This window comes from Epargyreus clarus, unplaced genomic scaffold (genome assembly GCF_041222505.1).
Source record: "Epargyreus clarus isolate Ecla_fem2 unplaced genomic scaffold, WU_Ecla_fem_2.2 ptg000018l, whole genome shotgun sequence".
NCBI classification, from domain to species: Eukaryota; Metazoa; Arthropoda; class Insecta; order Lepidoptera; family Hesperiidae; genus Epargyreus; species Epargyreus clarus.
The window spans coordinates 6327320-6385531 of record NW_027332226.1 but is presented as its reverse complement, the minus strand read 5'-3'; the positions used below and the strand labels follow the sequence as shown (position 1 = coordinate 6385531).

Sequence of the window (58212 nt, the reverse complement as noted above, 5' to 3'; positions counted from 1 at the left end):
AGGCCATAGTCCACCGCGCTGGCCAAGTGCGTATTGGCAGACATCACATACCTTTGAGATTTTTTTTTATAAATCTCTCAGGTATCAGGTTTCTTCACGAAGTTTTCCTTCACCCTTTAGTAAGTGGTAATTAATTTCTAATACGCACATAACTTTGAAAAATCAGAGGTTGAGCCTGGGATTTGAACCTCTGGGATTTGAACCTTGAAATTGAAACACTCTGTAATAATTGAACACAAATTTAATTGACTAAATAAACAAAAAAATATTTACAACAATGTTTGATAAAAAAGAGGCGTGGTAAACATGTAATACAAATTACTTAAACGCCAAAGGACGTAATTCTTACGATGATTGAATAATGTTTAATTAATTAATGTCATCTATTATTTGAACACCAATTTAAAATTAAAAACGATAACAACACCTATAAAATATTCCAATCATTTATTCAGGTAAGCATGCTAATGTATTTTTTAATGTTCAAATCGAAGGTAATCATAAAGATTCCTTCAGTGGCAATAATTAGCCAAGTACCAGTCGAACTCGCACATGGAGGCTTCCGTACCACTAAATTTTCATTTTTATTCATTTCATTATTTTCAATAATACTTAGTTATATGAAACAACAATAGATGGCGTTGGGGTGATGATGAATGATACGTAAACACCGTATAATAAAATAATTCTAATAAAACATGTTTTATGGTTCTTATTGGTTAACTTCTTATTTATGATAATAATAGGAGTAAACGGATTGTAAAAATTTCAACCGTATTCTTAGTACGGTTCAACACTTAGATCGAAAAATGCCGAAAAATACCCGTTTATTGTATGGAGACCCCCTTTAATATTCAACTTTATTTTATTTTGAGTATTTGTTGCTATAGCGGCCACCGTTATCCATCCCCTGTAAAAAATCATGTGTCTATCTATTACGGTTCCGGAGATATAGCCCTGTGACAGACGGACAGACGGACATACAGCGAAGTCTTAGTAATAGGGTTCCGTTTTTACCCTTTTGGGTACGGAACCCTAAAGAGATAAATTGAAGGCGTCTTGTTGTCGTCGTCATGTTGTACTCGATTATTCGAATCGAGAGCTCGACAACTTGTTCTTCATACATACAAAATAAATATATTTAACACCTAAATGACCACATAAGACGCTGCATGACATTTGAAAGGGCGATCGAGCTCTCGTTTCTATGGGTTGAGTTCAAGAACTCAATCAAGATTTAAAATTTTTACTAAGGGTACTCATAGTTCAACTGCAACCATCAAAAATACCTTCTTTCTTCAAAAAATCTTTAGAATGAAAAAATGTAATCCTCAAAATAAGCATTTAGGTAAATAGGTAAGACTTTTCTATTTGAAGTTGGTTTTAGATGTCCACGGGTGGCAGTACCAACTTAATACAATTGAATGAATGGTCTGTCTGTTTGTCCGTGCGAGTACACTCCTGCGAATGTTTTTGGCATATATCCTACGATAGGTGGCGCGCGTGTGTAACTTACAAATATTAAACAAATTTACGTAATTAAATAAATAAATTTATAAATATTTTGTGAGTGTGCATGACTTGTTCCAGCTTAAAAGATAGGATATAACATTTCTATTTCTCCTTACAGAAATAGGTATCGTTTACTCACATTAGCATGCTAGACACTGAACAGCAAAATATTACAGCCTTAGAGAATATTGTTATCACGCAAGTTAGCTCTACATCACAGTCATTGCTTTAATATATGGTAGATATTCTGTATTAACTTAATCTGGGTATAATATTTACTATGCACCTTCTACGCTATACAAACTTATTATACTTAATACATAATTTGCTTAAAGAACATGACACATTTCTATCTCGTAAAAATAACTGGCTAAGATGTAGAATTTGGTAAAAATTGTAATGATAGTAACCCTGCACCACAATAATTTTAAATATCTCTTTTATGTGTTACTTAAAGCGATTCTGAACATTTTTCGCGCGGAATTCTTGCGTTGTGTAACGCTTTTTGCATTGCATCAATGTTGTACCATCATGGTATTGGTATTAACTACATAAATGTATACAGTGAGCCAATATGACATACAACAATAAATGTTTCCAGAAAAAAACATAGTGAGTAGGTATACATTTTTAAAACATTACTCCTCCCGAGTGAAAAAACAAAAACATAAATTAATCCATTAAATAATAAAACATGACATTTATTTTATTTAGTAATATTTTATTTTGGTATTCTTTAATAAAAATTATTAAAATTAATAAAAATTAAAGAATACCAAATAAATAAATGGAAATAAAATTTTGTACCTTTATAAATTTTTAGGCAGTGTGTTAAATTGATTAAATTCTCATCATACTTTCTTGTATCGTGTTCCACATATTGTCTTTTAAATTATTATCATTTATTTATTTATTTAAAAATTTTATTTTAATAACTTTAATAGAAATTGGTACAAAAGGTGGACTTAATGCTAGAAGCATTCTTTATCAGTCGACCTTCAGGTTAAGCAGAAAAATATGATTATACTCGTATTAATTATTGATGCAACAATGAAGTTATCTATAAATATTTTAAAATAAAGTTATAGCACATATCTAATCGATCTTAAGCTTGGATACAAGATTCGTATAATGGCATAGTTTGATTGCGTTATCCAATAATTAACAGATTAATTTACAACACATTGGCAATAATATTAAGTATGTTCAGAATCATTTATTTACATAATAAAAGTAATCCTTACTTCCCATAGGTTTTCAAATTGTTCCCAAAATTACATAGTTACCAAGGCCGATAAGAATTAAAGCTAAATTGTAAAATCTTAAAAATACCGCCTTACCTTCTTACACCTATCTACACAAAACTTAATTTGTCTTGTTTTCACTATTGATGGTTTATTTGGTTAAATGTATTTAAAATTAATTATTTTTCTGTCTACATAATAAAACAGCTAGGGCATCTATACGTGAGATTCTATTGAACTTGATATAAACTTCCGTAAAGAAATTGAATGGGTGAATGGTTAAAAGAAGAATTTGCTGCTGGTTTTATTTAAAATATGGTTTAAACAATATTAGCTCATGCGCTTCTGACGCCATATTACATTAGCTGTACTCAAATTTCTCTGAAATTTATAAACACTGCAACTGGTGTATTATTTAAACTTTGAGGTACAGACTCAATTAAGAAAATGTTTATGTTCTCTAAAAACAAAATTTAAAACATATTTGTTTAACCATTTGAGAATTAGTCTATCTACAAGGTAAGAACCACTCTACGTTCAACCGTTCAAATACTGTATATACTCTTTATAATACTGCAACCATTCACTGAAATCTATTAAAACCTGTAACTATCATGCTGGTTCAGAAAATCAAATGTACACTAAGACAGTAAAATGATTTTAGTTTGTAGTAATACCGTTCTTAAAAAGTACTATCAATGATTATTAAAACAATACGCAACGTTCATACTCGATTTTACAATATGTATTTCACAGTAAAAATTGGTCATATTTGAGCTCTGTAACATATAAATAATGTACACTACCATTTACTCTTTATCCTAATTTTTAATATAATATATGAGCACGTTATAACTACAAAAGCGATTGCGAATAACGCTAACACCACAACAACGTAACTCTGATCCCACATGCCTTTGTCCATGAGAAAATGTTTGGGACGAGTGTAGTAACAGAACAATTGACCTACGCAAGGTAGCTTTTCTCTTCCCATGCCGAATATAGCTTCGTTTAGGCCGACGAAGCCGTGCTTAAGGAAGGATAAGTGGAACAACCATTTGAAGAAAATCGGGGCGTCTTTATACATGAGGAAGAAGCCCGAAAACACGGTGAATGGCATTATGAAGAAAGACCCGAAGACCACTCCGTTCTGAAAGAGGAAAATGATGAAAAATAACTAGCTGGCTTGTTTAAAGGTAGTTTTAATAATATTTCGTCAGTCCACGTAGACCACTGATTCCTTATAATATAAGTCGTTATGGGCTTGTCTGTGGTCGACCACAGGCAGGTCTTCAGTTCTATCTAGGATTCATTATAGATTTCTATGGGCGGCACCAGCCATTTATCATCAAGCAGACTACATGCACTTTGTTTGCTACTTCTATTTCGTAAAAAAAAACCAAAAAAATATACCCAGTACAAATAAAAAAACCATTTCACATACCTTAACATTAAATATGGATCCGTTGAGGTACCCTATGCACAGCGCGACGTACGTCACCAGCAACAGCGTGCCGGAGTAGACGAGCAGCCTCTTACTCTCGAGCGGCTGGCTCGTCATCCAGTACGTGATGGAGCCGTAGCTCAGCGTGCAGAAGGTCTGCATGGGCACCGCGGAGACCAGCGTTGCGGAGTAGTATGCACCCGTTGAGTACCAGCGGTTGAAATGCTCCCGACGGACCGTTGGGATTTCATTTGGAACTGGAATATGGTGTAATATCCGCTTTTTAGGATTCACTTAAGATCAAGCTGATACCGTAGCAGACTGTCGTCGGCAACAATGCAAAAATCGCGAATGGACAGTCTCCGTATGTTTGGGCCCTTATAGATTTTTTAAATTATAATTAAAATGACGAATGTTTACTATACATTAAAATATTACTTTCACTTTCGCATGTGTTATTATATGTCAAAACATTATACAATAGATCGAAAAGAAAGTATTTTTTTTTATATTATTCCTTTGATTTTTAGTTTATTTGTAACATATTTATAATACAATACCTAGGTAGATCTTAAAACAGTGAAGTAACTAAGATTAAGAAAAAACGGTGTACTAAAAATCTTATTACAAAATTCGGCATTAAGTGCAGATAATGCGTTCGTCACGGACGGTTACGGTCTACACCCGGAAACGTCAGCTGTTTCAACTCCGTATAATTCGGGAGTTTAAATAAATTAAGAAGTTAACTTAGGTTCTTTTGATTATGTGATTTATTTAGGCTAAGAACTCACGAAGTGTTTTTCTTCAGCCTTCCGCATGCGGATGCGAATAGCTATTTTTAGAAACTTATTTTTTTAGAAACATACGGAGAATTATTATATTAAGGTAAAAGATAGTTGTCAAGATCATAAACGGAGAGACGCTATTCCGCGTCCACCGGGCGAAAGACAAACCATCCCGTGAGATCTCAATCTGAGAACTATGGTAGTCGAAGATACAAACATTTTACTACTACTAAGCTGCCACCCATAACAATCTTTTAGATGATGAAGGTGGTGTATATCTATATTTGTTGCTCGTAGTGTAATCTATGAACTATCTGGTATATGTCTATATTTATAGTCGGAGACAGTAAAATAAGTTTAGAATACAAAGAATTTGTAATTAAATTTAAAATTTTAAAGAAGGTTGTACCAATTATACTATTTATATTAAATATATAACATGTTAGAAGTAACAAGTTTAACCAAATGTTAAGTGATGCTCATGAAAATTTGTAATCGATTCCAAAATTTTAATGTTAAATAATATGTTGTTAGATTTGTTTTAATACTTGACGTTGACCGCACTATATTTCATAAGTAAGTGAACTATGTTTTCTATTTTCTATATGTCTTGTTTTGAGACAGTGATACTTACATCTTATTGTAACTGAGCTGAATGCAGTGAACATGAGAAACATTTGGTTGAAGAAAAGGAAGTGGTAGATATCTTTGAAGTATCTGGCGTTTTGTCCGATATCGTAGAACAGCGTCCCGACGAATAGCGCCATGACGAAATGGATCCCCGTTATCATCAGCGTGAAGTATGGATCCCGAAAGTTTGTCTGGAAAAGGGAAAAATAAACGTATATGTAAAATAAGATGACTCCCGCACCAACTGACTTATCAATACCTAGATTAAACCCTTGGATCAAGAAAGCTAGACCTATTTCTGCCAAATAACAGCTGTGTAAAGCTCTGTTGTTTTGGATTGAAGGGTGTGGTATGTAAGATAATTTTCGGAGGCGTTCGAGCTTAGTTCTCAGGGGTATCTGTGGGCGACCTCAGGCAGGAATATCTCATCCTATCTGGGGTTGATATTATCCATGGGCGGCAGCAGTCACTTAGTATCAGGTGGACCGCATGCTTGCCAGCTACTCTCGTATTATAAAAAAACTGTTAAATAAACTTATTAATACAATTTTTGTGAGAACGAGTACTTGCATATCGGATGAAATTCGTTTCGAAATAAATTTTATGATACCTCAGCAAAAACACGGTTCAGCAAAAAAATGTTTTATAAAAACCTAATAAACAAAAACGTATTGTTTTACATTAAATCTCGTATATGGTTTTATGACGCAAACATTAAATCAAACTATTAAATAAAAAAAAAAATGAGCTCAAAAACGTGTGTATGTGAAAAAGTGTAGATAAAGCTAACATTGTCACTAAATAACCGAAATTGAGTTCAATAAATGAGTCACATCCCTTATCAGACAATAGCCAACACCTATCTTCACTGATTCATCCGCATCGCGACTGTAAGTGCCTAATATTATGTCCATCGAAATAGTAACCTAGATTTCAACAACCAGAGTAATTAATTTACTTTCTTTGAGAAGATTGTAGCAAGTTGCATTTGTATGTTTGGAGCAGCAAACAAGCTAGCAGTACATCTGATGGTAAGTGATCCCTGCTACCTTTTGTTTACCAGAGGAAAACCTTCAAAAGGTACGCGACGACGTGGGAGCGACGCCGGGTTATGAGGGATTTTACCGCACTAAAACCCCCCCCGGTGGCCGTCCTAAGCGCTTGTTGGAGAACTCCGGGATCTCCGAGGGAACACAACCGGAGTCCTCCAAGCGCGATGCCCCGATCGGGCTCTGCCCTGGGGGGAGCACTTGTGGCTCCTCCCACACCATCTAGTGTTTACGACGGTATGCGACCACACATACCGTCGTCCTTCCCGGGGTTGATTGCTGGACGGTTCGAGCTCCCACTCTTGCCGTCCACAACTCCGGAAGCCCCCTTTTAGTCGCCTCTTAGATACCGTAGCCCTGTGATCTCTGCTACCTATAGACACCTATGCCACCCCTGGTTCTTAATGATATTACAGTTACGTTGCTACTTCTGAGGGCTAAGGAAGCCGCTTCATATACATCAGCCGGAATTCTTCACTCATCCACACAAACACAAGAACTGTCTCAATTCTTTAGAGGCACTTCAGTCACACCTATTTCTGCCTAATAACAACGCTGCTGATTCGTTTTGAAGGGTGTAAGGGATACGTAGTTGTCCATAGCGATCCGACTTAGTCTTCAGGGGTAGAATTACTTCTGTGGCCAACATCTTATCTGATGCTGCAGATATCCTATGGCTATATTATACTTCTTCAATATTGTAAAAAAACATTTAAGGCTTGTATAATGTATATTCTTTAACTATTTTTCCCATACAAAAACTTACCAATAGTGCTCTTCTTGTCAAAATAGTAAACTGTTTCCACGTAGATGTGGAGTATGTGCTCTTGAGGGCAAGTAGAATTTTTTTGGTTGGATCTTCTTTGGGCGGTGGCAATAATGTTAGGTGTACTTCTTCACATTTACTTAATTTAAATTTTTCTGAAACATATACAATAAAATAACTTAATACGTTAAGTAGTAACATTTTGAATTTTTTTTCTGAGTAAAAATAGATACTGTAGGACGTAGGTCAAGTGGACATATCTTTAATAGGCCGAATTTCTACCTGATATCCATCACTGTTATTCTGTAGGATCGAATTGTAGTCTTCTTACCTAAGTCGCGGCTAAATCTCAAATTTGTGTTTTGAAAAAGTGAAAGGGGCGTCACCGTCATTCGATTTTAAAGAACTTTGATAATTAGGTACATATATGAACCTACTGCGCCCCAAAGGATGAGTTTCATTGTTTTCGAAACGCCAATTTGTCATAATTTTACTTACCTTTAAGCAATAGAGATTTTAATATTGGCGGTGATTTGGTCTTATACTGGTATTTTTAAGATTAACACTACAGCAGCATTGCTAATACGAATACCAAATTCTTACGCCTTATGTCAACTAACTTAATACTATTGATAATATTGATATCAAAATATTATTGTTAATATTGTTATGGTATGCTTTCGTTGATTCTATTTGGATAGTTTATCTATGGTTATTTACTTGTAAACAATACAAACCTAATAAATCACTATCAGTCTCGTTACAAATGTTGTTTATCCAAAGGTGATTGTGTCCGTTTTCTGAGTATTGTACTAGTTGATCTTCGTATTCTGCGCATTTTTCCATAACTGAAATAAAAATAAATTAAAATTAAATCAAATATTATAAGGTATTGATTCTATACAAATACATACATAAATATAAAATTCTCATGTCGCATTAGTTACCGTACTCCTCCGAAACGGCTTTACCGATTTTCATCAAATTTTATATATTCAGTAGGTCTGAGCTACTATCGGCTGCTATCTTTTTTCTAGTACATACATATTATGTACGTTGTAATATCAAACGGCCGATTTTGTTCGATACACAACTTGTGAAATAGATAAAAATATACAATACAGTACATATAAATGTATTGTAGTATTGTGAAGAAATACACATTTTAGAAAAAAACTAATTCAAATGAAATTAAGACTTGTCTTTAACATCAATGTAAATATATTAGTTAAATTTTATTAGACGATTTGACCAAAACATCCGAATCCTATTACTTTATTCTAGGGACCTATTCCTGTCACGCAGGTCTACGCTAGAACGCATACCCCACTTGCACGTGTGAATTTACTCAATATACATAGTATGTTCGCGTTCCAAGTTCGTGTAATACGCTTGACAAGAAAATGATGAATGAATCACTAGGAAACTCTACGCATGCGAACAATCCGCACGCAGATATACCCACGTGTCAGGAAAAACAACTGCAGAAACACTTACAAAAATCAACCGGGTTGTGATAAGGCGGGCATATCAAGTTCATTTGCTCCAGGTACGGCAGCAGTAGCGGCACGGAGCCCATGTAGGCGCACTTCCCTCCTATGACAGCGTAGAGCCTGTCCACCATCGTGAGGAGTGTGGCCGAGGGCTGGTGCATCGTGATCACAACAGTTCTCCCTTGACGAGCTAACAGGTGCAAGAGGTACACCAACTGCTTCGCTATTGAAATGTCGAGACCACTGGAAAAGGAAAACGTACTTTTAATTTTTATAATTCACCTGCCTATTTTAATACGCTTTTATTAGCTTGGATTGTATCTATGTATGTAACGGAATATTTGAGCTCAATTTTCACTAACTTCCACCATTCTGATTAATTTGAAACTTTGCACACGTATCAAGGACCAATGACAATGCAATAATATGATAACAGTTTCCCATTATCCATATTAGATTAATGAATACCCAATTTATGAGTTTGTCACAGACTAAAACATGAAAAAAAAATAATTTAAAAAATTAAAGAAACACGATACTATTGCTTATCAAACTAAAAACTAGAAAATATGTTTTAATGACAAAGAGTTCAAGAGTAAAGAGTTTCAATTCAGAGTAAAAAGCGTGAGGTGCATTTTACTGCGGTTCATAACTATTCTCTCATAGATAATTGCCAATAGAATGATTGTAACATTTATAATATCAAGCACCCCACGCTTTTTACTCTGAATTCTGTCTTTACTCTTAAACTCTTTGTCATTAAAATTTATTTTTAAAATATAACATACGATTACGCAGTAAAGCTGATGGTAAGAACCACTGTCCATAGACATCTATAATCAATTACAGAGAAGTCTGTGTTCCTATCGGGGGTCGTCCACAGATGCGTGCTACCTCTAAGTTACCCCTAAGTCTGAAGGTGGTAGAAGCCTTTGTGGTTCGACTCCGGCGGCACCACCGCCAAACATATTTCTACCTAATAACAACAGTGTTAGGCGCTGCTGTGTTCCGTTTTGAAGGGTGTGGTAAGGGAGACAGACTTTTCCGGCGTTCCAGCTTAGTCCTCAGGGGTAGCGGCGCATCTGTGGCCGACCTCAGGTAGGAATATCGAAACTTATCTGGGGTTGATTACAGATGTCCATGGGAGGCAGTAGCAACTTACCATCAGGTGGACTGCACGCTCGTCTACTCCTATATTATAAAAAAAAAATTAAATGTCTCTTATAAGAGTGTAGAGGTATTCTTCTGTTTGGCCATTAGCGCGTCCATTAAATCAGAACACAGCAGCACTTAGTCCTGTTCTTAAAGTTTATATATATTTAAGCTTTGTTTTGTTACATTTAAATTATTATAATACGTAATTATTCTAACTTCAGAAACTATTTATGCTGTCATCAATAACTAAATGGTATCGCATTCGCATTCTTTATGACTAATTATAGACAGATAAGTGGCAGACCACATCATGTGGTAACTATGATGAGATAAAAGTATAGAATAAGAAATGTATCTATAGGTAAGCAAGATGAATAGTATAGGTAAGTTTTCAACAACACATTACTGCCCCATTTCGGGACGCTTTGTAACTAATTACAAAATTATTAACATTAACATGAACGCTTTAACGCTTTCTACACTCACAGCCCCACACTAGGATTCCCTGTGTCGTGGGTGCCATGGACACACACATAGACAAATACACAAACACCCAGACGCGGAAACAGAAATCAAAATTCATCATTTAGATATCTGTCTGGCCGGGGATAGAATCCGGGACACTTTGCGCGTCAAACCGGTATGGTGACCGCTCCGCCACACGGGTCGTCTTAATTTGTTACTGTAATATCTGTAACTTCGCGTTGTTTTTTATCACCGTTAAAGCAGCTTATAAGGATTCTAATACGCTCACAACTTCGAAAAGTCCAAAGAAAAATCTGGGATTCGAACCTCGGACACCCAGTGTTGGAGGCCACAAATGCCACTAGATTCAATAGTCATATGCTACGCCTGTTTCAATAAAGATATCTTATTTTTATGTAATTTTATAAAGGTATAAACTACCTAAATATAATATTGCTAATCTACTGATATCGTGGAATCTTACGTGATAACTGTTATTTCATTAGCAAATCTGAGAGTCAATGCCTGATAAGAGATCTAGGAGCGTTTCTTTAAGTATTTTAAATGTATAATTTCCGGCTTTCACTGAGAGTTGGAAGTTCGCGACATTTTTATTCTATTTGGATAAATAACACGATTTGTATAATAAAATTACTATACGATCGTAATATAGATTCGTGATCTAATAAATACTAGTTTGTGCAAAAGATACATTCGTGACACACACTTTCTTCTTCTATTTAGGTATTTTATCACATCAAATTAAAGAAGATTTGTGTACAATAGGTTACAATAGTCCTAATTCAAATCCTTTTTTTTTCTATTTTCTCACCACAAATGGGCACCCGCTAAAAGGAAACATAATAAAATAAATTTAAATTAAGTAAAAAAAACCATTAAAATATATATCTATCTTTTATAATTCAATAACTACTACATGCTCCTCATCCTGGAATAATTTCTAAAATGAACTCCTATGTGATGTTTCTAACATTTAGATTTTAGAGTCATCGAGAGACTCGTGTCCAGCCTTCGATCAAGAATACTAAGTTGGCATTGTTGATCGATGTGACCAGTAGCCTTACCATGAGTTTTTACGTTTTGACAAATATAACTGTTTTGGTATTTGTTTACATAGAATTTCCAATCAGCGCCCCTAGCGGATTGTATCAGAACTTTAGTGTCAGTAACGTAACATTAAATGTCTAAATTGACAAAATGGCGCTTTAAGGTTTGTCTCTCTTTTTTGCAAACATGTGTGGCAGACAAAAAGGCTTGAGCACTTACTTATTGTTACGTTTACTCAGTCTACTAAGCAAACGGAACAGTACCCTTACCATGAGTTTTTACGTTTTGACAAATATGAATGTTTTGGTATTTGTTTACGTATTGCCCATACAATTTTCAATCAGCGCCCCTAGCGGATTGTATCAGAACTATAGTGTCAGTAACGTAAAATTAAATGTCTAAATTGACAAAATGGCGCTTTATGTTGTCTCTCTTTTTTGCGAACATGTGAGGCAGACAAAAAGACTTGAGCACTTACTTATTGTTACGTTTACTCAGTCTACTAAGCAAACGGAACAGAATAATGGATTGAGTAAACGTAACGTAAAATTGTGGGATGTTTTGAAAACTCATGGTAAGGGTACAGCAGTACCCTTAGTATGACTTTTACGTTTGCTCGAAAACGTTCACCGTTCACACAGCGCCCCTGTGGGCCGTATCGGAACTAAAATTCCACAGTATAAGTTTCAAAAACGGAACAATAACGCTATTAAAATCAATTAAAAATGAAAAAATAATTCATTGATTTTATATTTCTAAAATTAAACGTTACAATTGACTATTCAGTTTTTTAAAACTCATAATGCGAAATTTTAGTACGTATATTTAAGGGCGCTGTATGTCCAAAAACGGTGAACGTTTTCGAGAAAACATAAAAACTCATACTAAGGGTACGGTACAGTTGGACAATAATGAGTTAACGTTGTTAATTATGCGTGCACCGAAACATAAACTATGACTGTATATTTATAAACATATAATGTAGGTAAAACAATGAGTGCTTTGAGAGCGTTATGAGTAAGAGTCCAAGAGTCACGTAATGTGGACAATTGTTTATTATTCTTGATTATTTGCTTTTAGGCATGGTAACAGCTTTTCACAACTTTATTATGTGGTATTACTTCTTTAAAACTTTGATTTCATCTATCAGATAAAATAATATTAGAAATATTTCACATCGACAGGTCCTAGCCACATCGGTCCTACAGGTCCTTAATTATATTATTAACTAGCTGACCCGCCAAACATTGTACCGCCTCAAAATCTATTTATCAAATATATTTCAAATAAAATATAGCCTATGTTACTCGTGGATAATGTTGCTTTCGAATGGTGAAAGAGTTTTCAAAATCGGTCCAGTAGTTTTTGAGCCTATTCATTACAACCAACCAAACAAACAAAGTTTTCTTCTTTATAATATTAGTGTAGATTAAGTACAAATATAACTAAACGTTTCTGGTCGTAATCCGGTTCGAAGGACCATAATATCAGGAGCCATGCTCCGGTTTGTTACTGGCCATTATTTGGTTTCACTAGGTGGCAGTTCTAATTTTTTCGAAGTTGTGTGCATATTACAAGTTAATGATTACTTGCTTAAACGACGAAGGGGAAGTTAAGAAAGCTATTATAAAATTACAAAGATGTGTGATGGCTACCAATTGTTACTTAGCGGTGGTGGTGACTTAACAGTCTTAACACTTTACACGCTGCCAAGAAGACAACGGTGCCCAGCGGCGGATAACAATAACAAATAACAGTGGCGCGTTGATGATGATGAGGCAATTATTCTTCGCGTCGGTATACTAAATAGATTTTTTGTATATTATACTTAATATTAATTAACTACATACTATGACTAACTACCTTAGTGTAGTAGTTGTGAACAAATATATACCTGGTATTTACCTAGTAGGTTCGTCCAGGAACATGACTGGCGGGTCGCTGACCAGCTCCAGGCCTATCGCCAGCCTCTTCCTCTGACCTCCTGATAGTTTCCCCACCCTGGTGCTCCGAACTCGGCTTAGTCCTAGAGATGCCACGATTTCGTCTACCTGAGGAAAATATGGTGTTAAATAAATATTGAAGTAAGACAAGCGAGGCGGAAGATCCGATGTTTGAATCCCAGACATTCACCTTAGTTTTTTGAAAATATTTTTTATGCGTCTTACGGATTAAAATAACTATGAAAGAAGATATCGTGAGGAATCCTACCACGTCTTAGAGTTTAAAAAAAGAGTACTCAGTATGTCAAATCAACCAAGCGATAGATTGATTAAAAAATACGCGCATGAGCTTTAGATCAAAAATGTTATCAAAGGCATTAGCCTCTTCTTAATTTAAAGTGACCGTGATGATAACTAGAAGCTACAAAAATAAAACCTGCTTTGTAGAATACTGTGTAACTTTGAAACATAAATTCGCGAATTAGTAACAAAATAGACGTCAAAATCTGAAATTATTATAGTAGACGTGCGTAGTCTTTTATTGTTAAAGTACAATTTGGTTTATTAGTCATAGGCGTATTTAGCGTAGTTCTTGTTCCACATTCAGACAGGATACATGTTGTATCCAATGAATGTAGGCGCAAATCGTATCCGGGTAACGACGACTATCTTCAATTTAAACGCAATGCAATATTTAATATTCAAGGTTTCTCCTATAATTGTGAATCCCTTAATCTTTATGTTAATTTCTTTATCTTTTGTAACACATATATGTTGGGCTTGAAACACATAAGCTTGCCTACGATATGCCTGAAAGTGTATTTTGTGGCAACTTTGAAGTTTTTGATCATATCATAGATGAGATCTTACGATTAGAGACAAATAGATGTAAATAAGGAAAATAATAAAAATAAATTATGTTTTCGATATAAACATACTAGATTAGATTTTACAATTAGAGACAAAATAAGGTAAAAAGTATATATATGTTGACATGCTTATCTACTGATTTTCGAAAGTTGTTACATAATCAAATGAATTATTTTGCACTCGGTTTTAAGCTATGAATTTTATCATTTTGAATTAAGATAACATCCTTTTTAGGGTTCCGTACCCAAAGAGTAAAATTGGAACCATATGCCATAATATAGCAACTGTCATAATTTCTAAAAGTATTTTCGAATTAAGGAAAAGTGTCGTGGCTATCAATGACTAATATATATATATATATATATATATATATTAGTCATTATATATATATATATATATATATATATATATATATATATATAGGAGTAGCAGACGAGCATGCAGTCCAACTGATGGTAAGTGGCTACTGCCGCCCATGGACATCTGTAATTAACCCCAGACAGTATTAGATATTCCTACCTGAGGTCGGCAACAGACGCGCCGCTACCCCTGGGGACTAAGCTCGGAACGCCTCGGGAAAGAATGTCTCCCTTACCTCAACCTTCAAACCAGATCACAGCAGTGCTTAACACTGCTGTTATGAGGCAGAAGTAGGTGTGGCGGTGGTGCCGCCGGAGTCGAACCACAAAGGGTTCTACCACCTTCAATTTAAATTTGCATAAAATAATCTCTTACCCGTTTATGTTTTTGTTGTTGACTAATGTGCTTTCCTAGTTTCAGCTCTGCTGCAATTCGGAGGGACTCCTGTACAGTGAGTAAATCTTGCACCACATCGTCTTGAAGAATGTAGCAAGATCGGCGACGGAACATAGTCTCATTCCGCAATGTCCCGTTCACATGTATGCTACCGCAAGTAGGTTTTCTATAAAAGACAAATAAATATATTATTATTTGTAAATACAAGAAAAGTACTCGTAATTAGTAATCTGAGCTAGAGAAGTGTTGTAAGGGGCGTTAATACCAGTTCGCCGTAAAATATTTGCGTGTAAGTGTGGTAAGGGACAAATGTTTTTCAAACGCATTTAAGCTTAGTTCTCAGATCATCTTATCTGAGGTTGATTATAGACGTCCATGGGAGATAGTAGCCACCATCAGGTGGACTGCATGTTCATCCCCTACTCCTATATATTACACAATAAAATCTATATCTCATACGTTGCCTCAAGCTAAAATATATATAGGTTTAAGTGTGTTGCACAGATATAGTATATTGTAACTATTAAAACTAGCGGAGAACACTGTATCCGATACTACATCACAGACTGCAGATAAATTGAGAGGAAACGAGTGAGGTCAGTAAATGGGCACTTCCTCATGATCTGAATTCTTAAGTAATCGTATAAGTATCATCAATCTACCGATATAGGCTTGCGATACACTAATGAATAAATATCCGATATTATACAATAAATAAATAACTGAAAATAGACTATATAATTATATATGGTATTTAAATATTTGCACAAACTTTGCTACCTCTCTGTTGTTACGTAAGAAATAATATATCACACTAGAAACAAAAAAAAACTAATATTTTTTTATAAAGCTGTATTTGTTATTTTAATGTGAATGTGGTGACCATTTTAAGGTGAATTTGGTGGTGTGGTGGTGGCTATTGGCGGGGTGACGCATCGCATATATGTATTCATACGTATGCATTCGCATATATTACAGGTATTTAATAAACCATCCTCTCATGCATATCTTGCGTGCAAAATAGTTTCAAGGTTTCCCACCTGCCAGTAATCAACCTCAGATTAGATTAGAGGACCTGAGATCGGCAACAGGTGCCTTGCTACACCTGAGGACCAAGTTGAAATGACTCGTATAAATGTCGAGACATTTTACCTTTTTTGACCTTACCACATCTTTCATACTACATCGCAGTGTTCACACTGTGTATTAGGTACAAACATTCGTGGCGGTGGTGCCAGAACCGTACCTAAAGAGTTCATAAATTCATCATCAACCCATTACTGTCCCACTGCTGGGCACGGGTCTCTCATAATGAGAAGGATTTGGCCATAGTCCACCGCGCTGGCAACTTCACATTGATTTTTTTTTAAATCTCTCAGGTGTGCAGGTTTCCTCACGATGTTTTTCCTTCACCGTTTAGCAAGCGATAATTAATTTCTAATACGCACATAATTTTGAAGAATCAGAGGTGCGTGCCTGGGATTTGAATCTCGGACCCCTCGATCGAGAGGCCGAGTTTCTTAACCACTGGGCTATGATTGAAGGTGGTAGAACCCTTTGTGGGAGGGTGGTAGAACCCTTTGTGGTTCGACTCCGGCGGCATCACCGCCACACCTATTTCTATCTAATAACAGCAGCGTTAGGCGCTGCTGTGTTCCGGTTTGAAGGGTGTGGTAAGGGAGACAGACTTTTCCGAGGCGTTCCAGTTTAGCCCTCAGGGGTAGCGGCGCATCTGTGGCCGACCTCAGGTAGGAATATCTAATCCTATCTGGGGTTGATTACAGATGTCCATGGGCGGCAGTAGCCACTAACCATCAGGTGGACTGCATGCTCGTCTGTTACACTTATATTATAAAAAAAAAGTATGATTGCCTTAAAAGAGTTCATAAATGCAAAGCAAGTAATAGCCCGTGTTAAAGGAAGTGTTAACACATTTTTATTACACATAACTACTAAATTGATAGGTAAGCCGTCAGCTTCCCAAGTTTACGCTTATGTTATTCCCTCCGTGAATAGATAAACATCCATTCATCGCTTAGCTTGTGGTTACTGAACATGAAACTTCCTTGTATTACTATTTAGAAATGGTAACTCCTTTGTCTAATGTACTCAGGGTGGCGTGAGGTCTTGTTCATTTTGAAGTGGTTTTTGAAACGTAGGTACTCGTATTAACGTTGGGTATGATAACTATTAGGGATGATTCAGACACCATTTTGTTATAGCGATTAGGCTCTATTCGCACGTAATAATTACCACATCACATGACAGCGACGAAATGCCTGCTAAAAACGGTCGCATTGAGCCTCCTACAATAGACAAAAATCCAAATTACGACGGTCAAACAGTACTGTGTGTTTTCAAAGAGTGTTGAAACAATTTTATTTCTTGACAGTAAATTTTTGAAAGACTTGACTTGCACGCCATTTAATGCGTCAAAAAAATTACCCTTCACTCCTTAGTTGCCCCAGGGCATCCAAAAATTCAGTGCTGGTTATGACTGCGATATGGCTGCAATGTGGTATGTTTCTTTTAGAATAGCCGGTTCTTCATGCATGGTATCATTTGCAGTTGCATTATCTTTCTAATGTCGTTTATATATCGTCTACATTTGATTTGTACAAAATGTGTTCCGTGTGAATAAACCTTTGCATTTCTAAGCATCTGCTTGTATAGTCGCAATGTGGTGTGGTTACGTGTGCCTATTCACACGTTATAATAAGTCAAAATAATGTAAATGTGACAATTGATTTAGTATATTGTCGACAATGCTTGTTTGTTTAAGTCACAGTTTAAGTTCTCTCAATTACCCCGACCGACGACCCGCGTGGCGGAGCGGCCACCATACTGGTCTAACGCGCAAAGGGTCCTGGCTTCAATTCCCGGACAGACAGATATCTAAATGATGAATTTAGATATCTGTTTCTGGGTCTGGGTGTTTGTGTATTTGTCTATGTGTGTGTCCATGGCACCCACGACACAGTCCAATCCTAGTGTGGGGCTGTGAGTGTTGAAAGCGTATAGCGTTTATTAATTAAGAGTGCACTTTTAAAGCTTTTTATATCTACACAGTTAGATAATTATCGTTCTTCGTAAAAAAATCGTAAAAAATTCGTAAATCGTAAAAAACTATGGTTTGTTTTTTTCCTTATGTCACCTTAGAAATACATTATGATAATTTATTGAGGAAAACGCAAAGAAAAACAATTGATATTCTTATCTATTGAATTCTAAAACAGGCCTAATCACAAATGATTATAATGCAATTTTCCTTATTTGTCAAATGAATTATCTAAGGCTCGACTTGGCGGAGGCACTGCCGTGCCTCCAGATTAATTTGTACGCACTCCAGATTCACTGCAAGCACTAAACAAAAAAACCTAGTTGTTATTGTCCCGTGGATGTAAGTACATATTGCAATATTTTTTTGTAACAAATAATTGTTAGCTCGGTTTAGTAAACAGTAATCTAGTTATTATTTTTTAAATTGCATTAAGATAGTTAGTTGAGTAAGAGTTACATTTTTTACTACGCAAATAGTTAAAATAGTTTTAGTATAAAAATATGTACCTTACAAGTATAAAAGCTGTAACTTGAGATTTAACCTTTTTGAAGAATAGTTACTAGTGACGAGAGCCACATAGCAGTGTAATAACGGTGGTAGTTAAGCTTTGAACCCGTTATACCGGTTTGAGGGTCCTCGGAAGAAAACTCTCACGATGGAACTTGATAAACAAGAAGCTACGTTACTATCTTGATCTTGGCTCTCAAATAACAATAACATTTGACTCACAGTTATTCTATCGTATGATTAATTAAGTCTTTCTTAATATAACAAGGTATTTATTCTATTAATAACTTAAATAGCTATAAATATAGTTTTAACATTATTATATTTTTATCGAGGTTTTTGTATTCTACGAGTATATAAATAGTAAATAATATTCACTGTTATGGAATCCGCCAATTGCATGCGATATGTAAAAATTAAATTAAACTGAATTTTGATCTGGGAGTATGTCAATGCTTCTGCCAAGGAGAATAAAAGTAATAAAATATTAGGGTGTAAACCGGAATAAACCCAGCAACTATCAATCGGTCTTGTCTGTTACGCATTGTATGAGCCCAACCAAACCAATTTATCAAATTCGTTTGTTAATTGCAACACTAGCTTGCTTTAAATTTATCACGATTATTGGCCATCCGATGAATGCATAAAGAGTTATAGAGCAGTACTCAATATACATACCCGTCTGACACAGAGGATTCGGGGTTAAATTTCCCGTTAGCTAAACATTTAAACGATATACTTAAATATCCGTGGGTGCTTATAAATTTTATTATTTTAAGTTACACTAGTTATAAACACTTAAAACTCTAAGTAGCTTATAAAAAGAAAATAATTCTACTAGCTAGATATATTTGGTTGGGTTATTATGAGTAACAGGTACTGTCATACAGAAACAGTATGACAGTACCTACCATATCATAAAATAATAATCTGTTTTTAAATCTCGTGTAAGCGTCAGCAATTACTGATTTACACGGCCAAATAAATAAAATTATATCCGTATATAAAAATGGTCTCATTAATATTTTTATCTACGTACGAGTATACATATAAAAAACTGTGATGGTGTGAACTCGTGCTTGGAATGTATCACAAAAAGATAATTGATATAATTAAAGACGACAGAAAACCTGTTTCTAAGAATATTTGTGCGTTTGTTAATTTAATCTTTAATCACGCATAATCTACTCGACGGATAATACTTTAAAAACTCGACATACCATTTTTTACCTATCTACGAATATTATAATAGTTTGAAGTTGAAACTCGTATCTTAGGGCGGTACTTCTATCACGCGTGTTCATTCCCGCACGCACGCCCCACCCGCAAGCGTGCCACTCCTCGCACCCGCACACGGGTCGCGAGAAGACAGCAGCGAGTTAATTTATGTGCGTGGGATGCATATTGACACGCGTGACAAAAAAGCGCCATTAGTTATATAATAAATTTGTTAAGATGATTTGAATGAGTAGGATTCAATGTCAAAATAAAGTGTAAACATTTACATGAGAAATCCTTTGATTTAAATTTCAATGCCTAATTTAATTTACATAATTAAGTCTGAAATCAACGATAAAAAATAAAATAGTTAAAAATAAACGATAACTACAAAATGGCTTTTATTAGACTATTCAGTAAACTGGAACCAAAATGGAAACTAAGTTCAAGTCGATATTGTCATTACCGTAACGTAAGATAGCGATGATTGGTACATTTTGAACACCAGGGCCGTATATTAAATGTTTTTTTTCTATATGTGCTAAAAAACCATAATTTAAAATAAACGGATGTAGCCGCGAGTAATTGGTAGTATTTAATAATGATAAACCTTCTCATTGATAAGATCATTTCATTCACCGTAGCAACAGTATCTACGTAAAACGAATTCACAGGCCTTGAGTGATAAAAACGTGATAGAGCTGTGTAGAATTCATACAATACGTTCCTTATTGCTTTATATAGTCGAAGTAAGAAGCATACCAAGCCATTAGATAGGCCTTTTTATATGTAATCAGACTCAAATTACAGAGTTCTTCGCAAAGTTTGCACTGCAGCCGTACAATGCTGTTAAAAGGCAGATATAGGATTGGAGTTAGACCTTCTCTGTTCTAACTATGAAATTTTCTGCGACTTTCATATTATTAACTAATCCGAATCTTAGCTATGAAGGATTAGTGAGATGGCTGCCAGTGCAATATTTAGGGGGGTCGCATTTTATCAACCCACAAAAAATAAACTATTAAATCTATATTTAGTGAGTCGGTCATAAGAAGGTCGTCATTATTTACAAACCTAATTAATCAGGATAATTATTTTCGCTCGATATATCTAGGGGTGTGTAAATTGAAAATCATGCCAGAGGCACGAAATTAGAATCTTATCAGGAGGACTGACCCGTTTAGAAGCTCATGCACTCAAGAGTTGCAGCGTCAAAGCTACTGACGGCGACGGCTTAATGTCAATTATTTCCTCAACTTGACGACAATGTCACTTATTTCTGCAGCTTATGGATATTTATAACTAATCCAAATTAGATTGGAATCCTACGATAATTGAGGTCGATCAGATAACGATCCATTGCTTCCCTTGAGAATTAAGATGGCTCTATATTATGCATTTTGCAATAATGTCAAAGTTTGCTTTCGCTATAAATTACTATAAATATGTCTATAATATATAGAAAAAGTTTTCTTAGACAATAAGATTTACGGTGGCTACCTAATACCTAGTTAGATAATAGTTAAATAATCACTTTTGTTTTGTTTTTAACAAACAAACACGTTTGTAACCGCTTAGGTATTTCTGATTCATTTATATGCTATATAAATGATTACAGTATTTATTACAAACCGAGATTACATATATAGAACAGATCGACATTCCATACAACGTAGACATCCCATTCTTGTTCGTTTCCTGTTATTTGTTCTTTAATAATATTTTCCTCTCTCACACTCTGTTTTTATACCATCTGCATAATTCTCATCACATCCTCAATAGTTGAAGACAAGTGAATAGTTTGATCTAAAGTAGGGTCTTTAGAACTACATTTTTTTATAATTTAGGACCAGCAGACGAGTATGCAGTCCACCTGATTATAAGTGGCTACTGCCTCCCATAGACTTTTGTAATCAACCACAGAGAAGATTAGATATTCCTACCTGGTCGGCCACAGATGTGCCGCTATTTGAGGACTGGAACGCCTGTGAAAAGTATCAGGTTTAACACTGCTGTTGTACATTATAGTAGTTCAATATCAAATTAGTAATTTATTGTTTTTGTAGTACTCCTTGCTGTTTGATATTGGCTTATATTGTATCGCTCTCTTTCTATCCATGCAAATTATTGAAGGCATTTAACCAGGAGTTATCTGTATCCACTACCTCTCTGCGATTTCTACGAAGTTATCGACGTCTACTGCGCCATTTCTACAGAAACAGTACGTGCAGTAAGTGACGTGACTTCCACCATATTTTCGGATTTTTACGACGGTATGCGATCACATAATTCGTCGTCCTATCCGGGGTTTCTAGCTGGGTGGTTCGAGCTACCATTCCTACCGACCGAAACCCCAGAAATTATGTTTTAGTTGCGCATACGGCAGGGAGTATTTCTTTTTTCGTCCCAGGACTACAGGGACAATATACAATACCACGTAGGATGCGATGCACCCACTCCCAATCAATAAAAAAAAATGAACAAACTTAGCAACGAAAACGACTGCCCAAATATTTTTACATACGTAGTTTATAATTTACGATTGCATTGTATGGAACTAATTACATTGTAATTCATTAACCTGAGTGGATTTGTATTAATTAAACCAGTTCCGTCAGTTCAGTCAGTACACTTGCACTGCACGAGGTAGCGTGATACAACGTATTTGCGGTCAAGAGCACTGATACGTTACTCATATTTACGTTTATTTTTCGAACTACTTTTTCCGCGGTTTTAACTGGCACCAATGGAATCCTTAGGGTAGTTACGCCTGTAACTAAAGACCCACACCCGTAAAAGAGAATTTTATCTTTTTAGAGGTCTGCCTAGCCAGAGACGAGGTACCAGGCTTTTCAACATAGGTTGGGGGTAGCAACGGGTATTCCTTTAGATCCAGACCAAAAATATTAGAAGTTTGCCTAGCCGGCTACGATCAGAAGGAACAGTTAGTCAACAGAACCTAAAGGATTAAAATACTGTAGCGACTTACAACGATACTTATTTGTGACTTATAGTCATTGAGTTCTTTTTTTTTTTTATTATATAGAAGTAGCAGACGAGCATGCAGTCCACCTGATGGTAAGTGGCTACTGCCGCCCACATCTGTATTGAACCCCAGATAGGATTAGATATTCCTACCTGAGGTCGGCCACACACACAGACCAGAACACATCAGCGCTTAAAACTACTGTTATAAGGGAGAAATAGGTGTAGCGGTGGTGCTACCGGAGTCGAATCACAAAAGGTTCTACCACCGTTATATTGTTCAGAACTGTAGTTTGTGACATGATAATATATATTGGTTCGATAGGAAGTGTTACAAATTGTTGCCCAAATTCCACTATTACCAATTAAAAACAATAATAACATGTGCTCGTCCCAGGTACCTATATACACCATTTAAACATAATGTAGGTAATAAAACTTTTTATATGTTCGTCGTGTGTACCTAACACATATATAATGCATTTATTATTACTGCACGATAAAAAATAACACGTATCTTCTTAAATAAAATGTTTAATTGCCTTATATGCGCATTTTTCAAAGATAAACTGAAATATTTTTATTATTTAGGTATCTCAAAATATACAGAACTTGTGTTATTATTTAAAGATTTTTTGTATCGAACTCGTATATGACATTAATATATTCCGAAGGATTAAACATTATGTTAATTAAACAATATAATGTTGCCAAAATAAAATGTTTAAAAAACTGTATCTGTTAATATGCGGGTTGTGTAATAATACAAGGTTGGTTTTGTGTAATCTTTCGCAATTTGAGTGATGATACAATTTCACAAACGTATATACAAATCTTTTTTATATAACTAGTTTTCGGTTGGTGGTAAAAATTCGGCCGTAATTGTTTTTATATTGATAATATAGATTTTTTATATTGATAATATATTCAATAGTCATAAATAAATAATATCGGTTGACAAACAAAAGGGAAAAGGTAATTGGACTGTTCATGTAGTCTGCGCAGTAGTAAAAAAATATAATCAAATGATAAATAAAAACTATGTTGTTTTTATTTTTTTTTATCGTTACTTAATCTCGGCAATAGTTACCAAACAATACAAATTGTTCAAAAATCGAAACTGTTTTTTCTTAGGCTATATAAATAATAATTATATACTAAACGGCAAATAATAATATGATGGATAGTTTTTTTTTAACCCATAACATCAAAGTGTAATGTAGAATTAAAAGTAGCTTTAATTTAGAGTGAAAGTATTACGAATACTTGAGTTTCATTATGTGTAGAGGCCTACTTGCGTTTTTAACCTACTGTTTTTATATACAACAGTGCTCAATATGGATAAAACTCATTAACTTTACGTTTAATTATTAAGAGTTGAAAATTATGTTTGTTTGAATGCGCTCATACTGAAAGTGCTAGTCAGATTTAATAAACTTTTCGAATTTTATATTGCGACTTATTAAAAATATTTTGGCTGTAATAATAGGCTGTAATCGTTATAGAATTGTAATTGAAACAAGATAATTTCCCGGCTAAACGTTCTGAAGCACGAAGTGTTGGACACATCAGAGGCATATTTAAACATGCAAGCCTTTTGCTTTCTCCTCTTAAAAAGGTTTATGCACCAAGGATGTACATAATATATATTACCGGTAGTGTTACGAGACACTGTTTTAAAAGCAGGTGAAATCACGAGGCACATCTAGTCTACATTTAATTCATATCATCTCAGTTACATTAACTTAATTGGTAAAACCTTGAAAATGCAATAAAAAGATTATTCTCGTAATATATTTTTTCTTAACATTTTTTCACCAATTTTTTGTTCAAGACTCCTATATTTACGAAGAACAATTGAAAAGATAAAAAATAATATAAGTTAATTTGGTTTAAAAGATAAAGGAATGCCATCAAAAACAATGCTTGTAAAAAGATCCAAGTCTCGCCATTCAGTTCTTCTACCGTAAAAAGTTTTGAGATCTATGTAAAACCAAGCCGGTAAATGTATGCAGTCCCTACTTAAGGGACCTTCTGTCTTAAGGTATTATCTCACTATCTAACCTAACAACATCTCATGGGACCATACCAATATTAAAAATCTTTTATGTTCTAAATAAATTAACGTGGCAATCGTACTGCAAGTCACATTGTGTTTTCATCTTATCATATCGCATCACACAGGTAACATTAGTACGATTGCCACGTCGATTTATTTAGAACATAAAAGATTTTTAATATTGGTATGGTCCCATGAGATGTTGTTAGGTTAGATAGTGAGATAATACCTTAAGACAGAAGGTCCCTTAAGTAGGGACTGCATACATTTACCGGCTTGGTTTTACATAGATCTCAAAACTTTTTACGGTAGAAGAACTGAATGGCGAGACTTGGATCTTTTTACAAGCATTGTTTTTGATGGCATCTCATTCCTTTTTGTAGATATTTCTACTCTTTTCCTTTCCGGTACCTTCTACTAGTTGAATCTCAACAACAGATTTTTTAAAGCCAATTAAATTTTTGTAGTTAGTCTTTGTAGTTATGTAAATAATCTTGCCATTCATCATCACTTTCATTCGAACATGACAATAAATTAAATCAAAAAAAGTTACTATTTTGACAACTGAAATTATTCCCATTGTCCTCAGGAAAAAACATCTCTACTGATTGTGATTTATTTATTTATTTATTTATAGTGATTTAACGTGTCTTCGTATTAAATAATCGACATCCCTTACTTTCTTCTGAATATCCGACAAAAATCATTGGTAATCTTTCACTGACTTCGTCGGACTCCGGTTTTTTATATAAACCACAGTATTTACTGCTCTTGCTCAAATTCGGTTCAATTTATAATATACTTCTGACTTCTGAAATGAAATTAAATGAAATGTTTATTTAATAATGATAACATTCGTTTTAAACTTCTCGCATTTACAATAATAGTTCTGTTAGCTGTTTCAACCACAACAATTTGTTTAGGGGTATATAGCATCGCCTTCTGATGTAGAATTCCATTTGTTGATAAGAAAATATTGAAAGCTCTATTACAAAATTTCGTTCATCCATCTGATCTCATACCTACATTTGTTCGACTTGCTAGTTCCCATTTCAACACTTTATATTTTTGAAATTTCGTAAATACTCACTCTTATATTTGAGAAAATAAACATGTGTCATTCGTGAACAATAGTCGATAAATAATAACATGTACCTTGAACCGTTGAGTGAAGTAGCTTCCATGGGACCACATGAATCTGTATGTACGATCTCCAGTATATCGTTCGTTCGCGTTCAGAGGTTTGGAAATGGTTTCTTACTAGTCGTCATATCCGTCGTAATGTTCACATCATCAAGCCCGGTCATAATATTCTTATATTCCGGATTAATATGGGCTAGTCTTCTATGCCAATATTTATTTGACATTGTCAAATATCATATCGGTGATTTGACAAATTGTTTAAATTTATATATACCATGTACGTTGTGGCCAGTTGCGATGATGTTATCCATAGAGTTACTAATAGTGCAACCGTTTTTCAAGAAATTAACAGTAAATCCTTTTTCAATAAGTTTACTCACCGCTAACAAATTCATACTAAAATTATTAGTCTGCATTTGTCTTTTGCATTCAACTGTAGTTATTTTTAGAATTATTATTTGCAGAGTATATTAATAATACATATTTTCAGCTAGACTATATTTTTATTCACTTCTATTTAAAACTTAACTCACCGTACAATATAATTTTATATATAGCTATTATAGATTACAAATAATTTATATTAAAAAGGTTTCTTATAATAGTTTCCACGTTTTTTCCGGGTAGGTATTACCACAAAATAAAAACTAACAGAAGTCAATCTTCATACAAAGTGGGCTGGAGTAACGCACATATAGACACCACTTACCGACTAGTTATCTCGGGGGGACTCGACTCGACTCGTCAGTTCATTTTTACACGCATTTGTAACTGTTTTGTGCAAGCAATGGAGCAAAAAAATACCCTAATTGTGCAATGGACGGTTGTTTAAATTCAACATTAAACTGTGGATTTTCGTTTTTTTTATAGCTATCAATTATCAAGCCACTAGGAGCTGATATTTTTGGTGATCATGGCAAGAATATGTTATAAAGTGGCTATCTAAGCTCGATTTATATAACAGTTTCCTATTTCGAATCACTTGAAATGAATATAACTAAATTTTTGTAATATTGCGTTGAAATGTTAGGTACCTAATATTACGTAAGTTGAAAACATGATTTTTTGTTCGTATATATATTGGTTTGTCTTTAATGCCATTTGGTAGGTTTAGGTCTAAAACGGATAGGGCAAAAGGAATTGTGTAATTAGGGTAATCCTTTTAGAAGTTATTAGGGATTTTCCATTGTGAACATTGTAAATTTTTATATGTAAGCTTATTTTCATAGACATTTATTTATGCGCAATAAGGCCGAAATTTGCCTAAACACTTGTTTCCTTGGAAACAAACTTATTATTATTTTATAATACGGTGACAGTTGCTTTACCTCACGACAGTTATTGTATTTTGTGTATGTTGCCGTTAGATTGTAGAATACGTTAGCATACACATTAACTAGGCAGTCTTAAGATTAGCTAGAAAATATGCAGATTAACTATGTAGTTAAAATTTGAAACATCTTTTCAGACTTGTTCTTAGGACTAAAACACATGCCTTTTTACGACACGACGACGTAGTGTGATACATAGCGACATCGTGCCGCAAAGCGATATTGTTTCGTGAAAATATACAAAGTTTGTCGTAAATTCATGACACGACGACGCATCATAGCATGCATGGGTCGACGTCAAGGGGTAAAAATTGATACAATCTTCGTTTTGTACTTTAGGTAATGGACAAGCTAATCTGCGTTTTAACTGATTTAGGCACATTAGCCGTAACATCTAGTTTTCTTCTTATGACATTTGTCAGAAATTCGGAATGTTTTTGATATTATATAACTTTTTAGGGTTCCATACCCAAAGAGTAAAAACGGAACCCTATTTCTAAGCTGTCCGTTTGTCTGTCTGACATAGAGCTCTATTTCTGGATCCTTAATAGATAGAAACTTAAATTTTTTTACGGCATATTTATAATGGTGGCCGCTTTAACAACAAGTAATAAAAGTAAAAAGAAAAACTTTCAAATAAAGGAGAGTTGCCATACAAAGACCTTCTTTTTCTTTATGAAGAGGAGGAAACCTTCAAAAGGTACTCAACGACGTGGGAGTGACGCCGGGTTATGTGGGACTTTAGCCGCACTAAAATCCTTCGGTGGCCGTCCTCAACGTTTGTCGGAGAACTCCGGGATCTCCGACTGAACGCAACCGAAGTCCTCTAAGCGCGATGCCTCGATCGAGCTCTGCGTTGGGAGAACAGTTTTCGCTCCTCCTAAACTATCCGGTGTTTTTTTTTTTTTTTATAATGTAAGAGTAGCAGACGAGCATGCAGTCCACCTGATGGTAAGTGGCTACTGCCGCCCATGGACATCTGTAATCAACCCCAGATAAGATAAAATATTCCTACCTGAGGTCGGCCACGGATGCGCCGCTACCCCTGAGGACTAAGCTGAAACGCCTCGGAAAAGTCTGTCTCCCTTACCACACCCTTCAACCGGAACACAGCAACTCCTAACACTGCTGTTATTAGGTAGAAATAGGTGTGGCGTTGGTGCCACCGGAGTCGAACCACAAAGGGTTCTATCACCTTCAAACACTTTGTTCACGACGGTATGCGACTACACATACCGCCGTCCTTCCCGCGGACACTTATTGGACGGTTCGAGCTCCCTCTTGCCACTCCCAACTCCGGAAGCCCCCTTTTAGTCGCTTTTTACGACAGGCACGGGATATCGAAGCCCTTTTTTAGTCCAGGAACTACAGGGACAAATATATAAGGACCTGCTATTTTTTGGCGTTATTCATTTTATCTATTGAACCGTAATAGATGTTACAGTTGAAATGTTCACAATGCATTATATGGCTGCTATAATATCAATTAGTAAAAATAAAAATAAAATAAACAAATGTTTTTGTGGTACGGAACCCTCAGTGTACGAGTTCGATTCGCACTTCACCCATTATTTGAATTGAATTTAAATTGAAGTTGGAATTGAAAACGTCTTTTGTCTCGAGAATAAAAACAATTGACGTCGCCTATAATAGTAGGGGAGCCCAAGACGGGATTTCGAGAGTGACTCGAACGCGGCAGATTAAGATATGGGAGATACCTTACATCCTATAGAGTATCTTAAACTATCCATTTGGGGGGTTCAACCAGGGAAGTCCATCAGACTATTAATAAAAAAATGTATTATCTATAGTAGCTTAATTACATTCTGAAAACAATAAATTTATAATCTGATGATTTGAGGGCGGCGTTAGGGAGTAATAAGGTTGCAAAAAAATCTATACCTGGACATACTCGAGTGCGGTAATTTTTTTAATATAAAGGAAATAATGCTAGAAAATATGCACTATCTGATAGCGCCATTTATTAGCTTGGATCCCTGGAAAGTAATGGTGTATAACAAACTAAAGGAAAAGGCAAATTTTATGGAAAATACATTATTCTTCATACATTCTCATTCTATTTTTTTTTCAAATCGTCAGTATAGAAAACCCCTCCACTAAATCGTCAGATGAAGGGTTATGATAAGTAAAACATCAGTTGGAATTTCCTGTATAATAATCTTATCCTGTATAATAATCTTCGAAGAGTCACTGACAGTCTTTCGAATCGAATCGTCAGTTTTTCGAATGGGCGACTCATCTGAGGTAGCTTCATATCCCCTTTGAAAATCTAATGCGCTGGTTACTTTTTTTTCCATTTTTACCTCTCGTATGACTATCCCAAACCAGCAGATAAACATATTTCCGGCATCAGAGATATATACTCTATCACTAACCTGCCGCGCCTTGAGTATGTCTGACTCTGCTTTTAACATCTTTCGAATCATCTAGACACTATTCCCACGGTGAATCGAAAAATATCACACAACCTTTTCTTCACTCTAACGTGTAATCTACACAATCGTATAGGACCTATCGGCGCTCGAGTTTCTACCCATTTAACATCATCGGCTCCCCTACTACTCTTACATTTCGCGGACAGAAACACAGATTCATTAACGGCAAATGTAACTTTGTCATCCTATATAACTTATATAGGATACAAAGTTATTTAATGTAGTTGGTGTATCTAGATAACTGGACAGAAATTGCAAAATATTTTAGTTTTCCCATGAGTTATATACTAAACACTAATTGTATTCTCAATTTCAACCTTCTATGTCTGCTAGAAGTGCCTTAAAGTTTTGATGATCGGTCAGTCAGTCAGTGAGTGAGTGACAAAATTACGAACTTTGACTACTTGTAATTCTTAAACTACTGGTTCAAATTTAATGAAATTTGAAATATACCGTGTCTACACAATGCTTGCTTGGCTCCTGAAAATTCAAGCTTCTAGCTTCATATGCAACGAAGTTACAGGGGGTCGAAAATGGGCCGAATTGCTTCGAGAAAAGTATGCTACGGCCGTGCCGCTTTTTTTGGCTTTGGCTCGACTTGGCGGAGGCACTGCCGTGCCTCCAGATATATAAAACCTAAAATGGTAAAAATACAAGTAGATTTTTTTAGTTTACGAAAATAAGTATGAGCTCTCCTTTACTTTCCAATTGAAACGATTCATTGTTTGATGCAAGTGTTTTATTTGATACTTGTTTTACTTCGTTGACGTAGAGTCGATAATATAAAGAATTATTATTTTAAATGGATTGCATTGGTAAGACACTCAACTGTTTATCGCATCAATTAAATCGACAAAATCGTTCATATATCGTATATTGATTATACTGTAATCAAAATTCTATATCTCTTTAGATTACCACGTGTAAGCTCTTAAGACGAGCCTACATTGTAATATATACCTAATCATGTCCTTATATTTTTGTTATTTATAGTATCTACGTAATGTAATAAGTTGACATTTAATAATTTCAGAATTACATGTCGAGTACTCTCTGGATTAACAGTTTTTTTAACGATTATTACCTATCGTACCTAAAGCTTATACCTATCGTACCTAAAGCTATTTAGCTATAGACATAGTTATTATTTAGGTAACAGTAAAAAAATACAAACATAATCATATTTATTTTTCTAAAGATATTTGTAAAGATTGATATTTATTTTAAAATATTAATAGTAATGGAAAATAAAAATAGGGTGATAAATATTTAAATAATATTTAACGGTGACAGAAAATATAATGACACCGATGTAGATAATATTAAGTATTTAACATAACATAAACGTAAAAAAAAGAGGTTCTACAAAGATAACAGATTCATCGTTATCACCGAAAACTAGGTTGAACCGCTTTATAAACCTATATCACCACAATCTAAATTCTAGCTTTCCCTATCTATACTTATAATAAATCTGTAGAGAGGTCAATTCTGTACATGAAATATATTTCCAAAATAACTATCAGGGGGTGATTAGGGATCGATACTGATGCCAAAAATGCAATCAGTAAATTTTTTGTCTGTCTGTCTGTCTGTCTGTCTGTCTGTGTGTGTGTATAACCGCTATAGAAACAAAAACTACTCGACGGATTTTAACGAAACTTGGTACAATTATTTTTCATACTCCTGAGCTGGTTATAGTATACTTTTAATCACGCTACAATCAGTAGGAGCAGAGCAGTGAAGGGAAATGTTGGGAAAACGGGAGAAGTTACTCCATTTTTTAAGCTTCCGTCGCGTGTGCAACCTAAATGGTTAAAGCTACACAGAAATGTTCTCCTTAAAATTATATAAAACTTATCCCACGAGCATATGTCTATCTTTTATGGTTGAGTCATCCCTAATTAAAAAAGTTAACAGTATTAACTATTCCATACAAAAGAATCATAGAAATCATACCCCTGAGTGATAAGGGTTGTTCACCCTTAACATTTTTTTATTTATATGGCAACACAACGTTTGCCGGGTCAGCTAGTTCATATATAATTCATGCGAAAAATGTAAAAAACAAACTTTTTATTGCTGTATCATGAAATCAGGTTAGTTAGGGCAATCAATTCGCACTTATCAATCAATTCACAGTTACTATCTTTAAGGGCCTATTAATTACCACTACAAAGTTATGAGTAGAATGGGGAATCGGTTAAAAAAAACCATAATGAATCGAATAACCAGTGCTAGTCACTGGGGACTTAAGCTCTTATATAAAACAAATGTCCAATCCGAATCAGTCTGGCCTTACCGCAATCAGACATGTGATTTTTTATATTGAAACTAGACTGCCCGGCAAACGTTATGTTGCCATATACTCGTAAATAAAAAAATGTTAAGGGTGAACAATCCTTATGGGTATGGAAAACAGATAGTAGCCGATTCTCAGACCTACTGAATATGCATATAAAATTTGGTGAAAATCGGTAAAGCCGTTTCGGAGGAGTATGGTAACTAACATTGTGATACAAGAATTTTATAAATAAGATTAAGGGTTTAATCCGAATGTCAAGCATCCGATCTGGTCCAGCGCGTGACAATGATATAAAAATATAGAGATAGTTAAGGAGCAATTGAGCATGCAGTACACGTATAGGTGGTAGAGCCCTTTGTGGGTCGACTCCGGCGGCACCATCGCCACACGTATTTCTGCCTGTGTGGTAAGGGAGACATAGTTTTCCAAGGCATTCCAGCTTAGTCCTCAGGGGTAGCGGCGCATCTGTGGCCGACCTCAGATAGGAATATCTAATCCTATCTGTGGTTGATTACAGATGTCCATGGGCGGCAGTAGCCACTTACCATCAGGTGGACTGCATGCTCGTCTGGTACTTCTAATTTATATAAAAAAAACCTTACGAGGACATTACGTGGTAACATTGGTAGAAGTTGTTGTGAGCTTTGTAGTCATACAATTTGCTATGGCGGCGCGATTCATTTCTCTATTCAGAGCGGACTAGCAGTTTTACGCGGACCATAACACTGGTACTCGTAACTGCAGTACGTTTAACCCCACATAGGATTAAAGTACTAGTGGGCTCGGTCATAGTTACATTGCTAGCGGCAACTAGGTTGGAATACATCGTATCTTACTACGTTCAAACCAGAACATAGCGATGCTTAACACTGTTGTTATAAAAAAAAGTGTGACGGCGGAGACGAGTTACATTATTAATCTCCATTATTAATAATAATCAAAGATTATAATTTGACAACTACTGCGTACAAATTGTCAAATTATGATGAATATTGGCAAAAAATAGACACGTTGATTAATTACGTTTTTATGTGTTAATGTTATACTTTAAAGTTCTTTTAATGTATTAATTTTGTTTGTATTGTAATTTGAAGGTGGTGGAACCCTTTGTGGTTCGACTCCGGCGGCACCACCGGTACATCTATTTTTAGTTCTACCTAATAACAGCAGTGTTAGGCGCTGCTGTGTTCCGGTTTGAAGGGTGTGGTAAGGGAGACATACTTTTCCGAGGCGTACCAGCTTAGTCCTCAGGGGTAGCGGCGCATCTGTGGCCGACCTCAGGTGGGAATATCTAATCCTATCTGGGGTTGATTACAGATGTCCATGGGCGGCAGTAGCCACTTACCATCAGGTGGACTGTATGCTTGTCTGCTACTTCTATATTATAAAAAAAACGCCAATGTATTATATTTTTTACGTACATACCATATACGCATATTACGCGTAACGCTTGAATGGTCACTCACGCTGCTATCGAGTGTCCGCATTTTACGCAAACAAAGATTACATTACATTAAACGATACATTACATTTATACCAGTGAAAACATAGATGCAATCGAGAGAAAAATTGTCTGAATTCGAAGCAGGAAGTCAGTGGTTTTAAGTTAATTACGGGTGGTTTTTACTACTTGTATAAGGACAAAGCCTTTATTATATGTGTCCAGTAGTAGTAGTTTATGTGCCTTTAACTCCTTAAATTAGAGATTAATTATAAAGTGCATAAATAACGTTTTCTATACTAGTAGCCAGCAGTAAAAGGTTTCTTGTGGTGTGGGTTTCATAAATACAAATACACATACACGCATAGACCCAGAATAAAAATTTAACCTCATCATTTAGACATAGCTCTGCCAGTTATCGAATCCGGAACCCAGTGCGAGACAGACCGGTATGATGACCGCTCCACACGTGCCGTCAAGTATTCCGGTAGTGGCTACACTCAAACTAAGAACAGTTCATTCAAACAGATATAAAAAACCTCACGTGTATCCAGCCAGGATGTCCATAAGAGTGCTTTTTCCTGCTCCCGACTGCCCGACGATCACTGTCAACTCGCCCGCGTTGAACTGACCGCTCATCTCGTTTATGATTGTTTTACGTCCTGCAATTAAGTAAAATCTGCTTAAATACTTTAAACTGTATATCTAATACATTCTATATAGTTTTTTATTTGAGGACTCTATACATTTATACTTATATTAACAGTTACTAAAAATTAAAAATAATAAATTAAACCATAAAATAAGAACTTTTACAAATTTTACATATATATTAAAATGACAAAAATATAAAAACAAATGCATATATTTGCATTACATAATCGGTAAAGTGACGAGCCGATGACCACTTATAAGGATTTGCTATCAAGATAAGGTAATTTAAAAGGATAACGCAAGACACTTGTTCTATAATTAAATCAGTCAAATAGAGGTAATGTAAAGCGTCATTTGTTAATGTACAAATTCAAGAGCAATTCATTCGAGCATCATCCCTTAAACGTCTAGATTTATTGGCTAAAAAATTTAAGACATCCGTTTAAGTAAGTTGCGAGTATTTTTAAAGTTTACTAACCCCAATGCTGCGTAAACGCAATATTTTGTGGAATTTAAACGGTATGATCCATATTTTTTCTGACTATGATTTTCTCCTTTTGAATGTTAATGTAACTAATATAAATGATAAAATTTTTAAAAATGTTTTTATTAAAACCCTTGGGAATTAATGGGTTAAAACTACTTCGGAACAATCCGCTACAAATATGTATGATCGATACACTATACATCGCATCCTTTGAGGGAGGAAGGGTGGTACATACGGCATGGTTAAAAATATATACCATCATACATATTTGTAGCGGATTGTTGCGAAGTAGTTTTAATCTTAACTTAAAAGCATGGATTTCCGCAAAGTAACGCCTGATACAATTAATTATTGGCTAGCCCTAATTATTTCGTGGTTAAGGCCTATAAATTATAGTATTTTGGCAAAATTTCACAAGAATTCTCGATCTATTTACTTACACCCCAAACAGACATTTCATTTTATGACAATGACTTTATTAAGTGGTAATTTGGTGATAAATAATAAAAATATTATTCAAATAGAATAAGTGTTGCAATTGAGTTTGGATGCATTGCTTCTCTTGAGGTCTTCGTTTGAATGCCTTATTTCTTATTGTCTTATACATTTTCTCAAAATTTGTACAGTGAAACCAAGTACTGAATAGTCTAATAAATTAGGTAACTAATCTGTAAGTAACTTATTTTATTGTAATATCTATAATTTTTTGTATTTCCAACAATTGAAGTAGGCAGGAAAGGAAATGAGGAAGTGGAATATCCGTTATGAGTCTGATTTTGGGTATACAAAAACTGATAGGTAGGTAGGTATTCTCTTATCGAAGTTGTTACAGGGTCTATGTATAATATTTTTTTAATAGTTTGAGGCTACAATCATATTTTTAGTAGTCTCACCCTAATTAAATCCTAAATGAGAATATTAGGTTGTTTGTTCGCTGTCCCTGTAGTTCCGGGACTAGAATAGGGCTATGGTATCCCCTGCCTGTCGTAGAAGGCGACTAAAAGGGGGCTTCCGGGCTTGCGGGCGGCAAGAGTGGGAGCTCGAACCGTCCAGCAAGCGACCCCGGGAAGGACGGCGGTAGGTGTGGGCGCATACCGTCGTAAACACTACATGGTGTGGGAGGAGCGAAAACTGCTCCCCCAGGGTAGATAGAGCCCGTTGGGCATCGCGCTTGGAGGGCTCCGGTTGTGTTCCGTTGGAGATCCCGGAGGTCTCCAACAAGTGTTGAGGACGGCCACCGGGGGGGTTTTAGTGCGGTAAAAATCCCACATAACCCGGCGTCGCTCCCACGTCGTCAGGTATCTTTTGAAGGTTTCCCCCTCGAGAAAAAAAAAGGTTTGTTCGCTACACTTTCGCCTACATAAAATATGATTATAAAATTTTGTACACACGTTATCAGAGGTTCAGAAAATACATAGGGTACCTTTTCTCCCGTATCGTCTCCGAGGCCCAGATAACTTATCTTTTATCCTGATAAGCTTAAACACAATGTTATGAAATTATACTGCGATCGAAGTCGCGGGTAAGAGCTAGTATTACATGCTTCTAGCATAAAATATGGGCTACTTTTGAACTTGATAGATGGTACTGTATTCGAGGTCTATTTGTTTTTGTGGTAAGACGAGCTCTACTCGAGCTTATTAGTCTTATTTTAAGCCTAGTGACATTATAAGCCAGTAAACATAATGACAAAGTCCTCGATTTTCTTGCAACAAAGGAAATCATTTTTATAAAGCTGTCAGTAAAAATCTTACTAAATATGTACTATAAACTTAATGGTTATATTTTTTTTAAACATTAACTATGATGACTTTACTGGTTTAGTGATAGTAATGATTTTTGAGATTACCTATGTACAAGAGTTTGAGCTTTTGATTATATATTACTAAGTAATTACTTAGTAATTTAATTTAAAATAAATATTTGTTGTATGAATATTACAGAATAATATACAGTATAAACAGATAAAGTTTCACAATTTTAATCAGAAACCAGCTCCATTGTTTGTAACACAATTATATTTTTAATTTATACAAACTTAATAATTTTCTGAGTGTTCCCACGTATATATTTTTTACATATCCTTAAATAACATTTTGTTTGTCTTAAAGATATAAATGTCCTTGTAATTTTGAAACATATTGTGGTTGAATGAAACAACATTTTTAGCATCTATGTCGTCAACCCATTACTGTTCCACTGCTGGGCATGGGTCAGAATGAGAAGGATTAGGCCATAGTTTACGGCGGTGGCCAAGTGAAAGTTGGTAGACTTTATATATGTATGTTTAGGAACTTTTTTTGTTTAATTTATCCAGGTTTTCGAACGATGGTTTCCGTCATCGTCACAGAAAAAACGGTAAACTTCGTCGCTTCTAAGTTTTAGGGTTTCTGTTAGGGATATGTTTGAGAATATTACAGTTTATATACACGGTTTTGTCCACTAACCTCTATCTTTTCCACCACCACATACATACATATGTATACAACATAATAGTATACACGACATTAGCAAGATAGAAACGCAATTTTGATAGGCACTACTAACATACTACCGAGAACAGATAGTGTAATCTTTTGCTTTAAGATTAATTTACCATTTCTGCCTACCAGACATTGTCAAATTTCGTTCTTTGGTAGCCAAATATTTTATGTATTCATTTTTAATAACGGGCTTAAGTCGGCCATATCACATCCTCTAAACCAGAGCAACAGTGTTATAAAGAATGAATCGTTGTAGCGGTGATTCTTTGGTATGAAACTTTGATGTAAAAATATTCATCCATAGTACTAAATACTAAAAACAATAAATACCGTGTTTATGGCATGTGATACACGAACTCGATTCGCACTTAACCTTATCTCTCGTACAGCTTAACTGACTCACCCGTTCATGTTTAACAACAATGGTGACACATATGATACGTACGGAAGTGTATGTCGTGTGAGTGTTGCATGAGTGATAGCAAGGTAACGCAGGCGCCGGTAATCTCACACGTAATATCAGTAAAGATGCATACCCAAGCTTAACTAACCGTTTCAGTTATTGGAATCAATACCACACAAAACTATAGCGAAGGCGATTTTGCCGCGAGCACCTCGCAGCGAATTATAAACGCGTATTTATTTTGTAACTGCGACTTGCATGTTACTGTTAGCAATAGCATAGTGTGTACGTGGTTCGTGAGTGCTAGTAGCTTACAGCTTTGTCCTCAGGAGAAGTGGTGCATCAGTCGCTGACTAAAGAAGAACGTTTATGCCTCCTAGAAATTGTCAAATAAGGATCTTTGGAAGACAAAAAATGGATAGATAATTTATTTTTAACACGCAAGAAAGTAAATGTATTCTTGTTTTACTTCACAGTATTTTTTTAAAGTAGCTACGTATGGTTATGTGATAACAGCAGAGCTAGTCTTATTCTGTTAAATTTTGATGGGTATAAACAGACACTAAGGTCCATTATCCCTTTGTTACATAAAGGTTACAAAATGTGACCAGCAGAAAATAAATTTTAGTCAATAAGGCTACTTTACTTAATGACGTAAAATTTCCATCGTTAGACCTCGATTACTCGTACCAATACAGAACACCATAATATTAACGAGTCAAAGCTCTTCTATCTACACGTGAAATAATTATAGCTTTCTAACGTAAAAACGATGCGCAAACGAAATTGGCATATTCTATTAACTTTCAAGATATTTCCGAGAATGGATTCTTTAATAATATTTATCGCTTTATCACACTACAAACAAGTTTTACCCGTGACTCCGCACGTGTGGATTATGACACTTACGATAAGTGTGATAAGGCTCACAACATCGGCTGGGTTTAATTTATTGCATACAATATAAATATTGTGTATTCCTACGGTTCCCTCGAGAACTACATATAATTTACTGCGGAATGATTTAGATAAAATGTGAATCCATAAGCAACATTGTATATAAGGAAATCCTTCAACAATATTTATTTTCGGCTTCAAATTTTTCGTTGTTATAACCACGAAACCAACTTACATCAATTATTAAATGATCAAAATAGACACTGTTTTCTATCGAGTACATCGGCTGCAAGCAAATCTAAAATGGAGTAATAGTGGAAGATAGTAGAGGCCCTCGTCTTACCCTCGGAGATATGTATTGCTACGCCTATTACAGCCTTATAACATTAGTGTTAAGAGCTGTTGTGTTTTGGTTTGAAGGGTTAAGTTTGAATGTGTGGTAAGGAAGAGAACACGAAGCATTCCACATATGCTCTCAGTTAGTTATTAAAGGGCTCGGGCGTCCTTTCAGCATGATATTAAGTCATAGTTCACCGCCCGGTTTACGAGCGTACTGGTGGACTTCACATACAAAACTAAACTTCTTCACATAAAAAAACTTTTTAAAAAGTTAATTCAGGTTTGCAGGTTCCCTCATGGTATTTTCCTACACTGTTTATAATACGCAATCACAACTTATAATACGCACATGCCTTTTAAAAATCTGAGTTGCGTCTGAGATTTGAACCTCGGGCTCCTCGACGGAGAGGTCATGTGTCAACCACTAGGCTACTATTGCTTTTAAAATCAATCTCAACTCAATACAGTTACTAAATACTCAATCTTATTTTTAAAATTTACATATTTTGAATATCCGTAATGGGTTTTACCCGGCTGTTCTTTTAAGTAAATATTTGTAGGCATGCTGATAACAAAATTACTCATGAAATTACGAAATACATATAGGTATCTAACATTATTGTGAATTATCTCAAAACAATAACAGAGTTCACAGACTCTGGTTACGAGTAAATACTATATATTATATACTAAATATATCAATTAGATAGCGCTAAACATATTGAAAACAATAATACGCGTAGGATGTAATAGATAAGTAAAATAAGTACACAACGTGTAAAACGTGTGTAGCGCTTACTCTACGGTGCTCTACATTGTCATGATCACGTCTTTTTGTGTAGTAAAATCACTGTTGTTGTAAAAATGGCTGCATAATTTAAAAATGTTGTTTAACATCGTACTTCGGTAACAGAGATAAATATTTGTTTTTTTATAAGTCCCTAAGTATAATTTTAAATGGTTAAAGAACCGAAAGTTATTTTTTCTTGAGGTACTAACTACGTGCCAATTTTAAACTTTCGCTATGTGATAAAATTTAAAATATAAATACTCTTAAGACTTTTGAAAAATCCTTTTTCTCTAAAGGAAAGTGCTATCTATTTTTCATACCCCTAAGTGATGAGGTTTGTTCACCCTTAACATTTATATGGCAACACAACGTTTGCTGGGTCAGCTAGTATAGTTATAATATATACAAGATCTGAACTAAAGATTCGCGGAAAAGTGACATTTTGTCCAGATAAAGATTTTTTTTCACCAAAACTAGAAGCCAAACAAAATATAATTAATGTACTGAATAATATTCTCATCACCTGTTTTATTAGCGGTCCGTTATATGATCTGATAACCTATTAATTACTAAATGTAGGTATGTAGGTTTGTAGCGGTTGATATACTTTGCATCTGTGGTTACTTGGATTACACGTGGACAATCAACTTAAATGTTAAGAATTCGTTTTGGATATAAAAACGCTATCTACACTCACAGCCCCACTAATCTAATCGAAATCTAAATTCATCATTAGAAATCTGTCTGGTCGGGGATCGAACCCGGGACCCTCTGCGCGTCAGACCGGTATGGTGACTGCTCCGCCACGCGGGTCGTCATATAAGCTAGATATTGTTTAAAGGAGTACAATTTGTTTGCTCGTGTAGCACCGCAGGATTATTTTTCTTGAAGTAGCAATCTAGGACGTTGAAAATACAAACTATGTCATTTCATTACTCTAAATGGCATATGAACATTAACTGTTCCGCGCATCGGCCCGCTTTATCTCAGAATGTGGCCCGCGGCAGGGTATGGAAGATTGGAAACAGATTTTCGTTGCATTTCGTATAAAGGGGAGCTTGAAACCACGCTACGCCCTTTTAGTACAGTCGGCTACTGCAGTAAAATCTTAAAATTTTGCCTACAACATTCAAAAGGTTGCCTTAAGTTCATCTTAAACCATGCAAAGCCTTGAAACACTGTGGAAGCTTATCAACTATCTATTACACAACGATAACGTTTGAAAAAAATCGGTTGAACCCCCTACGAATCCCGAAAAAACTAGTTTGTGTTGTAATGCACGACATAAATAGGACAAACACTTGTTCCTGATAAGCATTATTAATAGATAAACATGCAAGGATGAGCATGTAGATTATATATGTGAGTGTAGATCCCATGTTGATAATATGGACTATATTTATTACGTATTGTTTATGTCCTTGATATAAAAGTGCGGAATCGCTGAGGGGGGCTTAAGAGTTAAAAAACGTGTATGCAGTCCACCTGATGGTAAGAGGTCAATGCCGCCCAAGGATATCTCTTATTAACTCGATATAGAACATGGATTCTACCTGTATATAGATACCATAAATGCGTTAGAAATAGGTGACAATGGTACCTACTTGGTCGTTGCCTGGATGTTCGTTTGATATTTCGATGTTAAAAAATACCATGCGTAACTCAACAATCAACGATTATAGAAAAACATTATGAAAAAATATTTGCCTATAAATATTTTATAACTTATTCACGGTTTATAACTCAATTTAGTATTCGTAGATTATCCCTGTAATTAAGGTTTGATAGTCAATTATTAAAGCCGGATACGGACGATAACTGAATTTTAAATATTGACTTTAATGTTAGCAAAACATGTTTTTGTAATATTTTGTGTCGAAAATTCAAGACAACAAGGATAAGGAAAAATGCTGAAATAATACGCAAACCATAAAATATTCAATATACTTATATCCTGTAGAGATTACATGCAAAACTACTTTAATTTGAGGTAAGTACGTAATTAAGAATTCCGATTTATTATCAGGCATCAAATGGTTTCTTTTATTATCTGTTCAAGTTTCAAGGTCTTAATATTGAAACGTAATATTTTTTATCTGCGCGAAGATGTTATTGTAATGTTATGATCTGTGTTAGTGACGGTAATTATACCCCATGAAATTTTAAATTTGTGGTAAAACAGCCAATTAAATTAATGGTCATTTGAAGGTTTTAGTTAAAGGTATGTTAATTTAACACATCCTCAAATTATAGTACGTAAATAACTTAACGGCCGAATTTTATAATATTTTAAATTTATTTAAAATATTATAATTGTTTTATTTGTAATTGTGTTATCTTCTGGTCGTATTTTTAAAAGTACAGTTTTTCGTTTATTCTATTATGCCCGTTTTTAATAATCAATCTATCCAAATTTGCCACCAAAGATTTGAGAATGTCTGCCTATTCGAAATTGTTCATATTTCTACCTCTTATCTTGATAGCCAAAACGCGCGTTACCAGTCTTTGATAGTCTAGAGTCTAGACTATTATATTAAAATCATTTCTCAACTTGAAAATTACACTTAAACTACAAGTAATTATTGAATAAACGAAATAAGTCCAAGGATAGTGCGTGCAGACTTTTTGCTTATTAAAATCTAAATCTCGTTGATATAAAAAAATGTTTGTATAGCTAACAAATAGGCATGATGACAGTATTTAAATTTTTTAAGAATAAATGATTTATGTAAAAACAATATATTGAAAGCATTCTCAAAAAGTACCCAGTTAAAAAGAAACTTTAAGATTTATTATATTTTCAAAAAAATGAAAGTATAAAAATACTGCAGTCGGCCATCTTATCTGAAACGCCAATCGGGGCGCAAATGACGTCATTTTTGAGTATGTCACTGAATTGCTTGATGCTGACTTTTGTATGGGATGTTCTAATGTGACGTCACCAACGGACATCATGGCACCCGCGAACGTTTTCGCGCTTAATTGAATTTTATTATAATGTTATTTTCGTTAATACTTAAGTTACTGCAGAAATTATACGATTCTTGGAATCATGTACGTACATTATAGAAGGGGTTTTCAAAATTTTTCATCATGTCATTGCAAATCACGTTGAATGAAATTACCGTTTTTTTTTTATTTCAACGCCTGTTATAATCACGCCCATAAATCTCTCATGTTTTGCCTACCAAAAAGAGAAATTTAACAAATTTAAGTAGGCGAAAATGATCTTTGATTCGCTTATCAATTGACATAGATTAAATATTAATAAAGGATGTAACACACGTGAAGCGCTTTCGTCCAACTTTTAAAAGATAACTAGGTTTTATCTTATGAAAACATGGATTCATCGACTTTGATTTATATTCCATGTGCATTGAATTAACGTCATGGTTTTAAAGCACAAATACCTCTGTTTTGAACCGGAATGGTTTCTTTTTATGTAGTAATTGAATATGCGGACTTAGTTAAGGACTTTGATTATGATACAAAAACTTAATATTCATATCAACGTGGCGAATAAAACTTGTTGCTTTAATTAAATCTTAAAATTAACCGCGTACATTCGTATCTTATTTTTTTAATCCTCCTTTTCTTGTTTTTCATGTGCAGTGTTATGTTAATACTCGGGTATGATCATAACTTTATTTTTGTCTGGTTGTTAAATATTTTGTGGGCAAAACATATTTATTCTACTATTTCTCTTCGCTTCGATGCTTCGCTGGAGAGGTAAATAATAATATATGGATACTAGTATCAGTAATCTACATATTAATAAATGAAACGAAAATTTCAAGTAACTTTTTACGAATATTTCGCGCACGGAATATTCGTACAAAGAGTATGAGCTTAGACATAGTATAAGTCCATAGAAGAAAATGAGAGCAAGAAGATAATATTTATGTACACCTAATAAATATAAAAAATAATTATGTTAACTTAAACAAAATGAATCATTTATTATATATGTTACTGAGATTGTAAGACGCATAATGTCAAAAATGTCAGATGTCAAGAAACGTGAAGCTTTTAAATGCTGCTGTCAATTAAATCTCTTTTTTTCTGTTTCTCAAATGTCTTAATTAAGTCTAAAACAAATGAAGAAGTGAAAAATATGTGTAAGATATGTAGTAAATAAAAATCGTTTCTGAATTATGTACCTTACCAAAACTTAAATATAAAATGGAAATTGAAATTGCGAACAATAATTAATGTTATAGTTCGGTGAATCTCGTAATTAAGGTAATTAAAGGTAAGGTAATTAAAATATTTTTCTGTCTTTACAGGAGATATCCCTAACAGAAACAAAGCAATCACAAATTTCAAATCAAAACGTTAGGAAAAATAAAATGCTATAGAGCTGTGTCAACAAGAAGGATTGTAAGAACCGATCTTACATACATTTCCTTATAGAACAGACAGGAAATAGGTGATGCAATTTATGGGTTTAGCTTGAAGACAAAGAGACGAGATACTTGTATGTGCAATGATAACGTACATGTGGTTACGTAGAAATCCTTGCAAGAAAAATTTATATTGTACTAGATGACCCGGTGAACTTCGTACCACCTAATTATGAGTGACTATCTGTACCTCGTGGTTTCACTCGTGTAATTTATGTATTATGTCCATAAACTACTGGTAAATATTAGGAAATGGCCACAGGAAAACAGGAAAATAAAAAATACAATTAAATAAAATTCACTCTACCTCTCTGCACTCTGTTATTTTTTTACCGACTTCAAAAAGGAGGTGGTTATCAATTCGGCCGGTATCTTTTTTTTATGTATGTACACGAATTACTCCGCCGTTAGTGAACCGATTTTAATAATTATTTTTTTATTGTGTTATTTTTTATTGTAGGTTCTAATGAAATTACAAAGTCAGTTCATCATTGACTATTTAAGGGTCTGATAATGTGGCTCGGAGACAAAATATGTAACTCCTCAACCGATGGGGATATTTGAGTTGTGTTTGAAGATATTTGGTGTAAGTTCTAACGAAATTGCAAAGTCAGTTCATCATTGACTATTTAAGGGTCTGATAATGTGGTTCGGAGACAAAATATGTAACTCCTCAACCGATGGGAATAATTGAGTCGTGTTTGAAGATATTTGGTGTAGGAGGTTCTAATGAAATTGCAAATCATTGACTATTTAGTTAGGTTAGGTTGGAACACATAAGACAATATAAAACTAAGCGGGCAGGGCGCGGCACCGCCCTGCGAGCGGGCGGTTTGCAATCAATTTAAATTCAGACCGTACCTTAATTCATGATCACGTTTATACAATTTTATATTGTATTAATATAAATGTTATTATGTCATCACTAAAAAGGGTAAAAAATTTTTTAACAAAAAATACAACCGACTTCTATGTCACTACATAGTAAAAAATAATTCAAATAAATGTTGGTTTAGTACATATTTCTGAAGTCGGCGCTCAATATATTTCGTTCGAATTATTTTTTACTTTGTAGTGACATAGAAGTCGGTTGTATTTTTTGTTATTTTTTTACAAACACGCGAAAAGAAGTACCTATAACTTCAATAACGGTTTTTTTTAAAGAAAGTTTATTTACTTATAGTACTCTAATCGGGTTGTTGAATAGCTAAAAATGCTGAAACAGGTGTGTAAATAGAAAGGCGATTTATAACAGTCTTAAGGGTTGATCTAAAAAAACAAACAGTGACTCAGATGCTTCATTATGTCTTATGATAATTTTCTTAGTGCTCCAAATTAACGGATATTAAATTAAAGTTCCATACCCGATTAAACGACCCTAAAGGTTGATTTTCCAAAAACGGTGAAAAATGTGTTCTATTATTTTGAATCAAAAAGCTAAATTCCAATTTTCATAGACTTTGCTTCAAAATCTGCCGATTTCTAAACGAAGTGTCTTCTAAAGCCAAATGCAAATTTTTACAGTTTTTGCTTCCAAATTAACGGATTTTAATATAAAATTCCAACCCCTACTTAACCAACTTAAGGGTTGATTTTGCAAATATCGTAAAATAGATATTTAATTACTTTCTATCGAAATCCTATCAAATACCAATTTTCATATAGATTTGCATCAAAACTGGGGGACTTTAATACAAACTTTCAACTCTTATTTATTCACGGAAACGCGGTCGAACAGGATAAAAAGTATCCTATGTCCGTCTCCTGGTTCTAAGCTACCTCTCCACCAATTTTCAGTCAAATTGGTTCAGCCGTTGTTGAGTTATAAAATGCTTCACGAAAACGCGGTCGAACGGGATAAAAAGTATCCTATGTCCTTTTCCTGCTTCTAAGCTACCTCTCGATTAATTTTCAGTCAAATTGGTTCAGCCGTTCTTGAGTTATAAAATGACTTCACGGTAACGCGGTCGAACGGGATAAAAAGTATCCTATGTCCGTTTCCTGGTTCTAATCTACCTCTTTACGAATTTTCAGCTAAATCGGTTCAACCGTTCTTGAGTTATAAAATCACTTCAAGGAAACGCAGTCGAACGGGATAAAAAGTATCCTATGTCCGTCTCCTGGTTCTAAGCTACCTCTCCACCAATTTTCAGCTAAATCGGTTCAGCCGTTCTTGAGTTATAAGTGGAGTAACTAACACGACTTTCTTTTATATATATAGATTTGTGTTATTTGTATTTGTGTTATTTGTATTATAAACCGACCCGTGTAGCGGAGTGGCCACCGTTCCGGTCTGACTTTTAGCGTGTTGCGGATTCGATCTCTAGTCAGACAAATATTTAAATGATTTTTTATTCTGGGTTTGGATTTTGTGTATTTGTTTTTGTGTGTCCATGGCACCCACGACAGGAAAATGTTTGTGTGAATATGGATGAAAAAGCGTTATTTATTTTTTAAAACGTTTTTCATAACAACTACACAACAGTACTATATCACAAATAAAGTATACATTGCTGGCTGCGGGTGCTCTACACAATTGGGAGAGTCTGTAGTGAGGAGGTATGTGTTAAAAGCCTTATTGATGCCAAGATCACAAGCAAAATTACATAGGCTTATCGGGTAGATTTTAGTTGCATAACCAATGTGGTACTATGATGCACTAATAAATCCGATGATAAAAAACAACTAACTACTAAGTTTACTACCTGTCCTATGTTGGACGACGTCTTATTAACAGCGGCCAATTTACCGTCGTAGCGTACTGTGTTGATTATTCTTTTTGTTGCCAAACATATGTCTTGATGGTGTTTATGTAATTTTTCTTGCAAAACTGGAAGAATCTAATTTTGAAAAGATATGGGTGGTAGAGTGGCACATGCTGCCCCTGTAGTTCCGCGACCAGAATAGGGCTACGGTATCCTCTGCCTGTCGTAAGAGGCGACTAAAAGGGGGCTTCCGGGGTTACGGACGGCAAGAGTGGAAGCTCAAACCGCCCAGCCAGCAACCCCGGGAATGACGGCGGTATGTGTGGTTGCATACCGTCGTGCACACCAGACGGTGTGGTGAGCGTCAAGGTCACCTGGGCGGAGCCCGACGGGGCACAGCGCTAAGAGGACTCCGGTTGCGTTCCGTTGGAGATCTCGGAGTCCTCTACGCAGCGCGGAGGACGGCCACCGGGGGGGTTTTAGTGCGGTAAGAGTCCCACATAATCCTGTGTCGCGCCTCCTGTTTCCCCCACATTAACAAAAAAAGGGTGGCACATGCTGCAAGGGTTAAAATCACACATGTTTTACTTTACTATGTATGTATGATACTGCGAATTAACTTTGTAGATCAATTATAATGTAACATAAGCCGTTATGCGCCCTTCGACATAAATTTATATTATATTAACCTTATACCTCAATTGCAACGACTAACAAGGTAATTTACAATGAACAACGTATATTACAATTTTTTATGTAATAGAAGCAGGGCGGACGTGCTAACAGCACTTTGTAATGTGGTCATTGCAATCAAATACTGGTAAAAAAAATATCTACTACCAACCCCATCATCTCATATTTGACGACCTGCGTGGCGGAGCGCGTGACGGACCAATCTGACGCGCAAAGAGTCCCGGGTTCATTCCCCGGCCAGACAGATATCTAAATGATGAATTTAGATTTCTGTTTATGGGTCTGGCTGTTTGTGTGTTTGTCTATGTGTGTGTCCATGGCACCCACGACACAGGGAATCCTAGTGTGGGGCTGAGTGTAGAAAGGGTTTTAAAAAAATATTTTATCTGATCTACTCGACTATGGAGACTATGGAGACTATGTATCATTTAATTTTTTTTCACCTACAAAAATGTCACTATAAAACTACTTCTGTGCCTGCTGCTGTAGATGTATTGAAAAGGGTTTGGGCAAAGTCGATAAAGCTGGCATAAGTGGAGTGGATTTGCTATCTTGGAGCTGATGTAATGCAGGAGCCAAAAGGCCAAACACATGTAATTCTTCAGTTACTTCTGATATGTACGTATATAATTTTCGTAAATCAGAGATTCTCGATATCGGCTGTATTCCAAGAACTAGGCATGCTTTACATTTAATCTACAATTGTCATAGTCTTAACTTATTTTGTTTGAAATTATGTAGATGAAGCAACTCATCCCAATCCAGCGGTTGACACACTGGATTAAACGACTGGCATAATGTAAACTGCTCATTACATCTTATTATGCTCAATTACAATTGCAACTACTACTGGTCAAAGTACGAAACTTCTAAACGTACCCACAATATTTACATACAAGATATCCGAAACATGCTCTATTTCCTTCTTAATCGACGTGTCGTCCTGCAAAGGGGCTTTATTATAAATCCTTATCCTTACTTCCTTACTAATATTTTAAATCCGAAAGTAACTCTGTCTGTCTGTCTGTCTGGTTGTCTCTTCTTCACGCCTAAACCACTGAACCGATTTTAATGAAATTTTGTACAAAGATAGTCTGAGACCCGAGAATCTTTCTCGGGTCTCAGACTATCTTTGAACATAGGATAGTTTTTATCCCGGAAATCTCACGGGAACTAGGGATGGCGGTCTAAGATCGATTAATCGGAGAATCGATCTTATGGACCAAAATTCGATTATTTTAATTGATGTTAGTAAGGATTGAATCGTAAACTATGCATTTGATAAAGTGATGATCTTTAGCAAAGTTGTTGTCCATGAGCCCACGAAGGTTCCAGGTTTGGTACGACCAATTTTCGCTAGATGGTGCCACTGTCGTACGAATTTTCAGTTTTATGTATGTAAGTATGTCATATTATTAACTAGTTTTCAATAAAAAAGTTGTCATTCTACTTAAACTTAGACAAAAATCAAAACATATCTTAGAATGTAATTAGTTTACGTTTGTAGTTAATTTGTTTGTTTAATATGTTAAGAAATCTCTTAATGGTTTTTTACATCGACTAGCTAAAGTAAATTACTTTAATTTTAAGAATAATTATTATAGGTATAAATAGCATCATATATATAATTAAAATTCGATTTATATATCTAGATAAGAATACACTGGCACATGGCAGATAGCAATCTACCCTATAAACTTCATAAATAGTAACAGAAAAATAATGTTATCTTAAAAATTAATCAGTGCTTACTATATTAACAAGCTTTAAATAAAAGTCTGAATTTAATTATAAAATAACACGTGGAGTTTTCAATTAATCATAAATGATTACCGACTTGTGTTAATAATTTTAATAATGAGTGAGTATATTTATATTTTTTGCGTAGTATCTTTTATAACAACAAGTTTACAACTATATATAACGTACTAATGGCCTTCCGTAAGGCTAAACATTATTCAAATGCATGTTGTATGTATTGTGCGTTTACTATAATTATATGTATCTCAGAAATTTAATTAACATAATATAATTTGAAGTGAACCCTTTGTAGTTCGACTCCGGCGGCACTACCGCCACACCTATTACCAAATAACAGCATATACCAAATAACAGTATTACCTATACCAAATAACAGCAGTGTTAGGCGCTGCTGTGTTCCGGTTTGAAGGGTGTGGTAAGGGAGACAGACTTTTCCAAGACGTTTCAGCTTAGTCCTTAGGGGTACAGGGGTACCGGCGCATCTGTGGCCGCCCTCAGATAGGAATATCCAATCCTATCTGGGGTTGATTACAGATGTACATGGGCGGCAGTAGCCACTTACCATCAGGTGGACTGCATGCTCGACTGCTACTCCTATATTTAAGAAAAAACCACATACATACTAATTCCTAAACGTTGGAATTATACAGATTTTTATATAGCGCATAAAAATACCTTTTTTATATTTTTGAGGTTGCGAATGATCATGTAGTTTACTTGATAGTTAATGGTACATTTGGAGCCAACTTCATACAGTAGGAGTTTTGTTCGATGCTGACCACAAGTGTGTCACTCTTGGGAACTAATATGTAAGTAGGTAAATAAGTGGCAGGTGGCAGTGATAGCCTAGTAGCTCTCGGCCTCTCGATCGAGGAGTCCGAGGTTCAAATCCCAGGCACGCACCTCTTATTTTTCAAAGTTATGTGCGTATTAGAAATTAATTATCACCTGCTATACGGTGAAGGAAAACATCGTGAGGAAACCTGCATACTTGAGAGATTTTATAAAAAAAAAGATCTCAAAGGTGTGTGACGTCTCCCAATACGCAACTTGGCCAGCGCGGTGGACTATGGCCTAATCCTCATTCTGAGAGGAGCAGCAGCCCATTACTGTCCCACTGCCGTGCCCAGCAGTGGGACAGTAATGGGTTGATGATGAGGTAACTAAGTAAGTAAGATGGTTGCCTAATATGTAAGTATCATCCGGTCACTGATATATGCAGTCACTTACGAGTGTTATTTATGGTATATTTCGAAGGTAATTTAATATTTATCGATATGTAAGTATTCAATGTTCGTCGCAATCGTGTGGATTTCTTACATGCAAGATTAGTATTGGTATTATTAATTCTAAGAGTTACAGCATACAGAATATGATTTTTGATACGTAGGTACTGGAAGCGTATTTATAGTACCGACGAAATTATAAAAGACCACAAATTTTGGAAGTGATTATTATCTTCAAGCAAAAAAGTGAAAAAAATCTACCTTTAAATAATTCAAAAATAATTTGAAATTATGACTGATTATATTCTTGATGGGTGTAAGAAAAACTACATTAAAACAAATGATCTTTAATCTTTAATGCTCGTTATTAATAATTAATCTATCCAGTGGTTTACCTAATAAAGATAGACAGTTTACCGTTATTTATACTAGACGAATGTCTAGTATAGATAACGGTAAAATGTTTTTTTAATTGAATTAAAATTTGAATTTGACAATTCAAATTTTAATTTTTGTTTTTTTTTTGCCTAAATGGGACTGATTGTATTTTAAATGAATAAATTGATTCGTTTGTAATAAATAAAGAATTTGATTATTCCACCCTTATCACTAATAGATCGGATGTACATTTGTTTGTGATACCACGAAGCCGTAATGAACATATGGACAGTAAACTGCTTTAAATTATAAGTTAATTGCATTACGAATACAGGATTTCCAAACGAAAAAGGCCAAAAACCCGCATTTTAATTATTGCATGGCAACATGATAGTTTGATATGGATGCAATTAATACAATCATTTATAGAGTACCAAACATTTTTAATTTCATTTAGTCTGTTAGTATGTTACAGCTTCTTTACTTAGAGATTATTAAACATTAATTCTGTGATACAAATCGTTTTTTTTCCTTTTAATAATCGTAAACATCTTAAAATAATATCAATCATAATTACACATATTTACATTACTTATATTGTTATTATGTAAAGTTCAAGGGATTCACATTTTCAATTTACGTACTTGTTGTAATCACTGTGACCTAATTTCAAGATATATTCGCACTGTTAGTGAAGCAAGTTAACCATTTTATATTAGTTGAAGGATCTGAACAAAGTTTATTCGGCAAGTGAAATAAATTAAGCATGCGTATACTTTTTTTTATAATATAGGAGTAACAGACACAGTGGAGCACGCAGTCCACCTGATGGTAAGTGGCTACTGCCGCCCATGGACATCCGTAACCAACTTCGAATAGGATTAGATATTCCTACCAGAGGTCAGCCACAGATGCGCCGCCACCGCGGAGGACTAAGCTGGAACGCCTCGGATAAGTATGTCTCTCTTACCACACCCTTCAAACCAGAACAGAGCAGCGCTTAACACTGCTTTTATGAGGCAGAAATAGGTGTAGCGGTGGTGCCGCCGGAGTCGAACCACAGAGGGTTCTACCACCTTCAGAATCTGATGGTACGTGGGCCTTGCTGCCGATGACAGATACGTTACCCATGAGGACTAGAATAATCAGTATCTACAAGTAAGTCATTAGTTATGTACAAAACCAAGATTTTAGTACTACAAAAAATAAACAAATACAAAATTATGTACTAAAAAGAAATGTTGGAAAAGGATAGAGCGCGAATTCTCTATCTCCTATTATTTACGATTTCAAATATAACCAGTATCTTTGATTAGTATTTTATTCAAGAAAGTTGCTCAACCGAGTTTTATGACCGACTATACATATATATAATAGAAGTTGAGTGATCCATAGTAATAATTAATTGGGTATGATGTTTGTTTACTAAAACTCTGAAGGTATTTAATGCTAATGATTTGCTGGTTAGATACTTAAAATTAAATAAAAAAGTTAGAAATAGATGTTAAATATATACTTGTAAATATATAATAGTACTCACTACTTACGTAGGACAACCTTATTTGTAAGGAAATAGAGAAAGCCGACTTACTAGAGTTGAATAATTTCCTTTCGTTAGTTACTCGACTGGGAAGGGTAATGTTTTTCGAGCTGATGTATTGTGCACGAACAAACGAATTCACGGATTTAAACAATATATGAGGTGTCGTAGGATTCGTCTAAATTTTAAGAGTAGATACTTAACATAAATTACATTACGTTCATTTTTACGAAATTATTTTTAAAGCAGTCGGATTTTAGTCTTTATAATAATTATTAGTTTTCTGTATCACAGATATATCGGATATAATATGAACAATAGAAAGTTAATAAGATGTGAGTTGTATACAAATTAAAATGTTTAAATACTTTTATATCCAAATGCTCTCGATAGTAAGTTAGTAACGTGCCCGTTCAATGTCCAAAATATTGCATACGTTAAGTTACATTACAATATAATTATGCTGTTGTGTAATAGTGTTGAATACTAATAAAGTCAAATATATTTTCTATTTAGTTTCTTTAGAAATCGTGGATTCGGTGCATTTTTTGTTTTAACACTGTTCTATAATAAAAATTCGCTATTCTATAATAACAACTTAGATTTGTTTCTAGTTTACAACTTTTTGTAGGAGCACACGTTTATAATTAAGTTCTAAATTCAATATTTTAAGATATTTAGCCCAGTCTGCTATTTTCAACTCAATACGTCGTCGTCAACCCTATACAGTCCTACTGCACCGCATGGGTCTCTTTTTATTAGAGTGAGACACGTTTATTATTTAGGTTCCATCCACAGCCCTGGCTAAGTGCGAATTGGTAGACTTCACCCTTGAAAATCGTTTTTGCAACTCTCAGGTGCGCGGGTTTCCTCATGAAGTTTTCCTTCACAATTTAACTAAGTCATAATAATTGCTACGCACATAACTTTGAAAAATCAGAGGTGCGTGCCGTGGATTTTTACTTTGGACCCTCCGAATGATAGGTCGAGTTTCTTAATAGTTGTTTTAATAATAAAGCAAAAAATTGTGAGGGAATCCCGCAAAGTCCAAGGAATATTATCAATGTTATCAACCAGCGTGATAGACCTACGAACTTCTTATTCTCAGAAAATTCTCGAGCCCAGAAATGGGACAGTAAAGGGTTATGACAAGGGTCTAATATCTTCTCTAAGTCCACAAAAAGAGTGTTGCTACCCTTGATGATTGGGTTGAAATGCCTCTTCCTTTACCTATATAAGCGTTCAGACTTTAAACTTAAAACGCTGAAACTACATTTATTTTCATAAAAAAAAATTGGTGGTGTCACCATAACCAGCAAATAATACCAATCTTATATATAAAATTCTCGTGTCACAATGTTAGTTACCGTACTCCTCCGAAACGATACCGATTTTCACCAAACTTTATATGCATATTCAGTAGTTCTGAGAATCGGCTACTATCTATTTTTCATACCCCTAAGTGATAAGGTTAGTTCACCCTTAACTTTTTTTTTATTTATATGACAGCACAACGTTTGCCGGGTCAGCTAGTAATCATAAAATGTTTTATTATAAACGTACGTAGGAATATTTAAAATTTGATCTATTATGTTTCACAAAGTTTGATTTGTGATTAAAATAGAGTAGTGAATAAGTTTATTTATTACTAAGTTCGAAAGTCAGTGATCCGTAGTAAACTTAGCAAGGTAAAATATATTGTATGGATGTATTATTTATTGACTGATTTCGTTTGATGTAAATAAGAGATATTTATTTAGTGGGTCGTCAAAAAGATATACAAAAGTTTTATGGAGGCAGATTTATATAAGATTGATTCTCAATATAACTAGTTGTGCGGTGGACAGCAGTAGCCCAGCAGTGGGACAATAAAGGTTTAACGACGATAACCTTTTTTCTTAATAGAACATGGTCATGTTGGACATAATTCTTATTGAGTAGTTTTTGGGCACGCAAAACTTCCCTATATTATTGTCAATTGTCAAATAACTTTACTTAAAATAAGGAACACAAAATCTTTATTATCGATGACAATTTGTGGTTAGAAACACTTTCCATGTATAAGATACTTTTTAGTATAGGTATACTCGTAGTAATGTCATACATAGTAGTAGTAGATATGTTTGTTGCGTTGTGAATGTCATCGAACCTTTTGTTTATGTTTATAGTCGGTAAGTAACTGTTACGTATGGTTACGTTCTAATAGTCAAAAGTGTTGCCCTCAATTAAATACATTCACGATCATGTATTATGTATATACAAAGAAATAATTTACACATACATATACCCTTTCTTAGGCCTAATTATTTGAAAGTCTGCCAAATTATGTAATAATAAAATTTAATTATTTTGTCCTACTTAAAAATTATCTTCATCTAACACAATCATTTTATGAAATTAAATATTCACTACACTTTTATCATTCAATGCATGATAATGAGAGTTCAGTTGTAGATAACTAGCAAGTGCGCTTCAATGTACCATTTGTTAATGAGTTGTTAATAGAATCCATTTATCACTCGATCATAAAGGAAAGTAAACATCGTGGGTCTATGCAAGTTCGCTTACCTTTCGTGAAGAGACCAGTCCGCACCGTGTAGGTGAGATTTTCGAAAGAAATGTTTAACGAGTCTTCGGCTAGCGAGGTGGACGTGGTCTCCTGGGACTCGGACTGACTGTCTGCCATCTTGGAGCTAACAATCACTTATCGGTAACACAGTAACAAAGAGTTGTTTTTACATTGCGTGTTCAGGGAGCACAAAGGATCGTGTCAGATGTAAACAAAGAGCTGTGAGCGCCGATAGCGCAACGCCGTAGCGCTGTGGCGGTTCGACTCGGACTGGGGGACAAGCGGCTACTTGCTGTGCAATTATCGGTCGTTCTCCCCACTACCTATGATGCCTGTCAGCTGCTAAGTACTAAGCAGCTGATTGCCGTTATCGGAGGCAGACAGTTAGGCTGCTACAATGCATTTGAGGCACTGTCGTCGGAGCGCCGAGCGGTACTCTACAAGAATGTGAATATTGATCACGGTTTGTCTTCGGAACCAGTTGATTACGAATAAAAATTGGTAATCTATTTTGGACTGCTTTCTCTTTTTAACACTATATTAACTAAATTAATGGTCACAATTTTGAAGAAAAAAAATAGTATTGTTGTTGTTTATTAAAAGAACTGAACTAAATTAAAAATAAAACAGTACAAAGGTCAATGTAATCTACCTGGTGTCTTTATTGTTTCCGCACTTTAATGTTTGCATTTGTTTAAACATCGATAGAGTTCTCCAAATTGTATAATAACAAGTTATGTAGCAAATTTTGGAGAGGAAAAGAAGATGAAAATACCAGCTCATTGAGAAAATAAATTTCTTTTGGTACCATATTCAAGATTGAAGAATTGTTGAGAAGTGCTCTACAGTTCTTATTACGCCACTGTTGGATATAGGCCTCTTTTAAAACGCACTATTGAAATCTTTGGCTCTTCTAATCTAGCTTGTTCCCGCTCGACGCAAAGGTACCACCTTGTGCGGGCGTTGCACATTACATTTGCGCAAATCCGAGTTCTAACATCTAGCAGTTGTCGGCCTCTCTGGCAGATGTAATCAGACTGCCTCTTCATGCTAGCCTTCAGAACTAGGAAGGGTAGCTTTAATGGAAATTATATAACTAACATAAATACCAATAATATTGTTTATATCAATTAATTCCAATTTATTCAATGTTGTAATTGGAATATCTAATGGAATCCTAATGGGTATCGATCATAATATATCTATAATGGCCTGGGCATAAAATGTCAACAAAAAATAAAAAATAAAATTAATATTGTGGTTATACAAATATAATGCTTAAATCTTGTTTTTTGCACCAATTACACTAATTAAGATCCCGCCCTATTATATTAACATTAGCCATTTTCCTCTAATATATCTAATGCGCTAAAGATAAAGTGGTCATTAGTCCTTATAATACGTAATTAACTTGATTATTACTTGATTCTACAAAATGGCTTATGAGGCGTTTATAAGTCCATTCCGCTGCCGCCACAAAATAGGTAACAAGAAGCTAAATATTAAATAACAAAATTGGTTACAGAAAAAAAAAAGTTTATGACTTGGAATGTTAAAACTTACTAATATTATAAATCCGAAAGTAACTCTGTCTGTCTGTCTCTTCTTCACGCCTAAACCACTCAACCGATTTTAATGAAATTTTGTACAAAGATAGTCTGAGACCCGAGAAAGGACATAGGATAGTTTTTATCCCGGAAATCCCACGAGAACTAGGGATGGCGATCTAAGATCGATTAATCGGGGAATCGATCTTTTGGACCAAAAAAATCTATATTAGTAAGGATAGAATCGTAAACTATGCGTTTGATCAAGTGATGATCTTTAGAAAAGTTTTTGTCCATGAGCCCACGAAGGTTTCAGATTTGGTGCGAATAATTTTCGCCAGATGGCGCCACTGTCATTCCAATGAAGATACGAATTTTCAGTTTTATGTATGTTAGTATGTCATATTATTTTCTAAAAATCAAAACTAGTATTTAATACTTTTTATACTGTATTAATATACAGTATAAAAAGTTAAGCACAGTTTTAAAGAAGTTATTGATATGGGGTAGGTAATTAAGATATAGTACCAATTTTAGATCAAATTATCCGTGTATTTTCGTTGACTTTTGGGAGGAGCGCCCACTCAAAATAATTGGTTCTATAACTAGATGGGACACGAAATAAGTTTAAGAATCTCTGTTATAAACAATAATATGACACAGTAGGTTTCTGTATAATTACAGTGAATTCTGTTGGTAAGGTTTTTCTAGAGAATATGTAATCATTTCCAGTAAAAGAAAAAGAATAACATAAGATAAAGTGTAACAAGTGTTTTTATAATAATGACCTTCGCTTTAATTGACTTGGTTTCAACTTTGTATTTACTCTTAATTATATTTTTTTTATATTAAGCCAGTAAAATAGAATTAAAGTTAAAAAAAATTACAAGTAGGTACACGCATGAATCAACTTCACATGTTTGAATTTTTAAATTAAACATATCTCTAGAAGATGTTAAATATAATTACTTAATTAAAATAATTCAGAATTAAATTGGTTAAGTGTGAATGGAATTCGCAAACGGAGGGTTTCTTGCGATAAATAGAAGTTTGTTATACGTAATTATTTGTATTGCTATTATTAAGATCTATAAATTTTGTGAAAATGGATTTTTAATTTATTTGTTACTTTCCATTCTATTTTATTATTTATGACAGCTACAGTAATAAGAATTTTGCGAAACCTTCACGCTACCTGTTATTGAGCAATAGATAACTGAAGTCGAAAAATCTGGTTTCTTGTATTACCATATAAGAGTCCTCGCCTTGACTGTAATCCAAATTCAATATTTTTTATTTCCTCTAAGGCACATACTTAGTTCAGCGGTCAGCTCAGCAATTCACAGCGAGAGTTGAATAACAATCTTTATTTCAAAGATCTATATTATTATGCGGTGTTCGTACGCTTGGCGTTTCCTGCAAATTCCAAAAATCTACAAACGTTTAGCTTGATTAAAAGTTATACTATAAGCGTTCGTAAGTCTACACAAACCAAGTCAAAGCTCTAACCATACGCTTACGAACGCGGCATAATATATTATGTTGAAAGTTTTATTAGAAGCAATGGCGCGAGATATTATGTCGTATTACGTCGAGAAATGTATATTTTTGTGTGTTTGAATTTGATCTATAATACCAAACGATTATGTCA

General features: G+C 34.7%; 1 protein-coding gene across 2 annotated transcripts; it reads right to left on the bottom strand.

Annotated features, from left to right (window-relative positions):
• Window positions 1-226: 226 nt before the first annotated feature.
• On the bottom strand, window positions 227-55298 carry LOC140749579 (ATP-binding cassette sub-family G member 4). Of its 2 annotated transcripts, none has more exons than XM_073082684.1 (10): window positions 55014-55298; window positions 34231-34348; window positions 15160-15346; window positions 13517-13662; window positions 8928-9166; window positions 8168-8278; window positions 7431-7585; window positions 5620-5806; window positions 4201-4457; window positions 227-3906 (listed from the first exon to the last, which is right to left on the bottom strand). In XM_073082684.1, the coding sequence occupies exons 1-10, from the start codon at window positions 55129-55131 to the stop codon at window positions 3559-3561; spliced, it is 1866 nt and encodes a 621-aa protein (XP_072938785.1). In that variant the 5' UTR covers window positions 55132-55298; the 3' UTR covers window positions 227-3558. The 2 variants fall into 2 exon arrangements, with proteins under 2 accessions (XP_072938785.1, XP_072938786.1); XM_073082685.1 differs by having other exon boundaries at window positions 34231-34365; window positions 55014-55147.
• Between the last annotated feature and the right edge of the window lie 2914 nt (window positions 55299-58212).

Coding starts and splice junctions, on each gene's coding strand:
- LOC140749579 (XM_073082684.1), bottom strand. CDS start 55,131: ATGGCAGACAGTCAGTCCGAGTCCCAGGAGACCACGTCCACCTCGCTA. Junction 9,167..13,516: donor TTCCTGGACGAACCTACTAG/GTAAATACCAGG, acceptor TTCCTTTTCCAG/TGGTCTCGACATTTCAATAG. Junction 4,458..5,619: donor CAGCTCAGTTACAATAAGAT/GTAAGTATCACT, acceptor ACCATATTCCAG/TTCCAAATGAAATCCCAACG.